This window comes from Rhododendron vialii, chromosome 12a, assembly GCF_030253575.1.
Source record: "Rhododendron vialii isolate Sample 1 chromosome 12a, ASM3025357v1".
NCBI lineage: Eukaryota > Viridiplantae > Streptophyta > Magnoliopsida > Ericales > Ericaceae > Rhododendron > Rhododendron vialii.
Window position 1 is genome coordinate 21,499,269 of NC_080568.1, and position 71,446 is coordinate 21,570,714.

Here is a 71,446-nt window from a genome sequence, read left to right on the forward strand (position 1 = left end):
ATGATGGTGGCAACATAGGTTGGGAGCTAATGTGGTTAAGAATAGCGGTGAAATAAAAGCCGATCGAAAAAATTGATTTGGATTGGTTTAATTTCCTAAGCTATTGATCCTGACTGATTTGATTATGTTCGAAGTAAACCGAAAGAAACCAAAACATTGTACTAACACTAGCAAATAACTCTACTAAAAGCATCCACTATGGAAATGCTAAATTTTTAGATGTTATAGAGTGTCGAAATAGCCAAAGTTAATGTACGCTTCACTTAGTTAAGGTTTAAGCTACATAATAAACTAATATTAAGTTTTATGGATAATAAGTTAAAATGTACACTATATATCTATACCGATAACCATAAGCAAGATATTAGTAAAAATTAAAATAATGCTTTAATTTGTTGAAGAGTCTACTCTTATTAGATGGCTAGAAGTTTGGCCAAAGTTGGCCAACACTTTAACATTTGTTAAATTTAGCATATACTATAACCTATTTAATGCATGCTAAAAATGCCCAACTACTAGCTAGAAATTTAACTTCTTCCACTAATTTACTTTTAACTTACGAAATTAACCCATCCAATCCCAATTACTATTACTATTATTATTATTATTATTATTATTATTTTGTAACGTAGAGTGTCTCCGGCCCAATCTGAGTGTACCACGGGACTAAATCTCTACGGCCCCCACCAGCCTTTGCTAACCCAAAGAGTTTTTATGCATCAGTGGCCCCAATGGTTTTTTGGCAGTGTAGGAGAGTCGAACCTGAGACCTCAGGGTGGTAAGCCCCTCCATCCTGGCCGATCACCAACTGCACTACCCTTCAGGGTTTAATCTCAATTATTCGTTACATAGTAAACTTATAACACCCATATATATATATATCGGGGCGGTTCAATAGACAACTATTTAGACACCTAAAAAAACACCTCATAGTTTTCGATCAAATTTTGATGATCCGAGCCGCTCAATGTGATCAAAACATGATTTTAAGGGTACCCTCAAGAAATCAGCAAAAAAAAAGACCGAAAAGGGCTTGATCTGAGCAGTTTTTGACTTAGATTTAATGGACGGTTCAATTAAAAACTGCTCAAAACAAACACTTCCCGGTCATTTTTTTTTGCTAATTTCTCGCGTGCACCCTGAAAATCATATTCTGCACGCATTGAACGGTTCGGATCATAAAAATTTGATCGGGAACCATGTGATTGAGATTTGGGGTGTTTTTTTAGGTGTTTAAATAGTTGTCCATTGAACCGCCCCGTATATATGTATATATATATATATATATATATATATATATATATATATATACACACACAGTCCGGATCTCCTAAAGGATCCCGCACTGCCTTATTGTGCGGAACTCCCCTTTCCCGATAGAATTACGACGATCCGAGCCGCTCAAAGTGATCAGAACGTGATTTTAAGGGTACTTGTGAGAAATCAACAAAAAAAATGATCGGGAAGGGCTTGATCTGAATAGTTTTTTATTGAACGGTTCAATAAAAAACTGCTCGGATCATGCCCTTCCCGATTAATTTTTTTGCTGATTTCTCGCGGGTACCCTTAAAATCACGTTCTGAACACATTGAGCGGCTCGAATCGTCACAATTCGATCGGGAAAGGGGAGTCCCGCACGGTAAGGCCGTGCGGGTTCCCTCATTGGATCCTAAGTGTGTGTGTGTGTGTGTGTGTGTGTGTGTGTATATATATATATATAAGGGATCCTCTACTTAGCTTAAGTGCGGACCTCATAGATGTGTGTGTGTGTATATATACACAAACACACACACACACACAAAACTTCTTATAAGGGCGCCCTTAACTTGTTAAGTTCAGAACGTCCCATTTCCTGACCAAATTTCAATGATCCGAGCTGCTCAATGTTTTCAGAACGTGATTTTAAGTGTACCCTTAAGAAATCGGCAAAAAAAAAAAAAAAAAAAAACTGGGAAGGGCTCGATCGGATCAGTTTTTGATAAAAACGCTATATATCGGGAAATGGAAGAAAATGGGACGTCCTTACCTTAACTAAAATAAGGGCGCCCTTATAAAAAATGGACTGGGGTGTGTGTGTACACACACCATGATCTCATGGTCCTAAAGGTTTTCTAATTGTGCTGGACTTTTGTATATGTCGTTTGGGTAGTATTGGGTACTTAGGTTTAAATTCTTCTCTCAATGTGTTCATGCTTGTTCCATTGAGCTTTGGTACTGGCAAAATATCAAATAAATTGAGTAAATTAGACAAACCTGAGTAATCCAAACTCAATCAGACTTGAAGTTGTTTAGTTCGATTTTGGTTTTGAAATCGTGAAACTGAGTAAACTTGTTTAGTAGTAAAATTAATCGAAATAGGACCAAAATTTCACTCCTCTTCATTGTTTTTTGTCGGAAAAAAGCCGTAGAGTAAAATTGGTCATTTAAAATAAAAAGAAATTGATTTACACACTTAATTTTCTGTTGCAAACACTCTTTTTTTTGTTCTTAGCACTTGAATTTATCAAACAGTCCTTAAAACAATATATTTTTATAAATAAATTGTAGGAATTGTTTGATAAATTCACGTGCTAAAGAACTATATAAAGATTGTATGCATGTAAAGAGGGGTGTGTAAATTAATTTCCATAATAAAATGCAAAATTTTGGCAAATTGTTGGTTGAGGGAAGCAGCAGCTAATGAGAGAGAGAGAGAGAGAGAGAGAGAGAGAGAGGTGGTGTGGTGGGTGAATATATGAGTTAACTCGGGGCCCACCCCCTCCACCATCTCTGCAAGACTGCATCCCAGCAAATTTCTCGATTCTCTCTCTCTCTCTCTCTCTCTCCAACTCCAACTCCAACCACAACGCCCAAATCCCTTTGCGTAACCCACTACCACCACCACCACCACGCACTGACCTCTTCATTTACTTCCCTCCTTCTAGATTCCCCCTTTCCCTTCCGTTACGCCTCTCTCTCTCTCTCTCTCTCTCTCTCTCTCTCTCTCTCAGATCGCACCGTGGCTGGTCCAAAATAATCCTTTTTCTCTGTAGGCCAATATTCTCACCCTTCAGGTACTACTTTTCCTGAACAATCTCTCGCTGGCGTGCCCTTTAATTTATTTTCCCCTCTTCTCTCTCTTCTTTGTATGATTTTCAACCCCTGTACCGCTCATTTGCAGAATCCCACCAAGTTCCTTACCTTGAGCCTGATCCAAAATTCTCTCATTTTTGTTCGAGGTAATAATTTACGCGCTTAGACTTTCTTCGTTGAAGTTATTTTCTGAAAGTTTCCCCTTCAAATTGGTCGTTTCTATATTTCACCAGAACCCCCTCTCTTTTTTTTCCTCTTTTTTTTTTTTAAATTTTCTCTTCTACCATCCTGCGAGACTGACCAATGTTGTCTTCAGTTCATGACTGAATTTGGTGATCGATCTGATTTGTTTGTGACCCGTTTTATTTTGTCTTTCTTTTCATGTGATCACCTTTAGTGCAGTGTTTTAAGGTGAGATTTGAGTCTTGATTTCATGCGATCACCTTTAGTCAGTGTTCTAAAAGTCGGCCGACTAGTCCTCGCCTAGGCGCTAGGCGGTGGTCCAACATCTAGATTAGGCAGCCAACTAATCCCCGACCCTTTTCCGCCCGATTAGCATCTAGCGAGTTCTAGAACATTGCCTTTAGTGCAGTGTTTTAAGATGAGATTTGAGACTTGATTTCTTATGACCTCGAGCTCTGTGGCATATTGTGGGACGTGGGTCCCTAATTTACATCAAAGATGGTGGTCAGTGTGCCGTGATTGCCTCTGCATTCTAGTGTGCACATGGTTGCACATGTGATGTTGGTGCCTGTGCCTGCACATGTATATATATGTATGTGATTGAAGAATTCCAACCTTAATTCAGTTTATATATGTGATTAAAGTCTATAGGACAGTTCAAGGTAGTGGTTCCTTCCCACTAACAACGCTATGGTATTAGAATTAGCAAAATTGATGTCCTATTCAAACCATAAATGTTAAGCTACGTAAAAATTTCTTTTCGGTGGTTGCCTGTTATTGTTATTTCCTTATGTGAATTGAAACTCACTTTTCTCCTTATCCCAAATAAGTACACTGTCCGGAATTATATGGGGTGCAGTTTCCAGACCAGAATTCGCAGGATAGCCCTAGGAAAGTTTATATGGTGATATACTTTTAGTCTTCTGAAGTTTTGACCCTTTCTTCAATGTTCTAAATCTGCACATAATTCTGTTCATGGCTTTGAATGTGTTGGTCTCGAGTATTGGATCCTCAAACTGGATAGAAAACAATAAGGGCAATAGAGTTGTTCCTGAACAAGGAATAGAGTTTCAAGATGGTCTAAAGATTAGATTTACCCATGATGAGATTTTCTGGATACTCCTCACTGTCCTGGCTATTCATGGAATGTGGGAAGCGGATAATTAGTCCGCTTCCATAAGAAATCAGATGTATTCATAACATAACAAAGCAATGAAAGAAGAGCAAACGTGGTCCTCTGTAGTTAGAACTGTGAAGCAAAGCTTTGATTGGGACTGGTGGATATTCATGTAAACATTTGAATTGTTAGATTTTGAGAGGAGATTGATATCATATTGAATTAGCTTTTAATCTACTTTACAATGAGAAAAAATTTCCGTGTCACTAGTTAGTCTTTCGACTCTCCCTCTTCCTCAAAAAAGGAGTAGGAAAAGAAAATATTGCACTAGAAAGTCTAGAGTACTATCATCTCTATTAGCATCATGTTACCAGGAAATTTTATCCTCGTTTTCATCTTATGCATGCAAGGATAATAGCAAGGGTTTCAAATACTCATGTATACATACACATATACCCTATGGTCTTCATACCCTCCCCTGTATTGTTCTTTCCACTAACCATCTTTGTGTACTACGGAGTTTTACTTTTGTTTGCTTTCGTTGATGACATTAGAAATGCACCAACTAAAATTTGAACTTGGGTATGCAACTACGACTTATATAGAATACCTTCCTTGAACACCCCACCACTGTTCAAACAGTCCCTCTTGGACACCACAGGGAATTTGACAGGATGATCTAACCTCCATGACCCACCCTCCGATTAGTAAACATCTCCACAATGCATACAAGACATTTATCCTCTGCATCTTTAACCCTTGAAGGTCTGGTTCTCCATATCCATACCTTGGTCAGTATTCTCTCCCACTTCTGCTCCATGGATGCCTCTGATCTTACACATCCCATCTCTCTCGATCTAGCATCAGATCAGAGGCCTCCATGTACCTGTGAGGCTTCCTCACCAGCCTACATAGCCTCATTTGCCTACGGAACTCGTAAAACTCGTTTGGAGGTAAGCTGCCATGGTGGGCTTTGTATGCACTTGGATCACAGTGGTTCTGAAACTTCAAGAGATTCTATTTTGGTTAACTGCATTAACTTTGTGCATTGGCTCTAATAGTGGATTATAGCTTTCTTGTGACATTTAAGTATTTGTATGCTTCTTTTACAGGTTTTATTCATGTTAATTGTATTTGAAATTTTCAGAAGCAAGGAATTGCGGCTAATTTGATTTTATACTTGGAAGATGTTGGGAGGAAACAACAACAACAATAGTGTGTTCCCCGTGTTCATTGATGAGAATCGATTGCAGTATCATACTAATGCATCAAATCAACTACAGTTATTTGGAAATTGTAAGCTATATATTCATTCAGTTCGAATTTCTGGCATAAGTTTTGTTCTCCTGTATTCGTAGTTCTCCTTGGATAAGTATGTTAAAGGTATTTTATCATGGGGAGACGCTGAACCTTATGTTATCACTTAAGTAAACCTGGTTGTCTTTGTGGGGCTGATCTTTTATTTACCACTTTACAACTTTTGCTACAGTACCAGTTGGATGTAACGTTGATCCAGTAAATTTTTTTGGAAATGAGCACGAGACCCCTGTGCTACTCCAGCCTAATAAACTAAGCAGAGAAGCAGAAAATATCTCAAGGCAGCAGAAACTTCAAATTTCCCTGAATTACAATTTGTGCCATGATGAAGCTGATCGATCTGCAAGCATACCAAACCTGAACCCTGTGTCAACAGGGTTAAGGCTATCATATGATGATGATGAACGCAATTCCTCCGTTACCTCTGCAAGTGGAAGTATGACAACAGCACCACCAATCATTTTGTCTCTTGGTGACAACATTAGAGCTGAACTTGATCGGCAGAAAGAAGAACTTGATCAGTATATGAAGATTCAGGTATACTGACTACCGCCCTCATATTGCATCTTAATTTACAACATTGTATGGTTTCCACGTTGGAGTGCTGACTTGCCTGAACTGACAGAAATGTATATTGCTCTTAATGGATTTGTTTGGAAATCTTTTGAGAGCATGTGGAGGGTTCATTTTTCCGAACCAAAGTTGTATTTCTCACATCGAAATCCTTTGTCTCTCATAATTAGTCCCCGTAAATGCCTTTCAAGATCTTAGTTATTTCGTGCTTGTATATTTTTCTCCAAAAAGTTTTATGGTCTTCCTTTTGAAGTTGCGATGGAGGATAAACGAAGAAAGGAAATATGAAATACTTGCTGTTTTTTGTTGTTGAACCTTGGGATTTTTAGGCTGTGTAGGATCAAGGATTCGTTGATAGGGGAAAGAAAAGGCGAGGGAAATAGACCTTCGATTTTTAAGGAGAAATCCCTGTGTTGTCTTTTTTGTCCACAAATCCCTTTGCTAGCCTTGGTCCAAACACGTCCTTAAGGATTTGAAATTTTGGACCTGGTGCGCTATGTCACATGATGATCTTGCTCCAAAATGCTACTAGTTCCCTCTACTTCTTATATTTCACACGAGATAATTTGTGTTTCTCTTTGCCTCAACCTATTTCTACTGTCTAAACAGGAACAGAATTTGGCAAAGGGGTTGCAAGACATAAAGCAGAGACAGATGGCATCTTTCTTAACTTCCATAGAAAAGGGGGTCAGTCAGAAGTTGCATGAGAAGGATATTGAGATAGAGAACATAAACCGAAAGAACAGAGAACTCGTCGAGAGAATTAAGCAGGTGGCGGCGGAAGCCCAGAACTGGCACTACAGAGCAAAGTACAACGAATCGGTGGTCAATGTCCTGAAGAACAACCTCCAGCAGGCAATTTCTCAGGGCGTTGACCAAGGCAAGGAAGGATTTGGAGATAGTGAAATCGACGATGCTAATTCCTATATCGAAACGAACAACTATCTTGGAATTCCATGTGGGTCCCGTAGTGCTGCTGGGCTTTTGAAGGAGAATATGATATGCAGAGCATGCAAGTCTAAGGAGGTATCCATATTGTTGATGCCTTGTAGGCACTTGTGTTTGTGCAAGGATTGTGACGGGTTAATCGGTGTTTGCCCGATTTGCCAGTTGGTGAAAACTGCTAGTGTCCCTGTTTATTTGTCCTGAAATGAGTGACGAAATAACTTTAAAATGAAATATCCTCTAAAATCTTGATATTCATATGTATGGAATGAAATGTATGTGGGTGTCTGGTTGTATTCATAAGATTGTTTTTAACTGATTGCTTGGTAAGCTAAATCCCTGTATGTTGATTACTGTTCGTGACGGAATCATGCTACTCTCTTCCTTTCGTTCTAGCAGTGACTTGCCCAGGAAAGGATACGGGAATGGCAAAAGATGGTTATCCAATCTATTTTGATGTTGGCAATCCAAAGGAATTTCAACTGCAACATATGTGCAATCCCAGTGCATATTCCATATCCAAATGTCATACCGTTCATTGATTCCGTTCCGATTGGTTTGTTTTTCATTTTTTGATTGGCAAAAAAAGAGATTTTATTAATCATTGAAGTAATTCTGGAATTACACATTTGATTATTTCTCACAAAAAAAATTCTACATATTTCACAAGGATAATCTAGAGCTAGATATTTTGGAATTTCTAAAACTAGATATTTATATTTTCTTCAATAATATCTTTCACATTTGGGTTTTGTCAATTGGACTTGTTTGGATTTAACTTTTTTGTGTCAAAATATTAAATTTAGTTTATGCTTCAACAACATTAATCATAATTAATATACAATTAAAAAGTAGATACACCCAAAAATACCAACAAATTATGCTTATATTTTAAAAAAAATTTAAGATCCAAATTTCAAGTCTCTCAACTGGGCCTATTATATTAAGGCTTTTCTATTCCATTTGTTAGGGAAAGAAAAGTCAGGCGAAACATAATCGAAGTATAGTTCTTTCTTCTATACAAGCCCTACATTGAGGTTCCGTTTTTTGAAATAAGGTCTGACTTTTTTCTAATAAGTAATCTTACGATACGTACTGAATTAGGATACAGTGTAGGATACGTTTCGTTCTCCAAAGGTGACGATACAAATCATAGGACACATATCATCTATCGTAGGTTTTTAACAAATATGTACACGCATGTCAGTTGTTGATTACACTACAAATCTCACCAGTCGTTCAAATCCACAAGCAAGCTTGGTTATGAGTCTTATGACCTTGTTTAAAAAGATACTCCTAGAACAGAAAAATAGACAACTACAATCTTCTTGTAACAAGAGACCTGCAATTACAAGAACCAATCAATGACTGTAAACTGCCGTTACTACAAGGAAAAGCTAACTAACTGGTTAGACAATTCTGTGGTGTCCAATATGCAATCCAGAAATCATTTAGTACTGGCTCATCATGGACTTGACAAGGTCTAAAATCCGGAAGTAATCAAAGAACAGAGAAGAGTGTTTTCCCTCAAGCCCATCTCTACTAACATGGTTGCGCCCAGCAAGGTTATTGCATGGGCTCCCACCTATCACTAGATCAAACCCTCCAAACCTACTGATCCACTGAGCAATCCTTTTAGCTGTCACCTCTTGCACATCCGCAATGTGGATTAGGTTTCCCTTCTGGTTTGTTTCCTCCCACCAATTTCGGACAATGGTCTGACAAGGCTCTGATAACTCAACAGAAACCACATTCTTCAAAGAGATCCCAAGCCGGTGCAAGGCAACTTCAGCCCCACCAATTCCGGAGAAGAGTGATAGGAGGTTAATGCCACCTGGGAACAAACTTTTCAAGACTGATAGATGGTATCCCACTGTATCAACCTGTAAAAAATTTATTTGACGACTTGAATACCAAAACAGTTTAGCTTAGGCCCGTAAAGATGCGTACATAACACAAATTGGAGATACAAAGAAACCATGGAAATCATAAAGGGGTTTTACACAAAAACTTCGATTTTTTTACACAAAAACTTCGATTTTGTAAATGCTTTGGAGATTGCAACTATTTGAAAATTTCATTAGAGTTAGAACTCATTTGCTTGCAATTAACTCTGCCATTCCATTCGCAATGCCATCATCGTTTTCATCTTGGAGCCTTGTCTCTGGTTCCATAATCAAGCACACGTGGGCCAATACCAACTCCAAGGCAGATTGGATTTGTATCCCATGTCCTCCTTCAAGCAGAGGGACATGATTTTATTTTATCAAGTTGGAAAACACATAAAATGTTAAAAACAAACTAAACCTCAAAGTTTGGGTTCTGTGCACACTTTGACATTCATTTTGTTGTGGGAATCAAGTCCAATGAAATGTAAACTTTGAGATTTGGTTTGTTTTGGGAATCAAGTCCAGGGAGCTTCAACAAGGCAAAAGAAGCACAGCATATAAAAGGCATTCCATAGAGTCTAACCTGAAAAGCATTCCCTAGGGCTTTAAACCTGTCTGTTCTATTGACACCCCTTGTATGATTCACTGGAAACCCCATGAGTATCTCTATCTCTTCAGGTTCAATTGTTGCTGCATTATTCTTACCTACCCAAATCAGGTTCCATCTCTTGCATTGTTCCATTACGTACTTCTTCACGTGCACAGGAGGCTCTCCCGCTGACTCTTCAAGTTTATTCCGTATCCTCTCAGTGAGTTTGGCACTCCCAACACAGGTAAGAAGGCAATTCAGCTGGTCTCTAGCATCCCATGAAGGCCACCACTTCTTTGTGTGAGGAAGTGTTTTGTGTATTTTGAGTGAAGGGGGTGGAAGAATCTGGAACCTATTGTGTATTGGGAGGTTATGAATGTAACCTCTTTTTCTAGCTGCCGCACAGAAGTATTTTGAGTCTACGAACTCCGGGGCAATGTCATACAGAAATCTAGATATCGTACTCCAAACTCCTCTGGGAGTCATTGCTACATTTTCATAGTAAAAATATGGAGGACCCAGAGCTGCCTCTGGGAGAGTCCTATGAACTATGCTCCATGTTTCACTAGGAACTCCAAAACCTGTCATTGGATTTGGAAGACGGAACTCCTCATCGTCTTGAACCATTTGCTCCTTCATAATTCCCTTTGGTCGCTTAAGATTCCAGGCCTCTGTCCTCAGAATTTTCCTCTTGTCTTTCGGGATGTAAGCTTCTGTGTGCTGTCCAAAGAAGAAAACCAACACTAGGTATGGCTCTGCTTGTCTAATGTAAAATATTTTACGACCAAGTATAAATCTTATGCGAAGTCTTTTTCGTAAGAATTTTTTGCTAATTTGTATTGTGTGTGCTTGGTTGAAATTCTTACAATGGCAACAAGGTAACATTACATCTACCAAAAAGATTTGTGAGGCCACAATTTGAAGAACCATTCGGTAACACGACTTACTCCCCTTATGGGCAGTAATTTGTTTTTCCTGATTTTGCGTAGATCATTTATTTTGGCAAACCTTTTACCTAACTTAAAGTAACCAGACACCAAATTTCAGAAAAAAAAAACATTTTTTCAGAAAAATATTTACATGGATACGAACAAAGATGTGAAATCTGAATGGAACTTTGGATCATTGGATGTCACCTTTACAAAAGATTCACATGCTAACCTTTTCAAGATGAAAATCAGCTTCCTTTGCCATTTGGGCTGCACAAATGAAATCTGATAGTTCTGCAACTGGGGCATCTAGACCTGCAATTTAAAGGAGACGGTATAAAGATATGGGAAAAGCAATTATTTGGTGCTTCAACAACTTTGCACACTGACCAAAAATATTGGATAATGTATTCCGGGAAAAAACCAACGCCATCAACAATGAAATTCTCATAGAAAACTGTGGATAGATATCCATCCAAATCAGTTCAGTGAAGGGTTTTGTGACAAAAGGTGAATAAAAAGGATAAGAAAAACTTGTTCCTACAATCTTGTAGTCAACTATCCGAAAATGGACTTAGAAAGTACCATGAACCTCTTTTATTCAGATTCTTGCACTCATAGAGCATGATCATTATAAACAATTGTGCTAACTAGATATGGTTACATTTCGTCTAACTATATTCATGCTACTATAACAGCAAAATGGGCAGGATTGCAATAATCTCTTACATGTTTTAGTTATGGCACCTAAGTAAAAAGCATATAGTTGTTGTCGAGAGATTTTATAGGTTATATTGTATACGCTAACAATGTAGAATTAACAAAGTAGTGGGGCACACAATGTAGAGCTCTCTGTAATGGTCAACAAGCCCAATAGTTTCTTCATTAAGACCAGTACATGTTACACAACCAAGTTTTTGCATCATTAGAAGTGGCGAGGCTCACTTTTCATGGGGAAAAAACAAAAATAAAGCGTCAAGCAATTGCACATCCTTGTAGGACTAGATACGAACCACATCTGTCAATAGCTATCGAAGCCTCCTCAGCTTGGTAACCCATTTCCACTAGAACTGATATGGTCCCATCCTTGTCTATTGAATAGTGTGTATTTTCCTGGAAGAAAAAATAAATTATTCAAATGACACAAACAACTGATTCAGTTATATAATATTCTCCCCCTTAATATATTAGAATAGATGAGTTAACTGTCAATATTACTGCTGGCTTAAGAAATGGTTCTCTAGAAGCTTAAGCATTAAATTCCAAAAAACATAAAAGCAATTCGTTAAATTGTCTTTGGCCACAAGAAAAAGATTGAAACACCACCCTTTCATGGGTTGTCCAACCGGCATTGTTTTGATAAGCAGTTTGCATTTGTCCAACAAAAAGCAAAAGAAGAAGGATGTAAATTCTTTGATCCAATTGGAAAGCCTTGGATTTACATAATCGATGACCTTTAGATGGCATCTGCTATTGATCCAATTGAAAGTCATCATTGAAAAAAGTGTATGCAATAAATGAGTATCGAAAAAAGCCTTTCTAGACGCAGCACAAAAAATAAAATACCTCATCTATAGGGAAGTTATTCTGGTCTGAGAGGAGGTCTGGATGGTTGCTTGCACACTTGGAAGCGCACGAATCATCAGAAACATGTTCCTCTTCCAGGGGAAGGTCCTCAATAGCCTGCATCAGATGTTTTTGCTTACCATTTCGACAAAAAAGCATTAAGATACAAAATTTATGTATCATCCGTCTCTTATCCATGCTCACAAATGAGTTGGACTTCTTTGGTGAGATGCAATAACCTGAATGCATTCCTTCAAGATGATATGGAAGTACAGATGCAGGCTATTCAAGAAAATGTTATCAAAATGTCAATTAAGGACTTCTAGCAAACCTGCTTCAACATCATTTGGTTGCTATCGACAATTTTTCCCATTTTAAGAAAACATCATATTGCAATAATCACCATTATAAATCGAGAAGTCGGTATAAATATTCTTAAGGGAGTCAATGTTATTCAGCTTTTCTTACAGAAGCACAAAAATTATAAAACTGTTTTCAGGAGCCAATTCGTTAAACTCTTTCTGCCTGTAAAATTGCATTATGCTGATTTTCTTGTTAACGAGTTTTCTACGTTTTAACATTTTAGTAATACCAATAGTAAGAACACATATATGGCAGTGGAATCATTGGACCTTTACAGCTACCATTTTTCAAAATTCAATGGCCTGCAGCTGCCACTGAGGTGAAGGCATAGAGAGTAACCAAAAATTGTACTCCAGAAGATAATGGTTTGTAGTTCGTACATAATTTGAAAATCATCAACAATTGGGCTGTGGATCCTACTGAAACGAAAAAGCACAAGAACCTGGTAGGGTACATCATCAACAACAGAATAATTAAGAGATCAATTAAGAAAGACAGAGTCACCAACCGAGTATGTGAGAAGAGCTTCCAGTATTGCTTCTATATCCTTTTCCCCTACGAAGTAATGACATAACATGTCGGTTAAACTAGCAATTCACAATGCAAGAACATAATCTACAGACAATAGTAAGCCCTGATTCAGTGATTACCATTTTCCTTCATTGCTCTAACCACCATATCTTTAGGAAATCCCATTCCCACAAAGTGATGGATGGTGCGTGAGGTTTGGGAACCATTAGAAGAACTTGCCTGGATACAGAAAATGGGAGGATACAGAAATTATAGTCACAACAATTCGACCCCAAGTTATTAGCCCAATTTACTTTGCAATGAACGAAAGAAGAAAATCTATGACGCAGAGGAAGAAAATGTAAGACGCAGAGGAAACAAACTAGTGGAGTATTTCATTTTAGTTGAAGGCATTATATCTCGCATAACAATTTCTCTTGCCTTGCCTACATTTTTTACTTCCTTCTAAACATCATAATACATCTGTTATTGCAATTAAGTACTCTGTTGAAGAATGAAATAAAACTTTCTTGAAGCAGTATCGAGTAGTAATTTGGAAACACTGGATACATTCGCCAATATACAGAGAGAAGAATCAAACCCAAGATATGCCAGTACGGGATGCATACGAGTTGTCATAATTCTCATGGAAATCAAAATTACTTTTGAAAGAAGAAGTCAGACCGAAAATATGCCGCACCAACTTCTAGATCATAGTATGGTTTCGTCTTAAAATGACGTCTAGCTATACCTCTCTACATCCTGCAAAAGCTTCTTGACCAGCAGTCACTGGACCCACACCTGAAGAAAAAGGCATGCCCTCAATCTCAAGCTCATCGTCCGTGTCCCAATCGATACTGAGGCTCTTTCCGCAATCACTATTACCATCCTTTACACAAATAAGACAGGTAAGATAAGCAGTGGTCGTTAGAACTTAGAAGGACTATTGTCATAATTCTAACAGCAATTCGTAGTACTTTTGGAAGCAGAAGTTGGACCCAAGATGACTACACCAGGAAAACACTAATGCCAGATCGATTCATGTTTTTCAAAACTCCAATATGAGAACACATCAATTAAGTAAAAACTACGAAGGCATTTTGATGGACAGTGTGTATCTTCATATGTCAAACTCTCAATATCTATGCTTGTTTGGATCAAGATTTGAAATTTTTTTTCCAACTCAAAAAACACTCATTACGTCTACTTCCAATCATTACTCTCCATTCATTACCCATATCTCCAATCATTATTCTCATTTTTCTCTCTATCTCTCTCTACTCATTACCCCTATTTCCGATCATTACTCTCATAAAAAATTTCTCAAAAACTCATCCAAACACAGCACTAAACAAGGTACACCAATGGATATGCAGATACTTCTCTCTAACCAAACGATTCATTTGCAGGTCTCATGAATCCCCCACAAATCACGGAATGCATGCTGCAGATTTTTATTTTCAAAACACCTGCCTATGTCCTATGGCAGTATGGCTCCTGTATTGGTTTGTTTTGAGTGCAAGGGAGGGCTACCTGCATTATGTAGTGCCAATATCACCTTTGGACCATGTGTGTACTTGTGTATTTGTAGGTGTCTATCTGTCTTGAAGAAGGAACAAGCAAAAGCTTCCACTCAAACACAACACACGAGACACAAACGTAGGTATGTTACATGTACACAGAAAAAATGCGGGTATGTGAGATACTTCCTCCGTCCCATTTTGTTTATCTACTTTTTGACTTTTTAGTGTCCCAAATTGTTTGTCTAGTTTGACAAGTCAAATGAAAAAATCTTACGAGATTCCAACTTTGCCCTTGCCTTTTAAATTGATGTGACTAGTTCAATTTCATTTGGAGAGCATTCTTTGGAAAGTTCAATTCAAAAAGTGTAATAATTATGCTCCCTCAATAAGTTGGATTTTTAAGAATGGACAAACAAATCGAGACGGATGGAGTAATATGAAACAGCAAAAAAGATCATTACAACTTCTCAATCTTAGTATAACAGGAAGAACACAGAACAATGTACCCTCTTTATCAAGGTATGTGAGATGATTTGAATGCCAAAATTTGATGTTTTTGATGCTTCAGTTAATTGAGGTTCTGTTCCCTCATTCTTTCCTCATTTCCTCTCTGACTTTTCTTGCAATTAAGCAGTTTTATAAGAAAATTCAAGCACACGCATTGCATGTGCACGTCTTCTTGAAGAATTCTGTAGACTCCATGCATAATACTAGGATTCAATGTACTTTCAAGTATGAAATTCTTTGGTAGGATCCACTTTCATATATTGTGTAATTCAAGTAAAAAGTATGAAAACCATCTCTATGAGGCTTAGAATGCGAAAGAAAGATATTGTTAAACAACCTTTGGCTGTAAATGCGTATTTTAGTTAGCTAGGTTCAAAGATGTTGTTACCCTTCCATTCTCCCCTGACCCATCATCTCTCCTTAGGGATCGAATCAATCCAAGTCATTTAACCTTGACAGACTATGATATTGGTTGTCTCTATTGCATCCTCCACATCAGCACATCTCTGGAACATAAAGATGCAAGTAGAAAGAGATGTTACCACGTACCATTTCTCTGCAGGTTTTAATTCTCCAACCAATGACTCTCAGCCTGTTCAAAGGAGACACAATGTCTTTTAAGTAAAGAATAAAGGCAGCTTCAAAATAAAGGCATAATTACCAAAGCAGTGCAGCAGTGCAAGCGCGAAATGAAAACTAGTCACTACTGTAGTTATTACGGTGCACAGTAGTACCACATTAAATGGTGGCACGCAGCATGGGATTGAAATTGCATCAAATGGTGTTGACTGTGTAAATGGTAGTATATTTCATCAAATGGTTGACTGTGTACATGATTTTTTTGCAACAGATCGGCGACGAGCTTACTTCTCAGCAAGGAGGCATCCCCCAAAGGGACTGTTTACATGATTAACAAAATCAATATTAAAAGGGGTCTAAAAAGAAGTTAATCCCATTCCTGACCTCTTTATTATCTGCATTTCCAGGTGAAACTCCTTTTTTCATATGAGTTGATTCACTAGTACGGAAATACTCTCTTTCTCAAATGAGTTGATTCCATGGTTCGAAATAACGGTATCGGTCGCCAATACAATATCAGTTGTGATTTTGTGGTTTCAGGGTGTAACAGTCATAGAATAACGGTAACGGAGACGTGAATTTTTTCAAATTTCGAACAAAATCAGAAAAAATTATTGATACCGTAACGGCCATATTTTGCCCGTAATGGCCCGTTACCGCCGTTACATATCGGGCGATACCGTTATGTATCGCTGATACATAAGTGAATTTTCATCGATATTTCGAACCATGGTTGACTTGATTCTCGTTCACTAGTAAGGAAATGGGTGGACTAATAATCGCAAGTCTAAATAAAATCCACAAGCAAAAAGTATTACGGACTCGATTTCAAAGTGGATTAAAAGGATAAACACAACTCCGAACGGCAAACAGGATCACGAACTACATTAGGTCCTAGTGGAACCTATGACCTAGAAAAATCTTCCTCCCTGCTATGAAATCAAAACCTCTGCCTTAACAAGTGGTTTTAGAACCCACTTTTTTGAAAAGTTCCGTTCAAGACTATGACCGTGTCGATCACCGACATGACCCATTTCAAGATTATAAACTCATTTGTGAGGAACATTCTGGTACAATATCCAGTAAGGGGGAAAAAAAAAAAAACAAAAATTACCCCCAAAATAATGGAGAAATACCCAAAAACAGAGTACCCCACTGGGAGGAGTAAGCGATAGAATAAACAAACATCGCGTATAGAATACATTTGGGTATGTACGAAATGACGTAGTCCAGGCTTACAACTACGAAGAAACAGGAATAAAGAATCTCTACTGGTGAGGTGAAGAAGGGTACGTAAGGTGAAGAAGGGTACGTACAGAAATTGCTCTGTAAATGGAACTTATCTTTTCTAGCAAGAAAAGAAAAGTAGGGCTTTGGAAATATCACGGGGGTGGAGGAGGGAGAGAGAGAGATACTATATATATGTGTAGAGAGAGAAAGAAAGAAGGCAGTGAGAGTGAGAGAGAGAGAAAGAGAGAGAGAGAGGAGGAGGAGGAGACGCTGCAGAGAGAGAGAGGTGGTGGAGGAGCGAGAGACGAGCGAGCGTAATGCAGCATGATGAATATTCTGTTTCGTATGCACAGTACTGCAGTCAAGGAAGTCCCCACGCGCAAATAGAGAAGGAAGTTCTGCACGCGCGTCCTTACGCCTCGTTTGTGGTGGGTTTTATAAAAAACGGTTAAAACGTGGCTTTTGTTTTGAGTAGTAGTAGTAGTGGTATTTTTTCCTTCAGTTTTTAGTCTATCTTTTGGTTCATCGTGACCCTGTAGTGCACCCGGTTATAGTGCACGAGCCAAGCTATTTGATTTGCATTGGCCGAGATGAAATCTTGACTATTAGTTGTTGAACGGACGACTCGGATCATGCACTACAGGATCCCCTTGGAGTAACTAAAAACATACTCTCTTCCCTCTCAAAATTAAAACACAGAAAGTGAATGTCACAATTTTGAGTAAGTAATTTTTGCGTATAAATTTTTTATTTCTTCACACCAGGTTTAATTAAATTGGTGCAAAAAAAATTGTAAATAACAATGCATGAAAGTATGTGTTTAGCCAATATTGCCCAAATTCCGTAGTAGATTGTAATTTTGGGACGAAGGAGGAAACAAAAAGTATAATCGTATTTGGAAAGGCCGGCAAAATACGATAGTTTAGAACATTTAAGTTAAATTAAAATAGAGAAACCAAGTTTGTCAAGTTGGTTGTCTCATTTCTCTTTCTAGTGGTGACTCCCCCGCTGATGTATATCGTATGAAAAAAAAAAAACATTACATGAAAATATAGTTCAAGATTTGACCACCATTCCAACCTTTCGGGTTAGCTTCCTTCAAAAAAAACAAATGTACTAAACATTTAACACAGTAAGTTAAACACGTATTATTACTTTATTGAGTAATTCTAAACTGGGAAACAAATTCACTGGGTCCAAACAACAAAAACCAGTGCAAAATGAGTGTGTAGAAAAAAGGGAAATTTTGGGAATTAAGGGTTTTGATTTTCACACTCTCATTTTTTATAATCACACTATTTTTTTCCTTCTTGCGATGTGAATTTAAAATGTTGTCCTTCCAAGTATGCAAGAGTATACGGATGAAATATTAATTTTGTAAATTCAAATTACAAGAGGACAAAAGGGGTACCGGAGATTAATCCTCCACTTACAAATACATAAATATGTTTAATACTCCTACTAATTAATCTTACATAGCATCACCATGTTATTTATGGTCATTAAGTTTTGGAGGGGCCATGTTTTTGGTAATTTCAATATTAGAGACCATTAAAGTGGTTGTAATATGACCTGTTCAATGCTTTATTTTTATAATTTTTTACATCACATTATCCGTCTTGAAAATAAGAAATAAAAAAATTATTTCAGGAATATAAAAAAGTTTATAAAACGCTGGGTACACTTAAAGAACATCTTTTTATCTTTTTTTTTTTATAAAAAAAAACATTTTTAGTGAACTATTTTTAACTTTTGTCTATATTATCAAATATTTTTTATTTCTTTTGTTTGAACGAAATTTTTTTTTTTTGAACTGCGAAAAGTTTGAACGATTGACTTAAAAAGCTTGACTCAATTATAATTGAAAAATAGAGAAAGAAAAAAAAAACAATTAAAAAGGCCGGAAAATTTACGGCTGGCCATTATTCTCTTTCCTTTTATTTTCAGTTGACTACACCGCCAAAAATCCCACCACCATCCCCATTCCGCCGTAAATTTTCTGCCGTTCCCAAAAAAAAAATCTCCACCCCGCCGTGGAAAACTATGGAGGATCCAGAGCTGCCTCTGGGAGAGTCCTATGAACTATATATGCTCCATGTTTCACTAGGAACTCCAAAACCTGTCATTGGATTTGGAAGACGGAACTCCTCATCGTTTTGGACCATTTGCTCCTTCACAATTCCCTTTGGTCGCTTAAGATTCCAGGCCTCTGTCCTCAGGATTTTCCTCTTGTCTTTCGGGATGTAAGCTTCTGTGTGTTTCCAAAGAAGAAAACCAACACTAGGTATGGCTCTGCTTGTCTAATGTAAAATATTTTACGACCAAGTATATATAAATCTTATGCGAAAGTCTTTTTCGTAAGAATTTTTCGCTAATTTGTATTGCGTTTGCTTGGTTGAAATTCTTACAATGGCAACGCATTACATCTACCAAAAAGATTTGTGAGGCCACAATTTGAAGTACCATTCGGTAACACGACTTCCCCCCTTATGGGAAGTAATTTGTTTTTCCTGATTTTGCGTAGATCATTTATTTTGGCAAACCTTTTACCTAACTTAAAGTAACCAGACACCAAATTTCAGAAAAAAAAAACATTTTTTCAGAAAAATATTTACATGGATACGAACAAAGATGTAAAATCCGAATGGAACTTTGGATCATTGGATGTCACCTTTACATACAAAACATTCATATGCTAACCTTTTCAAGATGAAAATCAGCTTCCTTTGCCATTTGGGCTGCACAGATGAAATCTGATAGTTCTGCAACTGGGGTATCTAGACCTGCAATTTAAAGGAGAGGGTATAAAGTAATGGGAAAAGCAATTATTTGGTGCTTCAACAACTTTGCACACTGACCAAAACCAAAAATATTGGATAATGTATTCCGGGACAAAACCAATGCCATCAACAATGAAGTTCTCATTGAAAAATGTGGATATATATCCATCCAAATCAGTTCAGTGAAGGGTTTTGTGCCAAAAGGTGAATAAAAAGGATAAGAAAAACTTGTTCCTACAATTTTGTAGTCAACTATCCAAAAATGGACTTAGAAAGTACCATGGACCTCTTTTATTCAGATTCTTGCACTCATAGAGCATGATCATTATAAACAATTGTGCTAACTAGCTATGGTCACATTTCCTCTAACTATATTCATGCTACTATAACAGCAAAATGGGCAGGATTGCAATAACCTCTAGCATGTTTTACTTATGGCACCTAAGTAAAAAGCATATAGTTGTTGTCAAGAGATTTTATAGGTTATATTGTATAAGCTAACAATGCAGAATTAACAAATTAGTGGCACACAATGTAGAGCTCTCTGTACCGGTCAACAAGCCCAATAGTTTCTTCATTAAGACCAGTACATGTTACACAACCAAGTTTTTGCATCATTAGAAGTGGCAAGGCTCACTTTTCAGGGTGGAAAAGCAAAAATAAAGCGTCAGACAATTGCACATCGATCCTTGTAGGATTATATACGAACCACATCTGTCAATAGCTATCGAAGCCTCCTCAGCTTGGTAACCCATTTCCACTAGAACTGATATGGTCCCATCCTTGTCTATTGAATAGTGTGTATTTTCCTGGAAGAAAAAATAAGTTATTCAAATGACACAACAACCGATTCAGTAATATAATATGCTCCCCTTTTATTTATTAGAATAGGTGAGTCAACTGTCAATATTACTGCTGGCTTAAGAAATGGTTCTCTAGAAGCTCAAGCATTAAATTCCAATAAACAGAAAAGCAATTCGTTAAATTGTCTTTGGCCACAAGCTAAAGATTGAAACACCACCCTTTCATGAGTTGTCCAACTAGCATTGTTTTGATAAGCAGTTTGCATTTGTCCAACAAAAAGCAAAAGAAGAAGGATGTAAATTCTTTGATCCAATTGGAAAGCTTTGGATTTACATGATCGATGACCTTTAGATGGCATCTGCTATTGATCCAATTGAATAGTGTGTTCTTTATTCAAGTGTACCTTCTCATTGGCTTTGGCCATTCCTCTTATGAAATTCATTATTGAAAAAAGTGTATGCAATAAATGAGTATTGAAAAAAGCCTTTCTAGACGCAGCACAAAAAAAAAAAAAAAAACCTCATCTATAGGGAAGTTATTCTGGTCTGAGAGGAGGTCTGGATGGTTGCTTGCACACTTGGAAGCGCATGAATCATCAGAAACATGTTCCTCTTCGAGGGGAAGGTCCTCAATAGCCTGCATCAGATGTACGTATTTGCTTACCATTTCGACAAAAAAGCATTAAGATACAAAATTTATGCATCATCCATCTCTTATTCATGCTCACAAGCCACGTGGGGCCACAACAGATCCTACATGTCATGCTCTCGATTTTCAATATAAATAAATATGACTTTCCACAAACCAAATCATCACAATAACTCATATAATACCCCAAAATGGATTGCCCTGTTCATTTAAATCGTATTTCAGTTCCAACACCGAGTGTTCCAGAATATTACATCCATGGCATGATGACCCACATAGCATGAGTAAACGGTAAGAAAATGAGTTAAGTGTTTATAGTAAACCTTCGTCAAAAGACATAATTAAAGTTGTGATTACATCTTCAAAAGAGATTTACAAAGACGCTATTGTAACTCTTCTAATCAGCTTTCAAAAAGCATGATCATATGCATGCACTGCACTACATGTCACACTGCTCTTGATTAATAGTACCTGAAAATAATGAAGGGTTGAGCTACACTAGGCCAGTAGAAAAATCTACTGATAATTGACTTAATTATTTTATCTACCAAAGCTTGTTGATCATATCATGTTGGAAAGGCAATTACAGTTGTTTCTTTGTATTTCTGAGTTTTTGTCAAATGTTTACATGTTATTGTAAGACAACATGACCTGTAAAGACCCGGTATTTTTAATAAATAATAATAATTTCCAAAACAAAATTAATATTTTGCTCGTAATTTTATTTAATGCAAAAAAATTATTTATATCGTCACGCCAATTTTATTTCCGTAATCGATTGTGCGCGCGCATATCCAACGAGTAATTTTCCAAGTGTGTGCATGAGTTGCACTGGATCATTTTCTTCCCAACCCAAACTAATACTCCACCATCACCTCACCTCCTTCTCCCCAGCCGAAACCCACCTTCTCCCCTGCAAAAAAAAAAAAATCAGAAACCCACTCTCACACACTATCCCCTTATTATAATCCAATCCCCTTTTCCCTTTTTTATTTTTCTGTTTTTCCCAGCAAACACACACACACACGGCAGAGAGAGAGAGACCAAGCAGCCATTGCCGCCACCTCCCACCGCCAGCCGGTCGCACCACCATCATCCTCGCCAACTCCACCACCTTCGGCCAATCCCCTCCCCACCACCGGACTCCACCATAACCACCGCCCCACCTCTCCGCCACCTCCATTTTCCGTAGACCACCGAGCACCAATCGGGCCACTACCTCTATCGCCACCCGAGCATCACCATCGTAGTCCATCTCTTCACCACCGAGAACGCCACCACAACTGGCCACCATCACCATCTCCATCTCCAGCCGTACATCACCAGCGGAAACTCCTTCTCCTCCTCTCCGTGGTAACCGGACGCCACCCATGCTAACCACCACCTTCGGCCTGCACCTCCTCCGTCCAGCCGCGAACCACCACCTCCTTCGGCTCCTCCTTCTCCGTAGCAGCCACCACCCCCATCGGACCCACCTCCACCAGCCGGGTCACCATCATCCCGTAGCTCCGCCGCCACGTACCGAACTCCGAAATTGTTTCGCCGACGCGCGAGGTAGTCCAAACTCACCTCTCTAAATATAAATTATATTCCGTATTGATTGTTTCGTGTTTCGGTATGATAATAACTAAACCCGACGTCGTCGGCCGAGTTCGGGCCGGAAACTCACTTTGTTCGACCACTGCTCCTGTTTTGGTTTAAAAATAAATAAATAAATAAATAAAAGAAAAGAAAAGAAAGGCAGCAGCCGGAAACATTGTAATGTTTTAGAAAATTACAGTTTGGTCCCTCAAGTTGTTTAGCTTATAAATCTAACTCTAGTGTATTGAAATCTATTAATATAAGTCCCAACATTAATTAGTTTCGAGGCGATCCTAGTTTGGTTGTAAATGCGAATTTTTTTAATACCTTCAAAACCCCGAGATGATTAAGAGTAAACGTGGATTTTAGCTTGGAATAATAAAAGAGAAAATAAAAGGAATAACGTAATTTGTTTAAATCGCATGATTAGTGTTATCGCACGGTTAAATAATTTTAGCATGTTAGTGGGTTTAGTTGGATCATTGAATCACATGATTAAATTGAACGTATGATAAATTAATACGTGTTTAGCTTTATCGCATGATTTGTTATTATCGCGAATTTAGTTGCTGGTAGCTTGTGAGCATGTTTCGAAAAATGTTGCACTGTGAAATGTTGTTGTACTGTTAGATTGGACAAATAGGTTCATGGGTTGGTTGCGATGTGCGGTCTTATCATCTTAGACGTTGAAATATGGTTAACGAAAAATTGAATAAAGTGAGAGACTGTGATTGTGATTCCGGACAAGGAATCCGGGGATTAAATTGTTGGAGGTTGATTGGTGGTGATTTGTTGAGAGTGTTGATTTACGAACCCTGGGTACGGCATGGTGGTGATCGGCTCTCGGATGTTTGGGACGGGACATAAGGGTGGTATTGTGCTTGTGTCACAACCCGGGCTTGAATGTGCTCGCGTGCGCATCCGGTGAAGTTTTATCCGAACTTATGGTCGCGGATGGGATACCGGGTATATAACTTAGGTATTTTTCATCCAGATCTGGAAAAGGGGAGTCGGACCACACCAGTGCCTTACGCCAGAGGTTATGGGTAGGAACGGATCTGTGAATAAAATTCGAGATCTCACATAGGTTAAAGGATAGTAATGAAAGAAAAGTTGATTGCCCTCTTTTGATGTTATTTTTAATGCGTACCAATTATATTCCTATTGCTTGTAAGTTATGGGTTCGGGTGGGTTTTGGCTATTGAGTGTCATCGCTCACGGTACTATGTTGCCCTGGTAACTCGAACGCCAGGTACCAAAGATGGAACAGAAGTGTCGTACGATTCGGAAGAGTTCAATCCTATTGAGAAAGAATCTGAAAACCTTGGTTTCCGTGCGCATAGTCGCTCTGATTAATTTAAGTCGACTTTATTTTGGAAGCTTCTAAGTTTATTTGGAAATTGTAATATGTTGATTTATTCAAAACGATTGTAATATAATGACATATGCTTTTAAACTAGTGACGAAGTAAATTTATAAATTTCTTTTGTGAAAATAATCTTTTAAATATTTTTTTAATGTCTTCGAATTTTTGGGGCGTTACAATTGGTATCAGAGCTTTAGGCTCAAAACCTCGGCCATGGGTAGAATGGGTAGAACCATAAGATAGTGGTCCGTTGCACAAATGAGAATTGAGTTTAAGTTTACCGTCCCAAATTGGGTGGAATTCTTTCAAAACAATCTTCGGATTGAAGCAAGGCGCGGAATTGGCAGTACAGCCGAGCTAGGAATTTCCGAACAATTGGATGATGACTTAAATTAAGAATCGAATGTGGAACTTAGAAACTCGAAAATATTTTGGTGTTAGTAAACCTTTGCGGCCCGTCTTGGATAAATATTTTCCCACACCTCTTCAGGGACGAGAGCGGAACCTAGCACCGAGTGCCGAGTACAACCCCACTAGGAGCGGCAAAACCGCACCCTCCAAACTTCAAATTTCAAAATTTAAATTTCAAATCTTTTCCCTCCACAACACCCATTTTTCCGCCCCTATATATATCACACCACCACTTCCATTTCTTCATCTCCCTCACCATCTTAACCCCTCCAAATTGCTATCCTATCCTATCGTACCGAGCCATGGCAACCCGACGACGAGGATTTCCGAAAGACGCCGTGTTCCGAGAAATCGAGCAAGCCGAACTAACCGTAACAATCCAAACTCTTTGGATGCAACTCTTCATCCTCATCTTGTTTGGTGCGGTACTTACAATAGGCATGCCACGGTGGTTCGCCGAGAACAACCGTCTCAACACCTTCTGGTACTGGACTCTCGTCGTGGCCGTCGCACTCGCAGCGTTCATAAAAGAATACGAACGTCGTTTGCGCCAAGCTTTCGATGAAAGATGGTAGGAAATCTCGAGGAGGGCGTGACCGAAGACGCCAATTAGGCATATCTTAGGGCGGCCTAGGAGCAATTGTAATCCTTCGGAATATAGGATGTCGGAAACTAGGATCACTTCTGTTTAAGAATCTCCTAAGTTGTACTCTTCCTATGTTGATAATAAAAGCCTTATTGTGATTACTACTCGTTCTTATATGATATCTTTGGTATTAGGATATGGTCCTGATAGCCGTAATTGTATTTGTGGCATTAGGGCAAAAAGAAACCTTTTGGTAGTAGTAAGTAGGATCTTTCCAACTTATACTAAGAAAAACCTTATCCTTGTCTCTATTTGCCGTTGTAGTAGAATTCTATGTTTATGATTGTATCTCTCTTTTACCTATGAAAAGCTCGCTCTATTTTAAAGAGTACTATTGCATATTACTTGGAAAACTACTTTCAATTCTAAAAGGAAAATGGAGTATTTGCATGTCATTGTATAGAAAAATTTAATTTTTTTTTATTATTTATTTTATTCTTGCAATTTCAAAATCCTTTGCTACGAATCCGTAGTGGAAACCCTTTAACAACTTCGCATGAACACTACTGCCGACGCCGCCCACGTTATCAACATGTTTACGCCAATCTCGAGGTTAACGCAACACGAAGCCCTATATGATACCGAGTAACATGGAGGTCATGCAACTTCTACAAGCGATTGCCAGATCGACCATTTTGACACCCCAACCTTCAGCGTCGTACACTCCTCGAGAAAGTAGATAGATTGACGAATAAAAACATGATATTGTCAGAGATTCGAAATCATCACCCAGATATATACTATGCAAACTGAATTCAACGACGGCACCGTCATAGTTCAAACAAACCAGGAAGAGCTCAAGGTCGTGAATATCTGAGAAAGCGGGATAGATGAGCTATTGACGATTATTCATCTAAGTCTCCATTCTCATTCAATCGATTGTATCCTAACTGCCCGCTACCTTCAATCTCTCTTGGCTCTTCTTAAAATTACCTTTATTATGGCTCTCCATTGTTAGAGCCGCAACTTCAACTAAAAGCTCTAATCGTTGAACTCCTTGTCTTTTTCAAGTACCTAACTCTCGTGTTCTTTTGTGAGTTCGGTATTCCTAAAGATCATTTTGTTCCTACCTTTCTTAATTTGATTTGAAGTCAACAATATACTCAATTATGAGTATAACCTTTCCGATCCATTGAATACTGCATGTTTGGAGCAATCCTCGTTTATTTTGATCAGCGCACTATCAGCTAACCACAACTTTCAATTCTTTTGATATCACAATAAGATATGTGTCTGACCTTACAAAACTCTAATTCCGTAAACGTAGTTCAATTTTCAATGTTGGAGTTGTCAAATCCTTGGACGCACATATTATTGTTATGCTTCACTTTCCTTGAGCTTTGTATCACGCCTTGAGCTAATACGATTCAATCATCGTTCTATTAGTGACTTTTTCTATTTTTTTTGGATTCGAAAGTCATTGTTTACTCTTCACTCGTGCCCCTTATTTTTTTTCTTTCTTTTAAATAACTAGAGTTAGATGCTTGTTTTGGAAACGCATTTGGCCAATGTGGTGCAAAATAAATATCTAGTTCGGTTTCATTGTTGGACCTTGTAATCCTTCAGAACTTATTGCGGTAGATCTAAATTTCTTAAGAGAACCCACCTTATTTATTCCATTGCAATGTTTTGAAGCCCAAGTACTTGTTTGTTTCACTCGCTTGTTAAATCTTTAATCAACATTATTAATTACAATGATGGAACTTTTCAATTCCAAATCATTGAGTTACTTTGGTTAACTTAATCCTCATTGTCCTCATGTTCCAACTCCAACTCAAACCTAATTGAACCTCAATTCGTGGAAGATGAACTATTCGTACTTTCTATTTGGTGCTATGACCTTTGGACATTTGGCTCATGTTGAAACCTTTTGAACATTTTTGTAATCTTCTCATCCATTTTGGAGAAAAATATCATCCGCCATCTAAGAGGTAGGGAATCTTATGGCAGACTCTACATCGAGATTATTCGATTGCACGGAGTGCTGGCATCTAGTGTTTCTAATCGAGACCCCCGTTTCACCTCAAACTTTTGGGGAATCCTGCAAAAAGCATTGGGAACAGATATCCGCCTAAGCATAACTTCTCACTCTCAAACTGATGAACAATTTGAGAGGATGATACAAACCCTGGAGGACATGCTTCGAGTTTTTGTGTAGGATTTTAAAGGAAGTAGGGAGAGACACCTACCGCGGGTGGAGTTTGCCAATAACAACAGTTACCAAGCTAGCATCGGGATGGCCCCTTATGAAGCATTGTACGAACGACCATGCTGATCGCCCATCTGTTGAATCGAGGTTAGAGAAGACGTTTTGCTTGGACCTGAACTAGTCCGAGAAACAATTGAGAAGGTAAAGGTGATTAGGGAGTGACTTTTGATCGCGCAGAACAGACAAAAGAGTTATGTAGATAAGAGAGTGAGGCCTTTGATGTTTAATGTGGGAGATCATGTGTTCTTGAAAATCAAGCCGCATCGTGGGATCATCTGATTTGACAAGAAAGAGAAAATATTGCCTCGCTACATTGGTCCGTTCGAAATCTTGAAGCAAATTGGAGAAGTAACCTAACGCCTCGCTTTACCGCCACAGATCGCCAAAGTTCGCGACGTCTTTCATGTTTCTATGCTACGGAAGTATATGGCCCATCCCATCCATGTGCTCAATTGGGAGGAAGTCACAGTACTGGATGAGAATACTACTTTTGAAGAACAATCGGTGGAAATTCAAAATCGTGGAGAAAAGGTTACCCGAGGGCGAACAATTGAATTAGTCAAAGTCTTATGGAGGCACCGAGGACTAGAGGAATCAATTTGGGAACGTGAGGACACAATGAAGGCCAACTATCTGCAGCTGTTTCAAATCGAAGCTACATCTTAATTTCGAGGACGAAATTGTTTTAAGGGGGATAGATTGTAAAGACCCGGTATTTTTAATAAATAATAATAATTTCCAAAACAAAATTAATATTTTGCTCGTAATTTTATTTAATGCAAAAAAATTATTTATATCGTCACGCCAATTTTATTTCCGTAATCGATTGTGCGCGCGCATATCCAACGAGTAATTTTCCAAGTGTGTGCATGAGTTGCACTGGATCATTTTCTTCCCAACCCAAACCAATACTCCACCATCACCTCACCTCCTTCTCCCCAGCCGAAACCCACCTTCTCCCCTGCAAAAAAAAAAAATCAGAAACCCACTCTCACACACTATCCCCTTATTATAATCCAATCCCCTTTTCCCTTTTTTATTTTTCTGTTTTTCCCAGCAAACACACACACACGGCAGAGAGAGAGAGACCAAGCAGCCATTGCCGCCACCTCCCACCGCCAGCCGGTCGCACCACCATCATCCTCGCCAACTCCACCACCTTCGGCCAATCCCCTCCCCACCACCGGACTCCACCATAACCACCGCCCCACCTCTCCGCCACCTCCATTTTCCGTAGACCACCGAGCACCAATTGGGCCACTACCTCTATCGCCACCCGAGCATCACCATCGTAGTCCATCTCTTCACCACCGAGAACGCCACCACAACTGGCCACCATCACCATCTCCATCTCCAGCCGTACATCACCAGCGGAAACTCCTTCTCCTCCTCTCCGTGGTAACCGGACGCCACCCATGCTAACCACCACCTTCGGCCTGCACCTCCTCCGTCCAGCCGCGAACCACCACCTCCTTCGGCTCCTCCTTCTCCGTAGCAGCCACCACCCCCATCGGACCCACCTCCACCAGCCGGGTCACCATCATCCCGTAGCTCCGCCGCCACGTACCGAACTCCGAAATTGTTTCGCCGACGCGCGAGGTAGTCCAAACTCACCTCTCTAAATATAAATTATATTCCGTATTGATTGTTTCGTGTTTCGGTATGATAATAACTAAACCCGACGTCGTCGGCCGAGTTCGGGCCGGAAACTCACTTTGTTCGACCACTGCTCCTGTTTTGGTTTAAAAATAAATAAATAAATAAATAAAAGAAAAGAAAAGAAAGGCAGCAGCCGGAAACATTGTAATGTTTTAGAAAATTACAGTTTGGTCCCTCAAGTTGTTTAGCTTATAAATCTAACTCTAGTGTATTGAAATCTATTAATATAAGTCCCAACATTAATTAGTTTCGAGGCGATCCTAGTTTGGTTGTAAATGCGAATTTTTTTAATACCTTCAAAACCCCGAGATGATTAAGAGTAAACGTGGATTTTAGCTTGGAATAATAAAAGAGAAAATAAAAGGAATAACGTAATTTGTTTAAATCGCATGATTAGTGTTATCGCACGGTTAAATAATTTTAGCATGTTAGTGGGTTTAGTTGGATCATTGAATCACATGATTAAATTGAACGTATGATAAATTAATACGTGTTTAGCTTTATCGCATGATTTGTTATTATCGCGAATTTAGTTGCTGGTAGCTTGTGAGCATGTTTCGAAAAATGTTGCACTGTGAAATGTTGTTGTACTGTTAGATTGGACAAATAGGTTCATGGGTTGGTTGCGATGTGCGGTCTTATCATCTTAGACGTTGAAATATGGTTAACGAAAAATTGAATAAAGTGAGAGACTGTGATTGTGATTCCGGACAAGGAATCCGGGGATTAAATTGTTGGAGGTTGATTGGTGGTGATTTGTTGAGAGTGTTGATTTACGAACCCTGGGTACGGCATGGTGGTGATCGGCTCTCGGATGTTTGGGACGGGACATAAGGGTGGTATTGTGCTTGTGTCACAACCCGGGCTTGAATGTGCTCGCGTGCGCATCCGGTGAAGTTTTATCCGAACTTATGGTCGCGGATGGGATACCGGGTATATAACTTAGGTATTTTTCATCCAGATCTGGAAAAGGGGAGTCGGACCACACCAGTGCCTTACGCCAGAGGTTATGGGTAGGAACGGATCTGTGAATAAAATTCGAGATCTCACATAGGTTAAAGGATAGTAATGAAAGAAAAGTTGATTGCCCTCTTTTGATGTTATTTTTAATGCGTACCAATTATATTCCTATTGCTTGTAAGTTATGGGTTCGGGTGGGTTTTGGCTACTGAGAGTCATCGCTCACGGTACTATGTTGCCCTGGTAACTCGAACGCCAGGTACCAAAGATGGAACAGAAGTGTCGTACGATTCGGAAGAGTTCAATCCTATTGAGAAAGAAGCTAAAAACCTTGGTTTCCGTGCGCATAGTCGCTCTGATTAATTTAAGTCGACTTTATTTTGGAAGCTTCTAAGTTTATTTGGAAATTGTAATATGTTGATTTATTCAAAACGATTGTAATATAATGACATATGCTTTTAAACTAGTGACGAAGTAAATTTATAAATTTCTTTTGTGAAAATAATCTTTTAAATATTTTTTTAATGTCTTCGAATTTTCGGGGCGTTACATGACCATAAGCGAATTGAAACTGCTATCTGCTCCGGTGTAGGTTCGAGGCAAGGAATATCTCTCAGACGTATAGAAAGACCCTTGTGCAGGGGTACACGATGCTTTTTACCCGCATGATGCGGTACAGTGGTACATGCATGCTTAAGAAATGGATGGATGCTCAACAGCACAAGCAAAAAGGAAAAGAATAAAGAGTGGATTTCAACAACGGCACCAGAATGTCAACAAGATTATTTGGAAAACATGTGAAAAGAAGCTAAATTTCCTTCTTTCGTATGGTTGGAATTTCATTTTGTGCTTATAAGAGCATCCACAGTAGAATAAGCAAATATGAATAATCAAAACATGTCACATCAGATTTTGATTATCCATTTAGAGGTCGCTAAAGTTAATAATGTCAATTCCCACATTGGTTATTTTTTGCCCATAATCAAAACCAATGGGTCCTTCAAATTTTTCCCCTTCATTTCATGCATATTTTTTGAAAAAAAAAGTTTATTAAACAGTTTTTGAAGAAAAAAAAACAGTTGTATTAAAAAAAATTCAAAAAAAAAAAAACAGTTGTTATGTAAAAAAAAATTTCGAAACAAAAATTAATTAATTTTTCAAAAAACACACTTTGTTCACTTAAAAAACTGTAAATACTATTTTGAGAAATTTTGAAAGAACTGTATTTACAAAAACAGTTTTGAAAATTTAAAAACTATAAATACAGTTTTTTAAAAACAGATTTTTTTTGTAAAATACAGTTTTGAAATCTCAAAATCCATTTACCAAAAAAAATAGTATTTTAAAAAGTGTTTTGAAATTTCAAAAATAATTTTTTAAAAACACACTTTATTTACTTACACTTTTTTAAAATTTTTGAAAAAATAGTTTTTTGTAAAAAAAAGTTTCTGAAAAAATCTAAAAAATACAGTTTTTTAAAATTAGTTTTTGAAAACATTGTTGAGAAAGACGAAAGAGGGGGGGGGGGGGGGGGGGGGGGGAATTGATTGAGAGAGAGAAAATTTGGTTATTGGCAAAAAGTTGCTAGTTTTAATTATTTAAAGGCCAAAATTTGATGAGTTGCTAGGTTTGGTTATTCTAATATGAGTTTTTTTTTAGCAAACATTGCTAACCTTAATAACATTTTGGTTTTGATCATTCCACCGTGGATGCTCTAAACTCTTACCGGAACCTCAAATTTACATGCATCAGCATCCTAAGTTTTCTAACTAACGTCTGATTTATTTGTTTGGATTGTTTTGGATCTTGGATTTGCGAATGGAGCGGAACAAAATTATTTACAGATGCTGGCCTGTCATTAGGAAGTAATTGATCAAAGACGTCGATTTTTTGAATTGTAAACTTATTTTCTCACACAACCAAACGACTTCATTTACGTGCTTTAGTTTTTCACCTCGTTTGGTCGCCAGTTTTGATACAAGTTTTTGTAATAAAAAGGCTATTTAAGCTTGCATATTTTTCATCTTTAGTCAAATTTTTTTAACATTTTAAATAATCTATGTATATTTTTGTAACAGAGTTACGCTATATATGCAAAAAGTAGTACATAAACAAAAAATTTAATAAAAATTCACTAAAGACCGAGAAAAATGAATAACCAAGCAGTCAAAAATTTTGAAAGGAGAAAGGAGCAAAGCAAGTCTATCACCACTAGCTACAGAAAATAAAAAGTAGTTCCCGCCTGGTCACCTCCAATTAATGAGACACCAAAACTCTATGGAAGTGCTTAAAACCCTAAACTCTAAAAGTGCCTAAACCCTAGGGTACCCGATGAAAGTGCCTAAACCTTAGGGTACCCTATGAAAGTGCCTAAACCTTAGGGTACCCTATGAAAGTGTTTAAATCGCTAAAACCCTATGATAGAAAAGTATACCCTAAAACTCCTATGAAAGTGCTTAAACCTAAACCTTAGAGCTTTTTTTGAAATCACCTAAACTTAAACCCTAGGTACCGTAAACCCTAGGGTATCCTAAACTCTAAAGCCCCAGAGTACCTTAAAACCCTAGGGTACCCTAAAACCCTAGGGTGTCCTAGGGTGGCACTTCCATTGTGATTTTTTGTACCTAGGGGTAAAAATCCCTTTTCCCTACACAAATCAAAGATCACAAAATAGCAATAATTTGAGCGTGAACAATTTCCAAATTCTGCTGGAAAGTCATGGGGCAGGGCTTTGTATTTCACATAGAAGAGATTCAATTAGATGCAAGAGTCCAAAGAATCAACATCAACAATTCCACCAGTCAATAGTCTTATTAACCACCTCTCTTTTTTATCTCTTGAAGTGAAGGAACATAGAAAAGCAACAGTTGTTCATGTCATTGACTTAAATTTTCCTAAGATTTCACTAGGAATAGTGCAAGAAGATTGCCAATCTTAAAATCCTTCATGGCAGGTCGAGTGTATATCTTCTCACAACTTAGACATTGTGTAGTCCAAAGCATCGACCAGGAAATCTGCACCTCGGGAAAAAAAAAAAATCAAATGCTTAAACAGACAGTTAATCGTGGCATGACAATAATTGAAGTGCAACATTGAATTTCTAGAACTAATGGCTTAGAGTCTTAGGATTATTCATGAGTTGAGTTGTGCCTTTTTTAAGCTTGAGTTGAAAACTTAACAAGGTTCGGGTGAAAGCTTAGGTTAAGCTCGTTAAAATTCTAGAACAATGTCTAAGAAATCAGGGGTTATTCATGAGTTCAGTCAAGCCTAGCGTATGCTTGGGTCGAAAACTTGACAAGCGTCACAATGTCTTCAAGTCTGGCTTCCTTATCATTCAAGCTGGTAATTTTGGTCATATTGTGCATATAAGACAAACTCAGCTCGATAAGCCAAACTTAGAAGCTTAAGTGAGTTCAAAATGTGTTCGAGATTGGTAACACAAGGAGCTGATTTCGAGTGATCTTCTAGACCTTGTTCGTTTTGGTATTTGGGATTTTGGATTCTCTCTCTGTGTATGGTCTCTAATAAATTGTTTCTCAATCATTACTCATATTTCTCTCTCCACTCAAAATCCAAAATCCAAGATCCAAATACCAAAACGAACAAGCCCTAATGTCCAGACACAAGTCCATTTGGGAAAAGAATAGTTGTTCAGATTACCTGCATCATCTTTAGTGAAACACATAGGTGGCTTTATTCTGAATACATTTCCGGGTAGTCCCCCTTTCCCAACTAGAACACCAAGCTCTACATTCAAGAACGAGTAAACAGTCAGAATCTGTAATCAACTTATTTGTAAATTACAGGGTGCTGATTCCCCAATGTTAGGAAAGGAGCACATATACCTCTTAAGTTTCTCGAAAAGAACTGCAGTTTTGCCTTGGCAGGTGTCTTCTCTTTTCTGTCGGTGACAAGTTCAATACCCACCATTAAGCCCCTCCCTCACATTTCCAATAACTGAGGAACAATCACAATAAATAGGAGAAGAACCATTTTTAATGATACCCTTCACAGAAGTTAAACTAATGCTCATGCATTATTGTTACACAAGCAGGTCTGGTAGGGGAATGAAACAACATGATTGAGGAGACCAGCTTCTGACATAATCTATAACTTTTGTCCTATTAACCAGACAACAATAGAACTAGAATGCTTAAATGGAAATTACTCTCATGTTTCTGCTGAAGATCGTTCAGATGCCCGATCAAGTGGGAACCAATAGCAGCACAATACTTTTGACGCTTCTCCTTATCGAGGACTCTCAGCACTGCATGTCCACCAGAAGAGCATACAGGGTTGCCACCAAATGTGTTGAATTGTATCTTCTGAGCCAATACATTTGCTATTTCAGGCATTGTAACTACTGCTCCTAAAGGCAATCCATTGCCAATACCCTGAAAATTACCATAGGTGAAATTCAGCAGAATAAAGGTAGAGGACATCAAAATAACCAAGATTAATGCTTAATGCACTATGAAGTACAGAGATAAAAGATAATTAGATTATGCATCCTTGGTTTCCAGAATCAGGATAGAAATATGACCTTTGCCATTGTAACTATATCAGGAATGACACCCTGTGTTTCAAAACCCCAGTAATTACTTCCTGTATGACCAAATCCAGTTTGCACTTCATCAGCAATGCAGACACCACCAGCCTTGCGTACCATTTCATAAACCAATTTCGAATATCCTGATGCTAGTTCAACTGCTCCACCAAAACCCTACCATTTGCGAAATAATTTGCATTAAATTAGCGAGAGCTCATTGACGTGGTCAAAAAACTTCAGCAGATAATTATCACTGACCTGAATGGTTTCAGCAATAAAACCAGCAACTTTTCCTTTAGTACTGTAATCAATATGGTCTTGTACTTCTTTAGCGTACTGACTAGCATCAGAACCAAAGGTTCCATGATATGGATCTGGATTCATGGCATGACTGATTTCTCCCTGTAAAGTTCCACAGTGATAAAAGATCAATCATACAATGATCAGCAATTCTTACCAACTATCCTCTGTAAATATAACCAAAAAATACTCCACAAGGGGTAGAATCTAATAAGCCCAAACTCATACACGAACATGAGAAACATCATGCTTCAAAAAATTAGGACACCAACACCTTGGGACATGTAAAAATAAAATATGTATACGTGTTTGTTTTTATGTACACCATCAGCAATATCATATACGTCGTTCGAAAAACTTAAAACCTTACTCGTTAGGATTAAGAAAAACGGTATTGACATTATGGGGATCCTTAGTGACACAGTTAGTGGGAATTGGCCAACACACGTGCCCTTGGTTCGGGAATCGACGGTTTGCAGTCGAATTCGGCCCAAATTCGCAAACTGTATCTTCCCAATGCGCGAACTTTTGTATCGAATAATCAGGTGAGTGAAAAACTCCTTTTTTATCAAGTGCATAAGACAATAAAACTTCACTTACTATATTGCAATAATACTCTTAAATCTTGTTTTCAAATTTACTTTTGTTTTATTATCTCTAAAATTTGTAATTTTTTTAATGGCAGATAATGAAAACTTGGAAAATTATACATGAAGTATGATAATTAACATATATAGTGAAGACGCTTTGAGACGCTCTGGGGTATAGTTCTTCTAAATATCGCCCGTTTCGCGCACCCGCACCCTCATACGCTCGCGCTTTATGTGACTTAGTGGTGATCTATATCAGCAAAATTGCTGAACCATTCATGAACAACCATCGATGGCGATTTTGACTCTGGCCTGAATTTAAAAAATTACATCACGACTTCACAGAGTGTCAGTGTACCACATATTTAAGCTTAACGTGCAAAGACCGTGTCATGTTTTGTCAGTGTTCTACACGTAATATAGACTCATGAAGCCGGTAGACGTGTATGTGCTTCTTAGGTTAGGACTTGGGATGCTAAATGATCAAGAGCAGTGTAAATGATATCACCCGAGAGTTGCTATACGTTTCATGTCCCTTTAGATACATACACACACACACACACACAGATATATATATTTTGCCAGGAGCAGATTGGAATGGATTACAAAAATTGTGTCATTTCGAGAGAGAAACAGGCAAGCACTATGAGTTCATGAGGTGGTACTAGCTTTCCTACTATTTATATCGGTTCTGTAGCAAATAATTGATAAATCTCATCACACGTCTCTCTCTCTCTCTCTCTCTCTCTCTCTCTCTCTCTCTCACACACACACACACACACACACACTTAATATACATTAGGGACCTGTCTATTTAAAAACCTAAGCTTTTGGGATGGTTACAAAGTTTCCACAGTTGCCATATCACATAATCAGAGTTACTAAAAGTAGCTGACCACAATTTTCTCTCTCGCGCTCTCCCTCTCCCTCTCTCTCATCGCTTAGTATAGATAAGGGACCAGGGACCTCTCCATTTAATAGCTTAAGCTTTTGGGATGGATACAACAGTTGCCATATCAAATAACCAGTTGAGTAAAACTAACCGACCACAATTGACTGGGACAAAAAGCTTACTATGGTTGGTTAGTGGTACAAAATCATAAAATCAGTTAGTCCACTTTAAAACATGCATGTCAACACAAACACTTCTGATGGATCTAAATAAGTTTTCGTGATATAAAACCTGTGGTATTGGGTACTTCCATGTGTTAAGAGCCGTTAGTCCAATTGTACCAGCACTTCCACCATGATATGCATTTCTCAAGGCAATGATACCAAGATTGCCACTGTATAATCGTGCCATTAGCATTGCCAATTCATTTGCTTCAGTCCCAGAATTAACAATCACAACCTGCATTTCAAATGGAGTCAAAAGGTAAGTATAATACATGCATTCTTCCAATCAACATTCACAACACAAGATCTTTCAGGATCCCACTGTTTGCTAAATTGACGCTATTGCACCGTGAACTGAAGATACAATACCACAGCAAAAGCAGTACAAGCCTACAAGGGTCCAGGGAGAGTAATGTATCTTGTGTATTGCATACATAAAGTTCCGAAGGTATGCATCTTATCGCTATTGGATGTGGCATGTATTCTGAACATCTGATGTGGTAACACTTGTATATGAGATCTAACTTCTTGTATCAAGGTAGCAAGGAAGGGAATGCAAGCTCTACACACTCGTAGTATAGAACAATTGGTCACCAATAATCAACGATTTACATTATGGAGCATTAACCTTTAGATTTCCAGGCTTCTTAGATGCCAAAGCTTCTGCAAAGTCAGCTATAGCATGATGTAGGTATATGGTTGTAGTATGCTGAAGAAGCTTGCTTTGTTCCACAATAGCGTTCAAAACTTCAGGATGACAGTGACCACAAGACAAACTATTCCAGCAAATGCATCAAGATAGCGCTTTCCAATCTCATCAAATAAATATTGCATCTTTCCTTCAACAATATTAAGCTGCACACACAGTGTAGAAGTTAGAACAGAAATTGACAGTTAAACAATCGTATCTACGAACATTGAAGATGATATCTGTCAAGTATGCATCATGTATACTGGGGTTATCCACTGCCCATTGGTCAGTGATAAGCATTTTCCTTGTAGCATATACAATACAACATCCATATCTTAATTTCATATAGCAGTGTGCATTGAAAGTAGGTTTAGCCCCAACGTAAACTTAGGCAACTAAGTTTGCTACTCTAAATCTTGATCACAATTGGCTATCTAGATGAAGTTCAAACTTGTTTTAGTAAATGATCCGTCTTTGTAGAACAAAAAAACCAAACATGAAGGATTTTAAACCCGTAAATTAAACTGAATTATGTGTGGTTCGGTTGTTCCATGCAATTTAGCTGTCTTTCGAATGTCCTCCCTGAATCATATGGTTAGACTAGCTTAATAACCACCAAGGAAAAAGAAAATAGCAAGTTTCATAGCTTTCAATTGATCCAAATAAAATCAAAGTTTGTACTTTGAATGAAGCACTGGCACACATGCAAACACGCACCCCTATACAGTACAATCATCCACATCCACATAACACAACAAAAAAGAGATCTTAGAGTCTCTTTTATCAAAAAGAAAAATTATGATGAATAATGGAAGTGAGAGAAAATGAAAGGAAAATTTATTTTCTTCTATGTGTTTGGTTGTAATGAGAAGTCTTATAAGAATCTTGCTGAAAAATATCTATACATACACTTAACATACAATAGAATCAGGATAGGAAAGTGAAAGCAATAGCATAATGGGAAGTTTCATAGAGTTGGCTACTTTCACAACAAAAAAAAATTTCTTGTGTTTTTGTCATACAACGTGAAAGGTATGTAACCATACTTAGATGACTCGTACAAAATATATTAAAGGTCCCCCATTGTTTGGTTTGGAGATGAGAGAAAATAGAAAATTAAAGTATTGTGCACAGTACCATTTCCATTTCGCTCCAATTTTCCCCTCATTTTTCTCCCAATTTCTTTTCTTTTCTCCCACTTTCCTCAAGTTTCAAACACTGTGTAAATCTCTAGCATTTTCTATTATTTTCATGTTACTAAAATGCTAAAAATATGATTTTTTTCTTCTTCTTCTCTTTATTTCATTTTCTATTGCTTTCACTCCAATGAAAGGTACCCTAGGAGAATTTAATCCAACAACCTCAAAAAGTAGACATGAAAGTATGAACCAATTATACTAACCAATTAGAAGGCTTCAAAACATCTGCAAAAATCACACACACAACTAATCAATTCATCAATCATATAGAGTCATAGACGGATTCTGCACTTGGAACTCGAACAATCAGCTCATTTCATAACGTCAATCACATAATTCACTGTCCATTGTAATAAAATGATCAAAATAATCATCAGAGAAAGAAGACATAGCAGAAAATTGCATAGAATTTCTGAAAGTAGTACCAATAAATATATGCAATAATCACATATATAAATTATGATTACTGGAGTAAAATCATCAAATAGGCAAATTAAAATCAGTTCTTTTGCGGTGGCAATCACGTAATTCGCGACCGATTAAAATAAAAATGATCAAATCATATCCAGACCTAAATACACACACAAAAAAACCCGCAGGTTTACAGGTTTCTGGTAATAGTAGAAGAGAGATGGGCCGAGAAACTTCTTCCGCTTCGCGAGCACTTCATCGGCTGAAGGCCCCGTATACGGCTTTGGATCGTCGTCGAACGGAGGTAGCTCCGGCGCCGCGGCCGCCGAAGAAGGCGCCGTCAGAAAGCTTCGGACGGTTATACCGTACAAATACTTCGCCTCCGTTGATTGGAGGCGTTGAATGGTGAGATTCCGCCGTAAAGCCATGGCTAATCACAAGAACGAACCCCTCTCTCTCTCTCCCTCTGTATGTATGTAAAGGCGAGAGTCTATATATATATGGAGCTGAGAAAACGTTGAGAGGATTTGGTTAAGGGTTGGCATTTGGTAAGTCCTTCAAATTGACGGTACTTCTCTCTCTACATCTCAGAGCGGCGCTCATATCTCTCTCTCTCTCTCTCTCTCTCTCTCTCTCTCTCTCTCTCTCAGGATGGAGATGGCTGTCGAATCAGGCCAACCCGCTGGAGAAACGTGTGTAGAAACTCCCTATAATCTTCAAGGCAAGCCAGCTCTCACATTATTCTTCAAGGAGGATGTCGAATCAGGCCAATCCGATGAAGAAACTTATTTTGAAGACGGGTTAGAGCTCCCATTAATCTTCAAGCCTGTCGAATCAGGCCAACTCGCCGGAGAAACGTGTGTAGGTACTCCCGATGATCTTGAAGGTGAGTTCGATTTCACTTTTTCTAGCAGTTTTTATTTTTTGGATTGATTTTGCTGCAGAACGAAACCCTAATTTATGCTTTCAATTTTTCCATACTTTGAGCTCGATTTTTTCACAGATCTGTAGGTTTCTTTTGTGTGTGAATCGATTTTTCACTGTTAAACTTGCAGACCTCTTCCAGTTACTCGATTCTCGAATTTCTCTCTGTAATTTAGGCTGGTTTCGACTCTCCTCTTTCTTTGGCTCTGTTTGTGTTCTTTGATTGATAAGCAGTAATTCTAGGTCATTTTCCTGCTCTTGTCCCTTCCTGTTCGTTTGTTGATGTTACTGTTCCTTTGGATTTGCGTAGCCCTGAGGTTTCTGTTGTTAACGTGGATAGCGTTGTTGCTAATTCTGATAATAATGTTGGTACTGTTGTTGGTTGCGTCTGATATTAGGGTTTTGGGGGCTGGAAGTCGTAGCCCTAAAGTTGACTTTCTGGATTGGCTAGAATAGATTTCTGATATTAATAAGGATCATTTGAGTGCTAGTAATGCTTTGACTACAGAGATTTAGGAGTTGCAATTAGAGAATTCTTGGTTGCGTGCAGAATTGGCAGGGGAGAGGATAATGATGGGGTTTCTTCTTGGAAGGATGCTGTGGTTGTCGAGGATGGGGGCCAGAGGAAGATGCGTTCAGGTTTGCCCTCCTGCAGATGTGGAGATCCAGGGTATGGGGAAATGGAAAACTGGATGCATTATCTGGGATGAAAGAAACAATTAGATTTTTAGGCAGAAAGGAGTGGAGTGGCAGTTGGTTTCTGAGGAGATTGTGGTTAGTGTTAGCCTGTTAGGGCATGTCTTTGTGGATGGCAAAATGTGGAAAATTCTATGGCTAATATTAATATTATGTAGTCTGGGAGAGTCCCTAGATAGGCCTGTGAATTTCTTTTTTCTGGTCCTAGCTTGTTTCACACTAAGGTTGTTCAGTTGTCTGGTCGGCTGGGGTTCAAGTTCATATCCTTGCTCCTTTTCCTCTTCGTTATTTTGTTATAATACTTAACTTTCCAAAATCAAAATAAGTTTTTTAGTGTTAAAAACGTAAGAGAGAGAGGCAGCAATGAGGTTGGAACTCATGACCAAGCAATTGATGCACTTCTTTCCTATCTCTGAAACGTCCGCCACTTTGTTATAACATAATTTTTTACGGCCCTATTTTTTTTGCCCGAAAGTGGGGGCCCTAGGCGGCGGCTTGGAGGGCCTATGCCCAGTGCCGACCTTAAACATCAGTGCGTCGTAGAGACATAACTTGTTTGGACGACCTGGGACTTTTAATTATGCCTGTTTTCAATTCACGAACTAAACGAGGCCGCAGTATATACAGAGTATGAGAAGGTAGGGTGCAAGCGTTAATTGGATCTGCTCTACACCGGGATTTGATTGATTTGATTTGCATATGTTCTCGTTCATGTTTAATTTGGGTTATTGTTTTCCTGCAGCAGAAATATTACATTTTCCCTTATTATGTGGTTGATTCATTTTATCCACAGGGTTTGAATCATTGGTCGCTGCTGCCTTGCCCCCAAAAAAAGCGGCGAGGAAAGCTTTCTTTATTGATTTGCCGGAAGTGGAACTGCTGGGATTCATTCCAACCAATAATACTGCTCCAGGCCCTGATCCTCCTGTATTGTCTACACTGAAATCTGTCCGACAATTAGCTGAATTTGCTGATATGATCAGGGTTGAGTTTGGTATGTTTTTGGCGTTTTTCTTTTTTAATTTTGTTGCTGAGTTCTGTAAAGGTATCTTGATAAGAGATAGTATTGTACAATACATCCTGTAGCACAATTTTCCTTGAGTTTGGTATGTTTTTGGCGTTTTTCTTTTTTAATTTTGTTGCTGAGTTCTGTAATCTTTATAAGAGATAGTATTGTACAATACATACTGTAGCACAATTTTCCTTGCGCTTTGTGGCTTCTTCACCAATGCTTTAAGGGCACTTTTAATGAAAACCCAGGGAATATTTAAAAAATACGCCTAAACTTTCACTCTAATGTCCCTTTAACACCTGAACATAATAAAATTTTACTTACTCACCTGAACTTGTGGAAGATTACTCAATAATGCCCCCGATGTCAAACTCTGTTAAATTGGAGACGAAATTGCTGACTTGGATCTCCTCCACAAACAACAGATCCCCTCTCTAGACACCATTGCAACATGTTGCTGCCGTGACCATCAGTTCGAGGATTAAATGTTTAAATGTAAAGTATTTCGTCCACAATTAATTGGACGTATTGTGGTCCTTCAACATGGCAAAGGCGATATCCCCGCTACGAATATGGGCCCACCCACCAAATAAATTAGGGGTTCAACTAGTTTGGAATTTATTTTTTCAACCCGAGACACTAAATTATCAGGAGATGGATTATTGGTGAAAGTTAATTTTGATAATCAGTTATTTAAACAATTATTATTGGGGTGATCTCCCATGATTGGAATGAAATTTCGTAGAGAGAGAATAGGCGTGGACTGAGGATGAATTTGGATTGACCGTGTTGATAAAATTAAAGTGCCTTCGTTCTCAAGAATGTTGGAAAACAAAAGATATACATCGTACAATTTTATGCATATATATATATATGCATGCCAAAATGTTTTCCTTTCTTCATGCGTAAGTGTAAATTATCCCTTGAGCAATTTCTCATGCCGAAATTTTTTCACTTCTTTATGCATAATTGTAGATTGTCCCTGGAGCAATTTCTTGGTTTCGTCCATGTCTTTTGCACATCAATTGTTTTAGCTTGAATTTTTTCTATCTTTGTCTTCATAATTGCAGGGATTGTGAACTTCGTTCATAAATTGCGCGCAAGCTATTTATTGTAGTAGATCTTGTAAGCGCCGTTATCACTTGAGGCTTTGGGCTGGCCGAAACCTAGTCGCTCCTTATATTTAGGTTATGTAAAAGAAATTAGAACTTGATAAACTTGTGATACAAATAAATGTGTGATTTATCAATGCAATTGCCGACCAAAAGGGAGCGCAGCTTTGTGGATCTTACAGAAAGTAAGCCCAGTCATCTCCGTGTCAAGCCATTCCATCTCCAATTTGATGGAGTTGGTGTCAGGGTTTTAATTGAGTAGGCTTTGATAACCTCTAGTTTTAAAATGATTTTGTTAAGTTCAGGTTTTTATGGGACATTTGAGTAGAAGTTTAGGGGTATCTTTAAAATATTTCCTGGAACCCATGTTACCTTTACTTGTACAAGTTTATAACTCATTTTCTCTGTCTGTAAGCATATCAATTGACGAAAGGGTCCACTAATTTTTTTGAAGGTACTATGGCAGACTTGCCTTGTGGTTTGACTGTAGAAGACTTTATTGGTAATACCCTGTTTGGCCAAGTGTATCGGGGAAAAATAATTCAGCAACGAGGCTTGAACAACATCAAAGAGGCTAATGTTTTGGTGAAAGCATGGAACTATCGTTTGTTAGAAGTTAGAAGCCATGCTAAACCTGATAACAGGTTCTGGAGACAAATTGCTAAAGGAAGATTCCACGTATGTGTGTGTATTTGAAGGAAAAAAGAAGAAACTCTGTCTGATTTCATTGTTTGCTTGTTTTTAATTGTCTTTTCAAATTATTTTCTTCTTGTGTGTCATAGGATGAAATGAAGCTACTGAAAGCATCATCGCCCTTGTCACGCCATGATAACATGGTGAAGTTAATCGGAAGCGGTCTTGTAAATGGGCGGCTGGCTGCCGTGTATGAGCTAGATCCACTGGATACCCTGCGTAACCTCCTTCCTCGAGGTTGGGTTTTGTAGCCTTATTTCTTTATTGTTTCTGTCCCACAAGTAATTAGCATCTAATCTATTTCTTAGTAAAATCGTGATGAAGGAAGTTTCGTCTGGGGAGAACCACCTCAACTGATTATAATCGGGCCTTCATCAATCCGTAGAGCCATTCATGAATTCATCTTAACTGGCCCTTTTTGTTTGTAGATGACTTTGGCTGGTTTCCACGAGTCAAGGCTGCAATTCAATTTGCATCTCTTATTGAAGCTTTTCATTCTCAAAACCTCAAGCTTCGCAATATCTGTGCAGATAATTTAGTGCTTGACAAGGTAATAAGTCCTACTGTTTTTGCACCACTTTTTTCTTTCGAGAACCTTTTGGGAATATCTAATATTATCGGGTTTGCAGGTTTTCCATGTGAAGTTAGTTGACTTCGGTTTGCTTATTGGTGGAGATTTTGGTGCAATTCCCCTGTTTGAAAAAGTGTGGGGGTGCTATGGCTATGTGGATCCATGTTATTCCGAGACAGGTTTTTATCTTCCTGTGCTCTCACTGCGTTTTATTTGAAACTCAAGGGCCATGCTCCAATCCATGTGTAATTCACTTCCTAAACGTTGTGATTTGTAATAGTATGGTATTGGGGAGTAGATTACCAAGAAGAAAAACTTCTGGATACCGATCATTTTCCACTGAATCTATTTGATGCGTGCAATTCTTGAACTTGAAGGTTCCTACTCTTGTGAAAAATGATTACGTCAGTTGCCGTTGACACATTGGGGAATCTTTATTGAAGAACAATGGAACAGTTACACAAGGGAGCCTTTGGCTCCAATTTTACACAAAACAACTCATTACCTTGATCCTCACCTCGCCACTCACTTTATACAACAGATTCCCTAACTAACCAACCAACTAATCTTCTCACCCTTTATAATTGACTTACCACTCCAGCATACTCCAGCTGCTCAACTGATCTAACCACCTCTCCTGTACGTAACAGCTACTGCCACGTACCACAATTCCTTCTATAGCAGGTGGTGTGACACTTGCGGACACCTTAAGAAAGCTAAGAAAATACTCTTAAATGATAATAAAAGCTACTTCAACCCTAAGTAAGAACAACTTCAGCTCTTTAACACCCTTTTCTTCCCGTTACCAAAAAGTAGAGTATACCACTTCTCCCACCAAAAATTGTTTTCAATCTCATGCCGTCATATGGAGTTAGCCACCAATGGGAAGAGATATTGAATCTTTGGTGAAAGCCATGGCTCCTTGAATCCTTGAGCTTTTCTTTGCGTCTCTCTAGCCCTCTTGAGAATGTTTGGTATGCCTCAAAAATGACGTAGGGTTCCCCTTTTATAGTTCCTCCTGAGAAACCCTTTTATTTGGCCTCTCTCACTCATCAAACCTGACAGAGGGCGTCCAGACACTTTGGTATGCCTTCCGGATGCTTGGCCCTGAAAAAAATCTGGCGGATATAAAAAAATCCAGTCTGGATGCTTTGGTCTTCCATCAGGACGGACTTTTTTCAGCTTTTTTTTACTCTTCTCGCCTGCTCGTTTTGATCTTGTAAATGTCGAGATTGTAAAAATTGTATTTCACACAAAGCTGTAGCTCTTTAAGTTAGCTTTCCAACCCGAACTTGAATCATCCCAATGATTGGACAGCAGATGAGAGATATATGTTAATAATGCTGAAGGCTACGCTGAGTTGACTCCTATTTCGGGATTGAATCAGACTCTTAGATTTTTCCTTCAGAATCGGATTGGTTTGGATTTCTTTGAAAATTGGTCCGGGTATCCACGGCTTCTCACTTTTCTTCTTCAATCGCCTCCAAGGGCTCCCATCTTCGTATCTCAACCATATAAAGGCCTCCTGTTGGCCATTTCATGTCCAAGGATTGTCAAAACCTGAAACATATTGGAACATTCTAAGCCAAAGTAACTATCAGATATTTAATGATGCAATGATGTGGACATGTTAGAGGATTGAATAAGAGTTTCATCAGTTGAAGAGCTTCAGTTTTGCAAGGAATCGATGGCTAGGGTTAACCGTTTGTTATGTCACTATGGATAAGGGGATGAGAGAGTTAATTGTGTTTCAGTTGTCTTTGTTTTTTTTGAAAATATAAAACGCTTCGACTTTCAGTTTCCAAGAATGGTAGGATAACAACTGTCGTTGTACCTCCTTTTTTTCTCCCTATTTCTGTCCTCAGTTGCCTTCAAGTGCATAATATGCAAGTGGGTGTTGTCTCTTTGCGTAATGAGCTAGTTTCACACATAGTTATCGATCTCGTATGTACCAGTTAGTACCTGCCAAGATGTATCGTACTGGGAAAAGAATGGGATACCCGACTCTTTGTTCCATCTCGGTAGAGATACCGCTCTAATCCGGGCTGTTCGGGGCCATCTCCGGCATTTTGTGGATTCCGTCCGGTGCAAAACTTAGGTTTCTCTCAGAACTTTGACTCATGATGGACTACTCCGGAAGAGTGCTCTGAAAGTTGTACCACAATCTACAATCCTTTATTGCTCGCTTTTCTCGATCATTTCGTGAATATGTTAGGTACAAATTTTAACTTAAACAAGACATAGCAGTGGGAAAGAGAGGATTATATATGTATATAGATAGCGAGAGAGGAAGGCATTTGGGTGGGATTGACTTTGTTACAAGACATTGGACGGCAGAGATATCTTTATGGAAAAATTAAACATTGCAATGCGGCTGGTTTGTTTTCATTTCGTTAATATTTAACCTCAATTTTGTTTACCATAAAATTGAACTACAATTAATGATTTTCATAGGATTGGCAGAAATTGTCAATGATTTGCAGGACTACCTTTGGACTTGTTCTCTATGAAATAGATAATGATTTAATTTTGAAATCTATTTTGGTAATGTTGAGGTACATGAAAATGTTGTAACTTGTTTATATTGAGGAATATGTAAAATATTAATTTCTGTCAATCCGACGCGGTGCAAAGATATATTTTGGTACTGGTACGTTCCACTCCAATAGAGAAAATGGTACTTTGACCGGGGTACGAGATTGATAACTTTGGGTTTGCACAGAAAATGGAAATGGGCTGGGCTGGGCTTCTTTGCAGTGCAAGTGACTGATGAAAAACTGTGGTTGACTAGCCAATGGTTTTAGTACTGACCGTAAATTAAATGGCAAACTTCACTTACACTCCTGGCTGTTTGCTCGATGTGCTGATACAACTCACATAACTCCTTGTGCTACGTGGACTTATCAATTCTTATAGCATTTGCGCGGGCGCAAGCACACACGTGTGTGCGCGGGCGCTTTGAAAAGGTACTCCCTGCAGAACACACACTTCCTATATTTTGGTCTATTACTCCTTGCCCGCCAATGGTGGGAGCCTCGTGCACTAGGTTTGCCCTCACTCCTTGCTGGCCAATGCAACTTCATTGAATGCCCATTCAATTACCATTGACTGATAGAATTGCCTTAGTGGAGCAAAGAAACTGTTAGCTCCAACATTGTCTCCAGCTGGAACATAATGATCTCCCCTCTACTACATCTTCAATTCCCTCAGCGGTAATTACCACATGATATGCCCTGCTTCTAATTCCCAAACTACACACCGTCCTTGCCACCGCCTCCTTGATTCACTTTGGATAGGTCATTTTCTTGAACCCTCTCATTGGTATCCTCCCAGTGAAAACGACTTCGTGCAACATTTGTTGCTTTGACAGAGACCATCCTAGATAGGGCTGAACAAATAATCTTTAACGATCTTGATTTTTAGGTTGGTATTAGAGTGTTCCAAGTGTATCTGTTATGTTATGCTTTGGTTCTTGTGATTTCGATAATCTGTTATTCTTGTATTCTTTCTTAGTTCTTGGGTTGCTATTGGAGGGTTCCAAGTGTAGCTTTCATCTTATGCTTTGGTTCTTGAGATTTGAAACATCTGTTATGCATGTATTCTAGTGATTTCAATAACAGAAAATTGGGCTAGAGTCCACAGTCTAGACTTATTGGGCCTTCTAGTCCGGGTAATTCTTTTAACAGGCTGCGGATCCATTATAGTCACTTGTATGCAGCCTTAGGTCCATTAACGGACCAAACTACCCTTAGTATATAAAGGCCAGATTTAAACTCTGAGAAGAGAGAAGAGTTCTCGCTGTCGTCACTGTCGTGAATTTGGGGACGACCAAATTCACGATCCACCAAATTCACGATCAATGCTTCCTCTGTCTCGCTCTCATGGTTTCAATTGTTGAGCTCTCTCTCTCTCTCTCTCTCTCTCTCTCTCTCTCTCTCTCGTTTGGTTTGGTTTGGAGATTTAGGTTTGAATTGCTGTCGAAGGTTTCTCACTGTGATCTGACGAAGATTTCCCACTGCGATTGGAAGGTTTGAATTGTAGCCGAAGGTTTCTCACTGTGATCTCTCTCTCTCTCTCTCTCTCTCTCTCTCTCTCTCTCGTTTACAAGTCAGCTTTTGAGTGTGTGTGCATTTGTGCGGTTTGTGGACTGAATGGATAGAACAGATCTATGTCGACAATGATATTTTGTTTTTCAGAGTTTTGGAGCAGATTAATAGGACAGATAATGATATTTGTTTTGCATTTTTTGCTTGCAGAGGGTGTTAAATTTCCAGTACGGAATCTTCTATTGTTCTTCTGTGCAAATATGGTTCAAAAACTCTTGTCGTATCAGTTAAAAGAGATTTCTGCTTTGACGATGTTGTCCGTAGTCTGGTTAAGAAGTGGCCAAATTTGGAAACCTCTAGTTTTCAACTTTTGTATGCTGTAGGTGGACATGACAATTGCGTTCTAGATAATGATGCTGATTTTGTAAATATGTTCGCATTGGCTGGTGCGTATGGGGTTAGTTGCATTGATGTAGTTGTTGAAGTGCTTTCTTCTTGTGCTGATCATAATAATCGGAGTATTGTTGTTGAAAGTGTTGAATGTCGAAGAAGTTTTGAAGTTGGTCAAAGTAGTACTATGCATGAAGTAGAAGAAGATCCACTTGAGAGGTTTTGTCAGCACCACGAGACTGTCCGTCTTTTTGCTGGTTGGGCTAAGTTGATTACTCATGTTGGCCAAGAGTTTAGAGGTGGAGTAAAAGAATTTAGGGATTGTCTGGCAATGTATGCTATTGAAGTCGGATTTGTATATAAGTTTTTGAAGAATGACAAGACTAGAGTAACGGCGGAATGTTCAAAAAAACATACAGAATCTGGTTGTCAATGGTTTATTCATGCAACCATTGAGAGATCTAACAGTTTCTTTTGTATTAGGGAGTTTGAGAAGAATCACAGTTGTGTTGGTGTTTTTGCTAGTTCGAAGAATCCTCGGATGAGTTCAAAGTTGGTTGCTAAACAGATTAGGGAGGAAGTTCGAACTAAGACAAACTATGCACCAATAGAAGCAGTGAAATTTTTTGAGAAGTATTATGGGAGTAAAATCAGTTATCACCATGCTTGGTTTGGGGTTGAGAAGGCAGGTGATGAGCTGTATGGAGATTATGCATTGTCTTTTGACCTACTAAGGTGGTATGCTGAGGTAGCGAAGGAGAAAAACCCAGGAAGTGTTATTGATGTTGAGTATTGTGACAAAACTAATTGTTTTAGAAGGATTTTTGTAGCATTTGATGCGTGTATCAAAGGCTTCAATTACTGCCGTCCTTTGTTAGCGCTTGATGGGACTTTTTTGAAGGGGAGGTACATTGGAACCCTTTTCGGAGCTATAGGAAAAGATGGCGATCAATGTTAGTTATTTTTATTCGTCTTCTTGTCTATTCAATATTGGTTTTCTGTTTATGTTATGTTATTTGGAAGATTGGGAGACAAGTTTAATATAGATAACAACATCTATTGTTTTCTGTTGATATACAGTCATAGCAGATTAATAAATAAATACAGATAACGTTATATTTTCCCTTAGATTCTAAGATACAAAGGACTAATTTGCATTGATTATGTTATACCATGAATATATTAATGTAGATTAATGTTGCTTGTTTCTTTTTTTTTGGATTAGGACTGTTTCCAGTGGCTTTTGGCATTGCTGATTCTGAAACTGACGAGAATTGGCTTTGGTTTTTGAGAAAGTTGTCAACAATTCTGTCATCTCGTCCAATAACATTCATAACAGATCGTCATTCTGGGCTTTTGAAAGGTATTCCAGAGGTTTTTCCCAATGGATATCATGCGTATTGTTTGCAGCATCTGAAGTGTAATTTGAGGGACAAGTTTAAGGGCAGATTGTCTAATGGTTTTAGGGACAGAGTAGTCGAGTTGTTTTCTTATTGTGCATATGCACCATCGATTTCTGATTATGAGGAAGCTTTTAAAGAACTGTGCAATGTTGGTGGTCCAAAAGCTAAGGATTTTGTTGAATCGTTGCCACTTGACAAGTGGGCAAATGCATATTTTGAAGGCAGAAGATATGGGGACATGTGTTCAAATCCAGCTGAGTCTTTCAACAAATGGATTTTGGAAGCCCGTCATTTGCCAATTTTGAATGCAATTGACACGATAAGGGTTAAACTGATGGAGCAAATGTGTGATAGGAGGCAACAGTCATGGAAGTGGAATGGCATCGTGTGTCCTGAAATGGATAAGAAGTTGGTCACAAGTTTCAACAAAGGTCGGTCGTGGACTGTGGCAAAGGCAAGTGAAGATGTTTTTGAAGTGTTCTCCCTTCCGACAGTTGTAGTTGATGTTCAGAGACGGACGTGCACATGTTGTCGATGGCAGTTGAACAGTTTTCCTTGTGTGCATGCAGTGACGGCTATTCAAAAGGTTGGCCTCCAAGTTTCAAACTACATAGATCCTTTTTACACCGTTGAAGCTTTCCGATTGTCGTATGAGAGTATGATAAATCCTATTCCCACTCTCGGAGCTCCAGAAGTGACAAAAGAGAACCGTGTAGTTCTTCCTCCTAAGACAAGAATGCCGCGGGGTAGACCTAAGGTTCAAAGAATTCGATCAAAGGGGGAGAAGGTGAGACAAATAAGGTGTGGGAGGTGTGGAAAGTTGGGAAACCACAATAGGAAGAGATGTAAAGAGCCAATTGAGTGAACTTGTTCTTAGGATATTGCTGAGTATTATTTGATTCGTTCGATTTGAACTTGTTCTTAGGATATTGATTGTTAGCATGATAGATAAGATTTTGTTGGTGTAATAAAGCATACTAATTTTCACAGTTTTTCAGTCCTGTATGTTTTGTTGCCAAAATACAGAGAACAGAATATGACAGATTTCATCATCTGTTTGCACATTCACATCAATGTTATGAACACAAATGTACCAATATTAATGTCATTTTTGGAAAGCATGGCAACTCAAGAAGCCAAGCCCAGAAAATGTGCAGCAAACAAGAAAAAAAATTGACATGGTTTCCTTGCTTTATGGCCTAGCCGAACAGAATATGAAAGATTTCATCATCTGTTTGCACATTCACATCAGTGTTATGAACACAAATGTACATATTTCAGTTTCCAAATCAGCAGCAGCTTAGGTATCCAGCAAATGTACCAATATTAATGTCATTTTTGGAAAGCATGGCAACTCAAGAAGCCAAGCCCAGAAAATGTGCAGCAAACAAGGGAAAAAATTGACAGGATTTCCTTACTTTATGGCCTAGCCTGACGCCTTGCGTCTTAAACTAATAAAAACAGCAACAAACAACAGTGTATATCAGCCTACTCCGGGCATTTCTCATCCTAAATTACCATTCACAATAGAAATTCACAAATAAACCCACACCGGGCCTTTTTGTCATCACAGTTAACAATCATAGCCAACAACCACAATCAACAATCATAGCCAAAATGAAAGTTTTATGTAACTATCAAAATCCAGATTGTCACCAGTTACAAACTGTCAAACGAATCACTTACAAACTGTCAAACCAACAAGATATACACTGTTCTGCCATCTACAAAGTGTTAAACCAACCACTAACACATTTGTCAAACGAATCACTTACAAACTGTCAAACCAACAACCTACACACTGTTCTGCCATCTACAAAGTGTTAAACTAACCACTAACACATTTTGTGTTCCTAAACAAAAGAGGAGAATTTGCTCTTAAACCAGTGCTGAATCCAGATTTCTCTACTGATCAGAAGTAAAATCGTGAGCTAGTTTTTTGTCTTGCCACGTTTCTTTCGTCCATGATCTTGGCTCATCATGTAAAATCTTGTGGACCAAATGCACTCTAAAAGCTGAAACATCTTCTTTTTCAATCTTTTGTGGTATTTCTTCAAGCTCTGCAATCTTTTTGATGACATAACAAACAACAGGTCCACAATCAACCCTGCATATATTCAAGAGATAGAGTTTAGTAAATTGCAATAGATGTCGTCATATGCTTAACTATGGAAAGTTTGATTGAAGCTTACGAAGCAATATTCTGTTGTGGTGCTTCTTGCACTGTTCTTAGTTGAGCACCATCTTTAAAGATTGACTCTATGGGAGTTAGCAAGTTGAATTGTGGCTGACTACTCCTTCTTTCTTCCAATTGCTTCATGAATTTCTCAACAGCATCTTTCTATTTTTTCAAAGTAAATTTTTTATGTTAGTTGCAGTCATTGATTATAAGCGATTAAATAAGCAAATAAGAGAGAGGTGAAGGTTTTTTACCACTATTGCAGCATCTTTAAGGTAAGGGTCGCCTGATTTCTCCTTCTTTCTTGGTTTCAATGAATTATAATGCTTCCATTCCTGCTCTTGCATATCATAAACAAGCAGAGTCCAATGATATGGACTGTTTTTGTTCGTCTTATTTCCTGAAGAGTTCATCGGGAAAACAAGGTACCGAAAGTAATCTAAGCTCCTGTCATGTAATTCGTTGTAGAGTTGTTCAAGTTTGCTATCAATGAGAAACTTTTTGGGGGACTGGTTTGCCATTGTGATAAGTGTCTGTGGGAATAAAGTATGTTAGTTAGATAAACATAAACATATGTGAAAATCTGCATTTCTGGTATAGCACAGACATGAACAAATAATGACATCAAAACAGTGTGAACATAACAGTGTTTTGTTGTGGGCAAAGGGCAATGTACTTACCCAGCAGGTGGATGTGAAGAACGCACTGTTTCCTTGCATCAGTTGTTTAACTTCCTGCTCCCTTTTCAGCATTGATGTGTACCCGTCTATTACCTCGTTCCCCATGTCTAGTTCATCCAAAAGCTTTATTATTGATTTGAAAGTTATGGTATAAGTTGTTTCGTTGTCTGTCCAGACTTCTTCACTGTGATGTCAAAAGGAAAGAATTATACAAAGAGAATGGAATCGGGAATTAATGAAATAAGTGTATCTTTACTTACTTCACTTGCCCCTGGTTTAGGTCATAAAACAGATTCAGCAACGCTTTGTCTTCTTCTTCCAGCCATTTACCCAATTTTGTTTTTTCAACTTTCCATTTTGGTATCACATCATCCATCTCCTCCTGTTTATTCTTCTTTACCTTCTTTAGGTCTTCATAGACGAAACCATCCTCCCTCTTCTCTATTCTTGTCTCATTTTTCACGTTTTGTACAAGAGATGAAGGGTCCACCTGTTTCCTCTTTTTCTTGGTTGGTTTTGGACTGTTTTCAGCTAGTACACCCGTGAAAGCTTCAATAGTTGTCCTTTCCACTTCTTCATCCGGTACCATTTGATGCTCAGGACCACATTCTTCTTCTTTTTCTTCTTCTTCTTCTTCTTCTTCTTCTTCCACACTTTCACTTGTCTATTTTCCAAAATAAAGAAATAAGATTAGGTTATCTGTGTGGTTCTGTGGAAAGATAAAGGGAAAAAAAAACCAGGAAGCATATAACCTAAGATGTGTTTTAGAAATAAGATTAGGTTATATTACCTTGAATTGTTGGGTAATAATATGTGTCTCTATGTCGTCAATGGTTCCCTCTGCTCTTTCTAGCTTTTCAGCTATAATGTCGTTCTCTACGAGCACGCTGCAGATCTCAACTTCCTTATGCTTAACCTCTTTCACAAAAAAATCCCTCTCAACATGAGCAGTCTCCACTTCAAAATTGAGTTCAGCAACTGTTTCCCCATATGTCTCGTCTTGAAGCTCCGAAATTCTTTTCTGAAGCTGGGCAATTGTAGCATCTTTTTGCTCATTCTCCTCGGTCAACCTTTTGATTTGCTCATTCTCCTCGGTCAACCTTTTGATTTTTTCTCGGAGGATTTCATTTTCTTTTTGAAGCTCTGTATTTGCATCATCATGGTCTGGGTCATCACCATCTTCTGGCTTCACATGATCATCTTCCGGCACCTCAACAAATCCGAGCATCTCTTTCTCCAATTCCGTTGCCTCCAACTTTGAGTCGTTCACGATTAACGGATCAAGAACATCCAACTGGTTATTTGCCAAACCAACACTAAGGTCGGTAAGCCTCCACTTGACGAACCTCGGGAAGTTTGTTGGATCTCCTTGGCTTACCAATTTCACGTGCTCACAGAACCAATACTGTATTTCATGAAAAATACAAATTAGTTTAAATACATAAAATAGGCAGAAGACCAATGATATCCACATCTTCTAGTATACATGTAGGCAGATTATGAAAGATAACCACATCTTCCAGTATATATATAGGCAGTTTATCACAGATAAAAAGTTGATATCATAAGAGGGTAGAATTTTACCAGGAGCCCTGATATGCAGCCCCCGGTTGATGCCGGTGTTTCCATATTGTCGTTCAGTTGCCTTATGAGCTCATCCGTAAAGAATGTTGCCCAGTCATAGGAGCTGATCTTATCCAAGTCTTCAATGAACTCGATTAAATTCCAGCTCACCCTTGAAGCTGTGCTTGGGAGAAACACTGTCGAGATAAGATACAGTGTTAGCACACGTGCTACGTCGTTTGCACTTTCTTCATCCTTTTTCTTCACAGCTTTTTGGAAGTAATCTTTCAGACTTGAATTCGTCATTATCCTACCTCCTCGAACACAGATTTCATTAGCAAACCTTGTTTCTGGCATCCTCGGTTTTGTTGTTGGTTTAATTCGGTTGGGCCCATATGGGATGCCGAATACAAGTGCAAACTCTTGTGCTGTTATCTTGACTGATTTAGTTCCTAGGTTGAACCTCCCTCCTGATCCCTCATATCGTCTTATCAGCGAAAGAGCATGCAGGTCGCTTTTCCTCAGGTACGCCTTAGTCAAGCTCTCATCAACCAGAGCAAATATAAGATTAGCAAATGGCGTTTTTCTTATCTTCTCTTTCTGGAGAGTTGTGAACTTTATGTCCTTCAAGAGTTTCACAAAACTTTGAAAACTCGACCTGTGTGAAATTTGAACAAAATAACAGGAAGATGTTGGTATAGGACAGATGTCGTTATTTTATATGAATGTTGCCAACAAAACAGACAAATGTCGAAATTTTTAGATTACCTGTACTGAATTTGTTTAGGCTTAGGTTTAACCTCTTCCTTGACCTCTTTCTTGACCTTTTTCTTCCCCTTTTTCTTTTGCGTCTTCACTGCTGTCCTTTTTGCCACTTGCCTCTGTTGCTTCTGTTTCTTACCGCGCGTCTTTGGACTACACCTACATAAGTTTCAAATTTTAATTCAGTATATGAATGGATACATATATGCAAATTATCACAAAGTAATTTGCAAATTTTATTCAGTATTTGAATGGATTCAGTAACCATATGTTGTAGTATTCTAGTCATAAACCATACCTAGATTTGTGATGGGCAGCCTTTTTCTTTGACTTGTGAAGATCTTCTTCTTCTTCTTCTTCTTCTTCTTCTTTGTCTTCTTCTTCTTCTTCTTCTTCTTCTTCTTCTTCATCATCATCATCAGTATCTTCTTCTTCTTCTTGTTCTTCTTCTTCTTCTTGTTCTTCTTCTTCTTCCTCTTCTTCTTCTTCTTCTTCTTCTTCTTGTATCTTCTTCTTTTTGTTGTCGTTCTTCTTCACATTGTCCTTCTCTTTCTTGTCATTCTTCTTCCGTTTAATAGGGCTAAGTCGCTTCGTCTTTGGACTAGACCTGCATGAGTTTCAAAGTTTTTGGTCAGTATATGAATGAATACATATATGCAGATTATCACAAAGTAACCATATGTTGTAGTATGACAGATTTCATCATCTGTAGTATTCTAGTCATAAACCATACCTAGATTTTTGATTGGCTTCCTTTTTCGTTGGCTTGTGAACTTGTTCTTCTTCTTCTTCTTCCTTTTCCTCGTCCTCATCCTCTACTTCTTCTTATTGTATATTCTTCTTTTTGTCCTTCTCTTTATTGTCGTTTTTCTTCTGTTTAACAGGGCTAAGTCCCTTTTTCTTGTCATTCTTCTTCTCTTTCTTGTCCATTTTATGAGAATCTCTCTCTTGTTGTGTGACAGATCTTGTCATTCGCTTTGTTGGACTCTGTTTAACTTCATCTTCTTCATCTTCTATTGTTCTTGTTCTCTTTCGAGAGGCAGGCTGTTTAACTTCATCTTTTTCTGCTTCATCTTCTTCTTCATCTTCTATTGTTCTTGTTCTCTTTCGAGAGGCAGGCTGTTTAACTTCATCTTTTTCTGCTATCTTTTTTGGACTCTGTACTGCTGTTTTTTTCCGTGGTGTCTTCTTCATTCTCATCCTATCTGGAGGCAAAATAACTTGCAATGGTTTCATAGTATCTACTACAAGTACCAATTCTTTATTAGAGTTCTTTGTTTTCACCATTTCCTGTAACAAAACAGCAGAAAATTTGAACAAAAATCACCGGATGATGTTGTTATATGTAAGAATCTTCAAATATGGTATAGCACAGAGATGAACAAATAATGACATCTGCCAACTTGTGTTCTATGGATGTTCCTCAATAAAACAGACAAGAGAGACATCAGTCAACTTGTGTTTTATGGATGTTCCTCAATAAAACAGACAAATGTCGTTATCATTCTGGATTCAGTGCTATGAGTACCAATACACTAAGAATGGACAACAAATGCAGAGTATGCAACAGATAACAACATTTGTCAAGTGATTTGTAAGAACAAACAAAATGCAGAGTACTGATCTTGCAAAATTACAAAGAAGCTGTAACCAATGGCTACAAACCCTAAATAAACCATAACCAGTAGTAAAGAAACCCTAACCAATGGACTACAAACGCAGAGTATGCAACAGATGACAACATTTGTCATGTGATTTGTAAGAACAAAAAAAATGCAGAGTACTGATCTTGCAAAATTACAAAGAAGCTCTAACCAATGGACTACAAATCCTAAATAAACCATAATCAGTAGCAAAGAAACCCTAACCAATGGACTACAAACGCAGAGTATGCAACAGATAACAACATTTGTCAAGTGATTTGTAAGAACAAATAAAATGCAGAGTACTGATCTTGCAAAATTATAAAGAAGCTCTAACCAATGGACTACAAACCGTAAATAAAACATAATCAGTAGCAAAGAAACCCTAAATAAACCATAACAACATGTGGAACAAAAACTAAATTTTTTGGAAGAAAGCAGTTCGTAGTCCCTAAATGTGTAGAAACAGAGAAACAAAACGTAAATGTGCAGAACAAAGAACCATTACAAAACGTAAATTTGCAGAACGAACCAGTCGAAGGAAGATGCTGATAATGACGTTGAAGGGGACGACGACGACAATGGCAACGACGACTGTGGCAGGCGACGAAGGATGGCGACGATGACAACGGCGACGACGATGATCGTGAACCGTTCTCTCTCTCTCTCTTTCTCTCTCTCTCTCTCTCTTTTCTTCTGGAAACGTTTTTGATCGAATAGAGTGGGGAAAAGTGTGCCCGCTTTTGTTTCAAAACAAGGTTATATTTGGAAACCGGGTCCAATTGTCCTGGTGGCAGTACCAAAATTATTCATGTCCTTATTACAGTATTAGTCCCTATACTATGGACCTCTGGCCGAAGCTCTCTTTCAATAATTTGTTATGCTTGTATTCTTTCTTAGTTCTTGGGTTGCTATTGGAGGGTTCCAAGTGTAGCTTTCATCTTATGCTTTGGTTCTTGATATTTGGAACATCTGTTATGCATGTATTCTATATTCATTGCCTAATTGAGATCGTTGAAATCACAAACTTCTTATGCGTTGGGGTTCCGGGTGACTTTCTTCCTCGCTTTCATGTTGTATTAGGAACTGAACTAAGAACGGGTTGTGATTATATGATATTTCTGTGGATCTCTGAACAGGTAAATTCCTGGATAAATCGGACGTTTTCTCGTACGGTGTTTTACTTTTGGAGCTTGTAACAAAAAGAGCTGCTCCAGAGGAGGATTTTCATCTTCACGTTTGGGCCAGGGGAGAGTATGAAACCAGGCCTAAGAAGACCCAGTTTAGGAAGGAGTGCCGACGGTGTCCCCCCGTGCTAGAAGTGCATGAAAGCTTGAGAGGCAGTGTGTGGTTTGATGCAAAAGATGGAGCTGCAATCATTGAATTGGCATTGTGCTGTGTTAGTCGCAACCCAGTCGAACGACCAACCATCAAGGAAGTAGTTGAACGTTTGCGACAGTTAGAATTGGCCAAGAGGATGAACCTGTAAGACCGGGTTAGATTGGAATTAAAATTAAATGGGGCTTGGTTTGCTTCCAAATGGTTATCCTACTGTAACACAAGCCAGTACATGTTGAATTTAAGACTACTGAATGTTACACTTGCATGAATTTCAAGTACAGATATTTGGCGTTATGTCATCTATTTTGATTATGTCCGTCTGTCCGTCCGTCGTTTGAGTTGTTTTTGTTAGTATTTGTTTTTTGCCTTCATATCAATCGCTCATATTTTCGTTTCCTAAACTATGCTCTGAAACCAAGGGATTAAAAAAGCCTCTGTATTTAACTGTTTACAATTATCTGAACCCAATGTTTTGGTTCTGGCCAATTATTTTCTGCTTCTTTCTCAATAGTCAACATTCTTAAACCTGTGCTCATTGTGTTTTAGTGAATGGGGACCTTTTATTTGTCGGTCGATATTGATTCTATTGTTCTCCGTATAATGTTCTCTTCACATACTTGAATAGTTGTGAATGACCATTGCCCGACTAGGTTGCCAACCATCTTTTATTCAATTAATATCCCTTCCCAAGCTGTACGGTACCAAATGTGGTTTGTCCTGCTTTGCATCATATCTAAATCAACTAGTTTCGAATTTATTTTCTTGATGCTTTACTTGGGAAGTTGGATCCATTCTGTTTCGGAAGACATCCTTTTCAACGTATACGACACTAGAGGTGTCAAATGGGCCGGGTCGGCACGAGCATGGGACGTTTGAAGGAGGCACGGCACGGCACAGGCACGGATTAATCCTGGAACGGCACGGTCTTAGTGGGCACGCAGAACGGCACGGGCACAAAAGTGAGCGGGAACAACACGGGCACGGCACGGAAGTTGGCCTGGCACGGCACGACACGACACGATCTTAGACAAGCACGGCATGGGCACGACACGAAAGTGGGATGGGGCATGAGTCACGACACGGTTCTAGCCAGGCACGGCACGGCACGCGGCACGCGGCACGGTACGGGCACGTAAGTAAGAGGGAGCGACACGGACACGGCTCGGAAGTTGGCCTGACACGGCACGGCATGACACTGTCTTAGATGGGCAGGACACGGAAGTGGGATGGGGCACGAGTCACGACACGACACAATTCTAGCCAGGCACTGGCAAGACACAAGGCATGAAAAACCAAAAGAAAATATGTTATTAAATAAACAATGGATTTCAGATTATAGTTTACTTTATTTCTGTTATTTTTTGATAATCAAATAATTTATTAATCTTTTCGTTTTATTTAAGTAAAATAAGCTTTTAAAATATTTTATATGATTAACAAATTTTGAATCAAAATTCAAACGTGATAATATACCAATTACTACACATATATTGATATTAATATACATTGCGTTTTATCTAATAAAGATTTAAGAAAAAATACATAGACAAATAAATAAGAAAAAAATAATTAATTTTAAAAAAATAATTGGTTTAAAAAAAATACTCTATGGGATTCGAAGTTTCGAACCCAAGTCCTTGTAGATTTGACACACATCTCAAACCACCAAGACCAACAATCTTTTTGTGCTTATAATTAGAACAAGTAATATATATATATATATATATATATATTATATAAAAACGGGTTTCTTGTATGCTAGCCACACTATTGCGACACAAGTATTGCGATCCATACCGTTCATTTTGTTGTTCTTGGTGTTTTAATCACTTTCACAAATTTTCGGGTCTATCGAGTTTTGGCCCTTTCATCAGGACGTAGATTCATTAATAAGAAATTTTTTGTTATATGCGATCAAGTATATAACAATAATCAATTTACTTCATTTTTTACACGAATGATATAATCACTCCCACATAAAAGGTAGATGGTTCCGATTTTCAAAAAACAGCTCAAGCGGCCCTCGAGTGATGCATTATAGGACTTTAACGCATTTGGAAGCACCGAATGTGTTCCGATCACGTGGTTTCTGACATCCAATTATCATCTATTTAGGGGAGAATGATAAATTTGATAAGATCTTAAATCGTAACGGTTCAGATCGAACATTCGAAAAAATGAGTCTGCAGCTACCTTTCAAATCTATACATCGAACTTATCTGATTCTAAACTAATGTATTCCGCTATAGTCCAATGTACGCTAGCCACACGATTGCAACACAACTATGACGATCCATACCGTTCATTTTGTTGATCTTAGTGTTTTAATCACTCTTGCAAATTTTCGGCCCTATCGAATTTTGGAAGCCCTTTCATCGGAACATAGATTCATTCTTATGAAAATTTTTGTTATGTGCGATCAAGTATATAACAATAACCAATTTACATAATTTTTTTGCACAAATGATATAATCACTCCCACATAAAAAGGTAGACGGTTTCGATTCATTCTCATGCTAGGTGGCTTGTCTGTGATTAGATCCGTATAATTCATGCTGTCATTTTTGTTTAGGTTGTTATTTTTGGGCCTAATTGGAGAAGATAAGTGTAACGCCCCGATTTTTGAAAATAAAATCGAAGGTTTTAAATATTGATTACTAAAAACTTATTGAATTAACACTACAAGAAAAATTCAATTGGGTGACGAATGAAAATCGTCACAAATTGCATGTTTTTCGTCACAAATAATATAGGTGACGAAAAAAAATTTGTCGACTAAAGGTTGTCGAGGATTCCTACCTGGTGACGAAATCTATTTTTCGTCACCAAAAAGTGAATAATTGGTGACAAAATTTTTTTCCTCACTTATTGTGCTTTTTGACGACGAAAAAATTCGTCACCGATGGGTCACATTGGTGAAGAAATTTTTTGTCACTAATATAAGAAATCGGTGACGAAATTTTTCGTTGCGAAAGATGTTTTCATATGGAAAAGAAATCCATCTTTCTTGCTCCTGCTGGGTTTCGAACTCGAGTCCCTTGAATTTTTCGCGCAAGTTCCAACCAACTGCACTACACACACTTTTCAATAAATATTTGAAATATCTAATATATAACACATATGTTTAACCAGAAAATATATTTCGAATGTAATTTTGGACCTTTAAATATTAAAATTAGCAATTTTGATAAACATGAAAGTTGTAGGCAATTAAGTTATTGTTCAAATCCAATTTGAATTATCTCAATCGGAGATTTTAGTAAAAAGTTATGTCCGAAATACATTTAGTGACAAAGCGTAATTCATAAATTTCGTCACGAAAGGTACCCATTTGACAACGAAATATATTTTTTGTCACTGAAAGCGTTAAAATGGTGACGAAATTATTTTTCGTCACCAAAGTTAAGCATTTGGTGACGAAAAAAATAATTTGTTACTAAATTGCTCACATTTAGCGAGGAAATATATTTTTTGTCACCAAATGATTATCTTTGGCGACGAAAAATAATTTTGTCACCTTTTTTAAGCTTTCGGCGATGAAAAATGTATTTTATCGCCAAATGGGTACCTTTAGTGACGAAAATATTTTTTTCGTCGCTAAACAGGCATAATTGGTGACGAAATTATTTCGTCACGAAAGTTATCAAAATAGTGACGAATTTATTTTTTCTTCGCCAAATATACTCATTTAGTGACAAAATTAAATTTCGTCGCCACTTTTTCGTCACTAATTTTCATTTTTCTTGTAGTGTAAAATTCAAAATCCAAATCGGATAATTCACCCTAAAGTTTCGTCTATTACAAATTATCGTAGAAATACTGAAAATAGTCTTTGTGGTAATAAACTAAACAAAATAACAGAGCCATCTTCTAAGTTTGATACGGATCCCAAGCATATTCTGGCTCAGCTCCCACCTCTGGGTTCTCTTCAGCATAAAACTGTTCACCTTCGGGATTTGATGTCTCTTCCTGATTATCTGCAAAATCTGGCACGGAAGCCAGACAATCCGTACCTGAGTGAACAAGTTCACCCCGTAGTATAATCCAACCCAACTACCCCTCTTACTTTACAGTTAGCAAGCAGTATGATAAATATAGTACGAAGAAGTAAAACAGAGTTCGTTCCACATAAACCAGTTTATTACTATCCATTAACTTGATGTGTAATCTAAGATCGCCTTCGCGGAATCTTTCCTCCCCAACCGCTAGCTATGCCATGTCCCATGAGCTTACTTTCTTTTGTTGTCGCGGATTGCACTTCAGTTATGTACCTAGCGTGTATCCCTCTCATTACAACAAAAGAAAGCTTATCATGCCCGAATCATAACTAGGGTTTGCTTATCTTATATATCACTTCACAATCATCACTAGGCTTACTTTGCCAGTATCAATACATCATTCATCATTAGGCTTACTTTGCCAATCATCATTCATCAATCAACACTGGGTTTACTTTGCTTGTTTCAAACCATCACATCCAACTCATCACATCTCAAAATCCCGCCTATAAGCAATCTAGAAAATAAAACTTTCCAATTTATCCATTATCTAGCATCGTCTAGATGAGTTCTATTTCGCAACACCACCCCATGTCTCTAGGGTCCAATCTAGCATTCAAATCAAATATCGATGCAATATATAATTACATCAAATAATAATTAAAACAATTAACGAGCAATGTAATCACACAACTTTTTATGAATGGGCCGTTGCCCTTATTCTTGTATGGTACAATGTCAATAATGAAGTGGAATTTTTATAAAAAAATTAATAAAATATTTTCTAGGCTCTCATAAATTATTTCTAAGTAATTAGATTAATTAAAAACTAATTTAATGCATTAATTAGGTAAAAATATTAAAATAATTAACGTGACCTGATTAAGAGTCCGAGAGGTCCTACGCAACCAGTTGAGTGTCAAAAGTTGGGTTCGGAGGGTCGCGAGATTATTTTAAATAAAAAGATTAATAAAAGTTGTCAAAAGTAAAATAAATGGATAATAAATTATTTAATAAATAAGATAGGTCGAGGTTAACAACGTTTCGTCTTTGGAAGGTAAAAAGTCTAAATAAAACTATTCGAGAATTTATAATAAGGTTTATAAGGTCGTAAGGTAATTTTAATTGGAAACACTGTAAAAATAATAATAAATAGTAACTTAAATAAAAAAGTATGAAATTAACAAGATAACATCTTTGAGGTGTGAGGAGTCTAGGAAAAATAGTTTGGGTGTTAAAAATATTATTTGGAGTGTCGTAATTATTTTTCGTTTACAAAACTTTGAGAGATAATGAATAAATAATGAATAAATATCTAAATAAATAAATAAATTATGATATTAACAAGGTATGATTTTTGAGGTGTGAAAAGTCTAGGAAAAATAGTTTGGGGGTCAAAAATCAAGTTTGGAAGGTCGCAAAATCGATTCGAAACAAAACAGTCCAAACCGCGAGGTTGGACCGGTCAACCTTGCGTCTGGGGCCTTCACCGCAACCTTGGCTCTGGTTCTTGCGGCCCGCAGGCTGCGGCCGCAAGGTTCGGGACAGCTTCGGTTTTTTTCGTTTTTCTCACGGTTTTCGATGCATGGGACCATAAGGGGCATAGGGTTAAGCTTAAAAAAAATAAATATACTTAGAGGAGTGTTTGGAAGGGATTATAATACCTTGGTTTGGATCAAATTGATTTTAGAACGAAACTTTATTTTTGGAGAAGACGACTTCGGTTTTGGCGATCGGGGGACCTTAGGCTCGAATTGAATGATGCTTGGGGATGCCTGGGGTTGAGGGAAGTGATTGGAGTGGTCAATTCGGGTCTCGGTTGGTCGGGGCTAGGAAACCCACTTTTCTCTCTCTTTCTTTCTCTCTCTAAAACTCCATAGATTGGAGTTCGATTTTTCTCCGATTTCTCTCTCTGGACTGGTGGGGCGTGGGGAATTTTGTGGTATGCCCTAGGGTCGGATTAATGAGGTATATATATAGGAGAATTTTTAAAGAAGTTGATAAAATTGAGTTTAAAAAGGATTCTAACTCTAGGGCTTGAGATGGACGAAAATAAGGGTTAGGGAAGAAGTAGAGACTGAGTAGGAGAGGGAGAGATGGAAGGAATTTCGTAATTATGCATGCATGCAATTAAAAAAAAATTAAGATAGGATAATTATGTTTGTATATATATATTCTATTAAGGAAAAGAATTAATTTCATTATTAATAACACTAATTAAATGATATTATTATTAATAAAATTTTCGGGTTGTTACAATAAGAATTTGTATTAAAACCAAATTTTCAACTGGGTACAAAGTTGGTAGTATTGGATAAACAATCCTTGCAGTCCACAACTCATTGTAGTTTTGACTGGGTTGGTTATAGTTCCGAACCCTTTTAGTATGTTGCTTTACGGTAAGGGCACCAATGTTAGCAAAATTGTCAAAAACTGCAAATTTCCATTCAACTCCTAGAACTGGCAGAGTAAATTGCAAGGAGATCTAAAAGTATACTAGTTTTTTTCCCCCCTTTTTTTATTTGTTGCTGCTATAACATATGTGCTATTATGGTGGGAATATATTTTCTTTTGTTAAAAGAATGCAAGTTGTTACAGGACTAAGAATCTAGAAAAAAGTAAAGGAAAGATTTGGATACGTATTTATGCTAATAACACAAAACTTCCCAATCTAGTGTTGCATATGATTTTGTGGTGTGTGTGTGTCTCCTTTTAGTCTGAAATGAATAAGCCACAGACACAACCCCAATTTTTGGTTACGTGGAGTGTTATTGTGTTGCAACTTATGAATGCCTTAATGGCAACTTAACATTGCCGCATCCATTTCAGTTTCCGGCTATGATGATTAAAAAAAACTAATGTCTGAACTATGAACTATGAAGTGGTGTTGCTACTTATGAAGGCCATAATGGCAATTTAACGTTGTATCCATTTCAATTTTCTGCTATGATGATAAAAGGAACTAATATCTTACCAGAATTCAATTTTCTTATTCATTTGGCTTTCATATACCTGTGTTCTGCTGGCTTTCTTGTTTTGTAGGACATTGTAGACGCTAAGGACCAAACCATGTGAAGGCTGAAGCAAATTAATGCCAACAAAATGTAGAAGGTTGATTTTCTCACTTATTTTTGTATCCATGGCTTTTTTATGATTCCCTCAATTAAAGTAAATGATGCTTATGTGCTGAAAATGGTGCATACGACATATGCAGTTTGAATACCAAAAGTAAATACGTGAAATAGTAAGGATTGGAGCATTCAGTTTCTCAACAAAACTTGTTAATACCATTTTATACTCAAATGGTTTTGAATCTAAGAACAGTAAAGATTCGAATTTACCCAAAAAAAAAAACAGTATAGATTCGAGAGGGTCTTACATTCTTGATACGCCTAACTTTTGATTTTAATCATAAAAATTCTTGTGTTTACGCACTTACTCATGGATTTCATTCGATGTGTGCATATGGGATAGTGTACTTGGATAGCTTTTGTGGTAGCTGTTTTCGATCCAGCAAGTGCCCTTCCAACATTCCAGAGTCCATTCTCTCTCTCACTCTCAGAAGGTGAACAGTGAGTCATTGACTACCCAATTTCTAATAGTTTATGTGTTAGTAGCTCGTATTTAGTCTGGTAGATACCTCTAACCTGGTTTTATGCCAAACCTATTGAGTTTGTTTTTAGTTAGTATAGTTAGTTTTATTTGATTGCATTGCTTAGCCGAGGTGGTGGCATAACCCCTTGCATATTCTGTTTGCTGAGTTGAGGTGGCGGCTTAGCCCCTCCAGTCTGTTAGTTTGTTAGTCTGTTAGCTGTTTATTTGATTGCATTGCATGAACGTTAATTTTTTGCACTATAAGAAACATGTCCTTGGACTAGGAGGCAACCGAAAATTGAAATTGCTAATATATTCACTTGTCGTGGACTGCAATACTGGCGTGCCTTGATGAGAATCTTTTTGTTGTCTATTTGAACAAATATGAATTCTACAAATGAAGTTGGCATTTGAAGCTCAAAACGAAGTTGTTTTGGGGGAGTTATCTTTTATGTTCTACTGGCATGTCACTACTGCAGTTGTTTTTTTTTGGAAAACTATATATGTGTGGCCTATTTTTAGTTGGGTGTGGTTAGATAATTAAAATTTGTAACTGAACTTTAAGTTGTATTATTGTGGTGTGTGGATGAACTTTAAGTTGTATTATTGTATTACGAAAATCGATGGCACAACACACGGAATGACACACGATTAAGGTCCGGCACGGCAAGACACGAGCCGACAAAAAAAGGCATGACACGACATGACCCGACAAAAAAAGCACGGCACGACAAAACCCGACAAAAAAAGGCACGGCACGACACGACAAAAAAAGGCACGACACGACACAACCTGACAAAAAAAGGCACGGCACGATTAATTAATCTTAATCGGGCACGGCACGACACGACATGATTTAAAAAGGCACGGCCCGACAAAAGCAAAATGGCCCACCATGGCACGGGCACGGTACGGCACGCCATGGCATGATGAAGTAAACGGGCACGGTATGGCACGACACGGAAGCATGATTGGCACGGAAGAAAATGGCACGGCACGGCACGATAGGCTCCGTCAACCTGGACATTATGGAACTCATTTTGATCTTGAATTGCTTTCCACATACCATAACCACTTACTGTTACATTTTATAGCAGACAAAAATAAAACACCATCCTTCGAGATACTTCTGAGATATGAAATTAATGTACACGTAGTTGCCTTGTAATAAAACATTGAGCATTTGCAAATTACTGGAAATGTCGCATTTATTAGAATCTTAAAGATGAGAAAAAAGAAAAAGTCATGAAACTGATTGTGAAGATAAATTCCAGAGAAACATTGAAATTTGTAGAGTATGATCACCTATGATGTAGAAGGCCCGAAAGCTCTTATGTCTGCAATGGGAGGCCGTCTTGGTAAGAACATCTTTGTAGCAAAGGTGGAAAAACTGGCAAAGATACGGGTCGTAATATTGGCATACTCCCCATCCCTTGGGGTGCAACTTCTAGCAAAACTGGTCGCAGTCAGACAGTCTACAAGGCAAGGGTGGCTGAGACCTCTTCTCATCAATGCATATAGTTGTCAATCTCTCACTTTCACCTGAGTGGGAGAAAAAGTTCGAAAGATCAATACTTAAGTAATGGAAGTTTGGCATATACTAAATCTACTGTACTAGTCTTGGATCTTAATGTCTTACTCCACGGTGTTTATGCATATAGAATGTCCAAGAGTACCAGTCTGGCCTCGTAAACATGCTTATGAGAGAGAAGAAAATAAAGAGCAAACCGGATGGATACTACTCGCGTCCATAGATGACCCCATTGGTGACCCCTTTTCTATTTATGAAAACATCTGGTAAATAAAATGAAACTACATGTAAGCAATCTATTTGTATAGAATTTGTTTCAGTGTTTGTACCATAGTGTAATGAGATAATGACCAAGAAGAGGACTAAAATTAGTGTGGTGGGCTTCACCTTCGATTGGAAAAGTTTAGATTGTGAAGAACAGAGGAGGTGAAATTTACAGACAGAGAGGAGAGAGGAAGGAAACTATGGTCAAGTAAAAGAGCATGGACTGGTTTATATAGATGGGAGTTATCCATCATTAATCGGAGCGGCTGTTGCTAAAAAAAATTGTCTTGTTTGCAAATTTATGAAGTGGAAGGACCGTATAACACAATATGAAGATGTAAGCAGATAAATAGAGTTCATTGTATTTATTTTGGACTTAAAAAAAGATCTTGAACGTGTGAATTAAGGATTCATAAATTTGAATTTATCATACTTCATTGGCCTGTTGGATGCTTTTGTCTTGAATTGAATTTTGTTGTTTCAAAGTGTTGAAAAGGATATTTTTACTTACAATGCCTTAAAAAGAAAGTTTCATAGCAGTTGAACCGTAGACCTGATCACTCTTTAAAATTTAAAATTAAGAAATGCTACACCCTTATTGGGCCAAACCGGCCCCGAGGTTATTTGCTTCCTTATCCGAAGATACAAATCCTACGTCAAGCATACCTACAGATAGCTGGGGCAACAATTGTGTCGATTTGGCTGGCCAACATGGGTGCCCAAGCAGGAAATAATAGTGTTATCTTTCTAAGAGCCCCCCCGACAGATCTATTTAAACTGATTTAAGAGGATGCATGCATGTGGATTGTGGTGTACTGTTGTTACCTCTAAAATTCTTATATAGTTAGTTACTTGTTTCCGTTAAACCTGAAAATGAAAATATTGCAATTCATTTTCGTCGTTGTTTCTGCAATTAAAATCTTTTCGATCATCAAACATCAGTAAGCTCATCCTTACATGCAAGCACCAAACCTTCAGCATGATTGAAATTCCCATAATAATGCCGATTTGAAGAACTTCCAAAACGGTACAGATTGAGATCTGTCTCCTGCTCAGCGTCGATATTGGCGGTGTAGTTTCTCTTTAGTTATGGTGGTTCAGTCTTGTTGAGATTGTCGATTTTAAAATTTGGCGAGTGGTGAGAGAGGTGGAACCGTGGAGGGAAAGGAGGGACAGAGAAGATGTGGGGTGACAAATTGAATGGTTTTTGTTTGTTGATGCTCTGTTCATTGTAATCCAAGGGTAGTACACAGAATGATTAAGTTTTGTTCAGTTTTTACGTCTGGTTGTTCGTCAATCCATCGCTGTTCATGTAAAAATGGTAGCATGAGTCACGAGGATAATGTTCATTATATTAGAAGGTTCAATAGTGGGATTATCATTTGCATTCTTTAATTTTTTTAAAGGCTACAATACAAGATAGAAAAAATTAGTCAGTTTTCTTGGAGCACCTTCACATCATGGTATAGGCCTTTTCCGGAGAACACATACATGTATGGCCAACATAACAGTGCCAACGTATCATCCTCAACCACCACCCCCTCCACCATTGAGCCAATGACGCCTTCCACCACCCACTCCTTTTCCTACACAACCACCATTGCGACACATCCACGTGAAACCCTCACCATTGAAACCACCACCAGGAGCCCCATTCTCGATCCACAACCACTACCACTAGAACCCTTGCTCAGATGCCTGCGAACATCCAAAAAATACCTGCACCCATCGCCATTCACAAATCCGAACCTAATTTTTCTGGCATCCAAACCACCAAACCATCCCATTGTAGCCTCAATCTGGGCCCTAATCCCTACTATCGGCAACATCATCACCACATAAATAAAGATGAGGTGAAGTTCAAACAAGATTGGACCCAATATTGATCGCTGCCACCACCTAACTAGTTGAAAGAGAAATATCAAGAACTACTTTTCCATCACATTTTTTGTGCTTTTTGACTATTTCACAAATTCTTTTTTTTGTATCAAATGAACACACCATCCGTCCAGCCCTGCCAGGAGAAAAGCTCACCAACTGGACCGCGGACGATATTTCCACCACTTACGGGTCCTGGTCGTCGGAAAGGAAGAAGGGGCAATAAGGATTGCACCCTACTTACTCTCTTTCGGAATTGTATCTAATCAACTGTATTCGCTAGAAGTGGGATAAGTGCCCCTGTTTGACTAAGGCTGTGGGAAAAAAAGAGGTGCTTGCTGGAGAAAAGTTTTGGTGCAATTTCTTGACAAGTGAACATAGCCAATAACATCTCCAATGCAATCTTCTAAAACACATTTTTGCCCACTAAAACACCTTTTTGAAATCAATTTCTCGGTTGTGGTTTTGAAGTCCGACAAACCACAACCGATCTCTGTTCCTCCCATCTGTGTGTAAACATCTAAAAGCCAAGAAAGATGCAAACCCACACCATACTCCATTGTTCAATTCCTCAAGCAGCTAGGCTTCTCCGGCGACCACATTTGATCCGTTCGGTCCAGGCCCCAGATCCTTCTCCGACATGGACAAGACTTTGAAACCCAAGCTGCAGTTTTTTCTGGACCTGGGTCTCACTGGTTCTGATCTGGGTAACTTCATTTCAACTCATTCTCATGTTTTGCATGATAGTTTGGAGAGAACATTGATACCCTTATCAAGAGCACCCTCGTAAACGATGAAAACAATCGGGATTTGATTCGGGTTCTGCAGAGGGCCCATGGGGGTTGGGTCTTTTCAAAACCTGTATCGAGATTGAAATGTAACATTGCCTTCTTGGAGAGCTGCAGCATTGTTGGGCCCCAGCTCTCATATCTTTTGAAGAGGCAACCTCAGCTTTTCTTCATTTCAGAGACGGCACCTTGTTTGGCGTGTTTTAGATATGGGGTTTTCTGTTGATTTGAGGATGCTGGTTCAAGTAGTGAACGCAGTTAGTAGCGTAAGTGGTGAGACTTTTAGCAGGAAGATTAAATTGTTTAGGAGTTTTGGGTTTTCTGAGGATGAATGTATGGATATGTTTAGGAGGGTTCTGGGGTTACTTACGATTTCCGAAGATAAGTTGAAGTTTAAGATTGATTTCTTCTTGAATGATTTCAAGTTGAACAGGTGTGCGTTAGTTAGTTGGCCTACTTGTTTGACGTACAACATCGAGAAGAGAATAATCCCTCGTTATAGAGTTTTACGGGTTATCATCTCCAAGGGGCTGTTACAGAAGGAACCTAGTTTTAGACATGTATTGATTTTGTCAGAGGAGAAGTTTCTAGGAAAATTTATATCAAGGTTTCCAGATGATGCAGAGGAATTTTGGGAGATTTACAAGGGCGACCTTTTGGATTCTTGACTCTTCAAAGAATAAAATTGTGTAGAAAGAGTGCTTCTGTTATGCATTACCAATGGTGATTACAAACATATATACAACCCTAGCACTAGGTTTACAAGGAAAGGATCCACAATCAATGGAACGGAATCCCTCAATTAGTGAAACAGACCTAAAATAGAAAATAGAGAAAAGGAAAACAAGATTAGTGGGATATTACAATATATTTTCTCTAACACTCCCCCTCAAGTTGGAGAGTGAATGTTGTGAAGTCCCAACTTGCCACTCAATAAATTGAAATTATCATTTCCCAATGCCTTGGTAAAAATATCTGCTAGCTGAGTACGTGAAGGAACATAAGAAGGATTGATCAATCCGGCTTGCAGCTTCTCTCGGACTATATGGCAGTCTATCTCAATATGTTTAGTGTGCTCATGGAAAACTGGGTTTGCAGCTATATGTAAAGCCGCTTGATTATCGCAATATAAAGGTGCTGAATTTTTCCTAAATGACTCTCAAATCACGTAAAATGTAGCGTAGCCAGGTGAGCTCTAAACATGTGGCTGACATGGCTCGATATTCTGCCTCTGCTGATGATCGGGCAACATTAGATTGTTTCTTAGCCTTCCAAGAGACGAGAGAATTATCCAAGAAAATACAATAACCTGTGATTGATCTTCTTGTGGTTGGGCAACCTGCCCAATCTGAATCACAATAAGCTTTTAAGGCAAGATAGTTGGTGGCCGAAAAAAGTAAACCTTGACCAGGAGTCCCCTTGATAAATCTTAGTACTCGTAGAGCTGCTTCCAAATGTGGTTTCCTGGGCTGGTGCATAAACTGACTCAAAGTTTGGACTGAGTATACTATGTCCGGCCTTGTCACGGTAATAAGATAGATTAACCAACCTACTAGTCTTCTGTAC

General features: G+C 38.2%; 6 protein-coding genes and 1 pseudogene across 10 annotated transcripts in view; 3 read left to right on the top strand and 4 right to left on the bottom strand.

Moving 5' to 3' along the window:
- The first annotated feature begins 2,615 nt into the window (after nt 1–2,615).
- On the top strand, nt 2,616–7,543 carry LOC131311015 (E3 ubiquitin-protein ligase BOI). Of its 5 annotated transcripts, none has more exons than XM_058338325.1 (5): nt 2,616–3,053; nt 3,161–3,218; nt 5,520–5,668; nt 5,862–6,226; nt 6,872–7,543. In XM_058338325.1, exons 3-5 carry the CDS (start codon nt 5,560–5,562, stop codon nt 7,409–7,411), a joined length of 1,014 nt encoding a protein of 337 aa, XP_058194308.1. In that variant the 5' UTR covers nt 2,616–3,053; nt 3,161–3,218; nt 5,520–5,559; the 3' UTR covers nt 7,412–7,543. The 5 variants fall into 5 exon arrangements, with proteins under 5 accessions (XP_058194308.1, XP_058194305.1, XP_058194306.1 ...); XM_058338324.1 differs by having other exon boundaries at nt 2,701–3,052; nt 3,149–3,218; XM_058338322.1 differs by having other exon boundaries at nt 2,668–3,218.
- A 785-nt stretch (nt 7,544–8,328) lies between these two features.
- On the bottom strand, nt 8,329–17,142 carry LOC131310146 (DNA (cytosine-5)-methyltransferase DRM2-like). Its single transcript, XM_058336993.1, has 10 exons — nt 16,979–17,142; nt 15,633–15,675; nt 13,805–13,942; nt 13,194–13,293; nt 13,052–13,098; nt 12,181–12,297; nt 11,628–11,727; nt 10,847–10,929; nt 9,680–10,405; nt 8,329–9,090 (listed from the first exon to the last, which is right to left on the bottom strand). The coding sequence occupies exons 2-10, from the start codon at nt 15,633–15,635 to the stop codon at nt 8,659–8,661; spliced, it is 1,746 nt and encodes a 581-aa protein (XP_058192976.1). The 5' UTR covers nt 15,636–15,675; nt 16,979–17,142; the 3' UTR covers nt 8,329–8,658.
- Nucleotides 17,143–32,838: 15,696 nt separating this feature from the next.
- Nucleotides 32,839–39,390, bottom strand: LOC131310149 (alanine--glyoxylate aminotransferase 2 homolog 1, mitochondrial-like; annotated as a pseudogene).
- Nucleotides 39,358–58,139, top strand: LOC131310147 (probable serine/threonine-protein kinase PBL18). The gene is made up of 7 exons (XM_058336994.1): nt 39,358–39,698; nt 41,226–41,426; nt 43,011–43,234; nt 43,339–43,486; nt 43,678–43,799; nt 43,879–43,999; nt 57,626–58,139. Exons 1-7 carry the CDS (start codon nt 39,464–39,466, stop codon nt 57,973–57,975), a joined length of 1,401 nt encoding a protein of 466 aa, XP_058192977.1. The 5' UTR covers nt 39,358–39,463; the 3' UTR covers nt 57,976–58,139.
- Nucleotides 51,270–52,385, bottom strand: LOC131310148 (uncharacterized). The gene is made up of 3 exons (XM_058336995.1): nt 52,093–52,385; nt 51,852–52,000; nt 51,270–51,766 (listed from the first exon to the last, which is right to left on the bottom strand). The coding sequence occupies exons 1-3, from the start codon at nt 52,357–52,359 to the stop codon at nt 51,565–51,567; spliced, it is 618 nt and encodes a 205-aa protein (XP_058192978.1). The 5' UTR covers nt 52,360–52,385; the 3' UTR covers nt 51,270–51,564.
- An 11,950-nt stretch (nt 58,140–70,089) lies between the features above and the next one.
- On the top strand, nt 70,090–70,548 carry LOC131309559 (uncharacterized). Its single transcript, XM_058336175.1, has one exon. The coding sequence runs from the start codon at nt 70,090–70,092 to the stop codon at nt 70,546–70,548; it is 459 nt and encodes a 152-aa protein (XP_058192158.1).
- Nucleotides 70,549–71,028: 480 nt separating this feature from the next.
- LOC131309560 (uncharacterized mitochondrial protein AtMg00810-like) overlaps nt 71,029–71,446 on the bottom strand; it is a 1,367-nt gene continuing 949 nt past the window's right edge. Inside the window, exon 3 of the mRNA XM_058336176.1 lies at nt 71,029–71,446. This exon is cut by the window's right edge and continues 527 nt beyond it. Coding sequence (XP_058192159.1) covers nt 71,029–71,446 — 418 coding nt within the window.

Coding starts and splice junctions, on each gene's coding strand:
- LOC131311015 (XM_058338325.1), top strand. CDS start 5,560: ATGTTGGGAGGAAACAACAACAACAATAGTGTGTTCCCCGTGTTCATT. Junction 5,669..5,861: donor ACTACAGTTATTTGGAAATT/GTAAGCTATATA, acceptor CTTTTGCTACAG/TACCAGTTGGATGTAACGTT. Junction 6,227..6,871: donor ATCAGTATATGAAGATTCAG/GTATACTGACTA, acceptor CTGTCTAAACAG/GAACAGAATTTGGCAAAGGG.
- LOC131310146 (XM_058336993.1), bottom strand. Junction 10,930..11,627: donor GATAGCTATTGACAGATGTG/GTTCGTATCTAG, acceptor TTTAAATTGCAG/GTCTAGATGCCCCAGTTGCA. Junction 10,406..10,846: donor CTGATTTTCATCTTGAAAAG/GTTAGCATGTGA, acceptor TTCTTTGGACAG/CACACAGAAGCTTACATCCC.
- LOC131310147 (XM_058336994.1), top strand. CDS start 39,464: ATGGAGATGGCTGTCGAATCAGGCCAACCCGCTGGAGAAACGTGTGTA. Junction 43,235..43,338: donor TTGCTAAAGGAAGATTCCAC/GTATGTGTGTGT, acceptor TGTGTGTCATAG/GATGAAATGAAGCTACTGAA. Junction 43,487..43,677: donor GCGTAACCTCCTTCCTCGAG/GTTGGGTTTTGT, acceptor TTTTGTTTGTAG/ATGACTTTGGCTGGTTTCCA.
- LOC131310148 (XM_058336995.1), bottom strand. CDS start 52,359: ATGGCAAACCAGTCCCCCAAAAAGTTTCTCATTGATAGCAAACTTGAA. Junction 52,001..52,092: donor TTAAAGATGCTGCAATAGTG/GTAAAAAACCTT, acceptor TTGAAAAAATAG/AAAGATGCTGTTGAGAAATT. Junction 51,767..51,851: donor CCACAACAGAATATTGCTTC/GTAAGCTTCAAT, acceptor GAATATATGCAG/GGTTGATTGTGGACCTGTTG.
- LOC131309559 (XM_058336175.1), top strand. CDS start 70,090: ATGGGGTTTTCTGTTGATTTGAGGATGCTGGTTCAAGTAGTGAACGCA.